The following is a 61,973-nucleotide window of genomic DNA, read 5'->3' on the forward strand; positions in this document are numbered from 1 at the left end:
TCTGTATACCCTGGATGTACAGAGCTATTGCCAGTCTCGCCACTTACCTGTCATGTGAACATCATTGATAAGTAGCAGACAATGGCTCGCCTAAAAATACGTAAAAAACATCTTCAGTGATTATGATCCAGTTGGTATATGCCATGTTCACTGACAAGAGAATATAAAGAGGAAGACTTTTTAGCTGCGTGTAAAACCTAGGTAATCAATATTACGCATGTAAATATATTATGGCTTGAAGGTTTAACGTGGTAGAACCTGGATCAATGAAAGTGAATGCTTTTTAAACCCACAAGAAGAAGTCTGAAGAATAACACAGTAGTTATCTTAAAAGATCAACATTCGGGATTCTATGTCAGCATGAGATTCCATCTGGGTTTCGATTCGATTCGATTCTTTATTCAGCAACAACTTGGGCTTTTTGCCCCTCTTCATCATTTTACACTCTCGGTAGGATGTGGTTATTCATTGAAACATACATAATGATCCGTTTACAAAAGTGGGGCTGGAAAACACATTTGGGTACTCACATACATGACTTTATGTATTTACACAAATTTTGCAATGCTATCTTTAGGTGGGTTTGTTAATAATTCCAAAACATTCAGCACAATTACTTTCTTCAAAAAATAAGGTTTAATCAGCTGTTTACGATGCACTGTATGTTTTGGGCCAGTTAGAACAAAATGGTATTCATCTTCAATTACGTTTATATTATTTTCTTTACAGTAGATAGGTATCCAATATTTTCGTAACGCCCAGTTTCAACTTTTGATTTATGACACGAAATTCGTAACATAGTTAAATACCTAACGGTGTTTGTATGTAAAACATCCAAGTATAATTCATATCCAAATTTACATTTAATGTATAGCCATAATTTATTACTTGAAGTGACGTCGTGATGCCATTTTGTAGTAAAACAATCAATCAAGCATTCCTTAAAAAGACAACAAAACGTACTAGCGTCAACACATCCTGGGTCATACCATACATATCCAAAACCACATATAAATAACAAAGTTTTAACATGGACCATCCAGTTTTTACGCCATTATTACACTGTGACAACGACAATTCATAAGTTAATTCAAGGAGATTATTTGATGTGCAGTTTGGACCAGTATTTTACAACCCTTATATATCTTCAAATGCACAAATGAAAGCCATCTAGTTACATATTCACCCATATTAGTAACATTGTGATGAACTTTAAGGATATTTTTACAAAAGTTTAAATGTACAAGTTCAAAATAATTCAATTGTATCTTGCAAACTCCAGACTTCACGACCATAGTGCACAGTAGATGTAACAAAAGAATCAAACAGACCACAACGAGTTTTAGGGTTGAAATGACCATTTCTAATGTGATTGAGCAGAACATTCATAGCTTTTAAACCGTTACCAGCTAATAATGATTGTGTAAACATGTTTGAACATTTCCGAAATTACCTGTGTATGTAATCATATTACCGAAGTAGTTAAATTCATCTACAACTTCAAGCGGCACAGTATTAAAACACCAGTGTTCATTCCATTTTTTATTTTCGTCTCTTGTGGAAAACCATCACATTTGTCTTCTTACTATTAACATCTAGGTCCATCCCCTACAGTATGCATACAAACTATCCCGACAATATTGAGGTCCACTTGGCGATTCAGCAAGCAATATCATGCCGTCAGCAAACAATATAAGGAACAGATTAACACACTGAATCCAAAATCAAATGTCGAGGTTTTCTTTGAGCTTCATTTCCTCCATGAACAAGGAAAATAATGCGGGAGACATGGCCTCTCCCTGTTTTACACCAACAGTGACATGGACCGGAAGTAGTCACTTACCTTTAACCTTTGACTTCGGCATGCTTAGCCTTCATTTAATAGTCCACATGTTACCACGAATTTCCAAGTTATGACATTTAAACCACAGACCATCTCTATAGACAGTACCAAACACTTTTGATAGGTCAACAAACAACAATAAAGGTGGGCATTGCTGCTGACAAGTCCGTGGAGAACAAATTCTGCATCCACGGTAGAACAGCCATGTTTGAATCCAAACCGGGCGTCTGAAATGACGTTGTGTTTTTCAGCCCATTACATAAGTCTGTTATTCAATACCTGATGACAGCACCTTTGCAAAACCACTATTAATTGTGATACCCCGATAATTGGATGTCAAATGAGCATCTCCGTTTTCATGTAAAGGGTTGAATACTACGTGTGGGACTGGGACCTGCTTCGAAGTTAGCGACCGAGTGGAACAGTGCACACTAGGAAGCTCATATCATGTGACACTGTGTGTCTTACCTCCTGCTTCTACTGCGCTGTGCACACAACAAGATGGCCACAACCGAACCGCTACTGACTTTCTGTCTGATTGGCATACTGACAGCTTCGTCAGGTATGTACAGGTGTACTGCATTCAGAGCTTCCAGATAATTTTTCAAGCAACTGGGGATTTACTCCCATGTCTATTTATGCATGAGTAATTGTTTTCTAGGAGTAACTAGCATCTTGTGTACTTCCACTAGTTAAAAGAACTTTTACACAGAGTTTCTTATCTTTACTGGATCCTTAACTCTTCTAAATAGATAAATATAAATGCATCACAACAGACTAAAAATGTTTAGTAATTGTCATATTAAATGTTTAGTATATGTATACAGACATCGCCTACCATTACGTAATGCTGCTGTAGAGTTTGGGCGCCATGACGGCGCAGTAACGTACGCAAGGTATTATAGACCTATTGGGTTTTAAGTGATTCTTGTGCTTTTTTGTACTCCCGGATTTGTAATTAATTGCGTAAATGTGATTTTTACTGAGTAAAATACGCAAATACGCGCCTTATCTGGAGTTCTGATTGCATTGCATATATTCTGTTCCCTGTTGAGATAGGCGGCGGTTGGGTTGGCTTTCAATCGACTTATAGAAATAACAATAAAGAACAAGAACTGGTAGCTGTCATGAGTGTTGATCAATAGGCCAGTGACCCATGACTATGTTTAGATGTAGTCATAATCAACTGCATGTGATCGTAGTATAGCGATCGGCAAAGCAGGCGGGTGTTGTACACCGAAGTGTCTGGCCTTTAATAGATATAATGTACTGTGGGGCGTTTCAATTTTTTATTTTATTTTATTTTTGTGTGTGTATGGGGTGGGAGGTGGGGTGGGGGCATCTCAAAGCTTTCATATTTCTTTTTAAAAAAATTTTAATCCTCGCAATGACATGAGAGCCTGTTGATGTCGCCACAACAATCAGAATGTAGTGGAATTGCCTGCAACGAAATGAAAAGATACATGTGAAGACTCTCATCGAGACAAAAGTCATCATGTTTCTGCCACCGCGATATTAATCCGGGCGTTTAACTTAACTCACTAACTCAACTATTCACTTGGTCTCTGTGACTTATGTTCAAACACAAAAAGCCACCACCGTCTTTTCTAATTTCAGAACCTTGTGATGAAGGATTCTGGTATCACCGTCAATGTAATTTAATTTTTTATTTAATAAAAAATCAATTTTTCTATATTTCAGCCATCACTCTAACGATGGATCGACGCATCGCTGTCGACGACTTGCCATTAATCCTTAACTGTTCGCTTGACTCGACTTCACCATCGGTCGTGGAGTTTAAGCTGAACGACACAGTTGTGGGGACATGCCAACTAATCGATGGAACCTGTAACTCCACGGATTATTATTACAGACTGTCCACGATCTCAGGGTCCAGACAGGTTACCCTCACCATTGAACCCTTCCAGGAACCGCGGGACTATGGGGTGTGGGCTTGTGGACACGGATCAGCAACAACACAAAGACAGATCCAAACGAGCTCAGGTAACGTTTATCTATGAAACTGCCTTCCCGCTGCCTACCTGGCAGCATGGGAAAACGTTCAACTATGTTTTAAGGCGTGGTCGATGCTGTATGATCTGCACATACTGTCATTACATATAGATAGATACTTTCTTGTCCGAAGGTTTGTATTAAGTGAAACAGTATTTTTCAAAAGGTTTCGATAAGAACATTTGAAACGTGTTACTCTATGTCCTAAACTACTCTACTCTTAGGACGTGTTACTCTATATCCTACACTCTAGTGAAGGTCCTGGTTAGAATTGGTCTCCAGTAAAACCTGCTGGTCGCCGGAGGCGACTGACGGGATAGGGTGGTCGGGCTCGTTGACTTGGTTGATACATGTCGTCTTATCTCAGTTGCGCAGATCTATACTCATGTTGTCGATCACTGGATTGTATGGTCCAGACTCGACTATTTACAGACCGCATCGTTATAGCTGGAATATTGCTGAGTGCGGCGTAAAACTAAACTCACTCGCTCACGATGTCCAAAACATAATGAAAAAGGTGTGTTGTAAAGTTCCGTCGGAAATATAGTATTTTCTTTCACAATTATCTCTACAATTTGCAGCTGATATGTGAAAGAGTGATTACTTGTTCCAGTGGTAGGGATGTAGGAAATGTAGCAATGGGACTTTACTGAGGAGATATTAGTGCAGAAATGAGCAATGCAGATTTTGTAAAGTCACAAACGACTTATCTGGAACAGTCTACGGCATTATGCGCATTGGTGTGCGATGATATTGCCATGATATTACAAATGAAAGTGTTTAAAAGTAAATCTATCGTTGCCGAATCGTCGACAGCACGTCGGAATCGTCAGCAACGTCACGATAACAGAACTAACAGGATTACGGGAGCAGGTCAGTGTTAGGTACTTGGACCAGGCGGATGAATACGAGATAAGGCAGCGTAATACGTGCCACTGATCCCATATGGTCCATGAAAACGTACAACATCAAAATCGAAGACATTGACCCGACCCTGTACTACCTGAAAGACGGACCACCAGTTAAGAGGATTCTGCTGCTTGAAAGACGGACCACCAGTTAAGAGGATTCTGCTGCTTGAAAGACGGACCACCAGTAAAGAGGACTCTGCTGCTTGAAAGACGGACCACCAGTAAAGAGGATTCTGCTACTTGAAAGACGGACCACCAGTAAAGAGGATTCTGCAACTTGAAAGACGGACCACCAGTAAAGAGGATTCTGCTACTTGAAAGACGGACCACCAGTAAAGAGGATTCTGCTACTTGAAAGACGGACCACCAGTTAAGAGGATTCTGCTACTTGATAGACGGACCACCAGTTAAGAGGATTCTGCTGCTTGAAAGACGGACCACCAGTTAAGAGGATTCTGCTACTTGAAAGACGGACCACCAGTAAAGAGGATTCTGCTACTTGAAAGACGGACCACCACTAAAGAGGATTCTGCTACTTGAAAGACGGACCACCAGTAAAGAGGATTCTGCTACTTGAAAGACGGACCACCAGTAAAGAGGATTCTGCTACTTGAAAGACGGACCACCAGTAAAGAGGATTCTGCTACTTGAAAGACGGACCACCAGTTAAGAGGATTCTGCTACTTGAAAGACGGACCACCAGTAAAGAGGATTCTGCTACTTGAAAGACGGACCACCAGTTAAGAGGATTCTGCTACTTGAAAGACGGACCACCAGTTAAGAGGATTCTGCTGCTTGAAAGACGGACCACCAGTTAAGAGGATTCTGCTACTTGAAAGACGGACCACCAAGAAGATTCGTCAGAGAGGAGCTGATGATCGTATCTCACGTGTATACACAAGTGTATACGTCTGACTGAAAATGTCTGAAGTTAATTCTTCTGTCTACACACAGTAACCGTATATATAACCGTATATGCCAGAAAAAAACCGCCGAAGGAATCTTTGTGTGCTATCTAACGCTTACTCTGTTTGGACATAGTAAAATTAACTTCAGACATTTTCAGTCAGACGTATATTGTCTTCTTGTGGCCGTTCAGTTATCGGGAAGTACAATACTGACACACTTACGTATAACACATTCTTATATTGCGATATTTCGACAAAGATTCATGTACCGTTTTCTCTTGCTTCACACTGGTACAAGAATCTGTATCTAAGCGGCGCAGTAATTAAATATCCATTGTTTTGAAACGGCACATCTCCTTAGTGCAATTATTTCTTATAAACCTCTTTCATGATCGTAACCCCATTCTACCGTGTATTCAAATACTTGGGGTTCTGAAATCAAAGCCGCAGATCCCCAACACCACCCACCCCATCCCCACCCTATCCCTACCCGTTTATCACCACCCACACTAGAGCTGTGCTGTCATTTGATATACATCTTCCGTTACGGAATCACTGAACGATTTTCACTGAAGCTTGAAAATGGATCTGCAATTGTTTGATGAGGAAAATGCAATTAACATCTTGGTAACCATTCTCTAATTTTAAGAGGTGCTTTGTATTCATATGATTTGCCAACAAGGAAAACGTGCTTAATTTGAACATGAAAAGTAATATGGGAACAAACATCCGCATCACCTCACATACCCGTGGATTGTGGGACGATGGCGTATCACTGACAGACTATATGCACGTATGTCAGTTACTGGATTGGGAAAAGCTTCCTACTATAGATTCCCCATGGTTCCCATACTTCACATACACAACAACAAGAAATGGAGCAATTGACGCCATCGATATTGACTGTTGCATAAATATAATATGAATAAAAACACATATATAACGATATACAGATTACATGAAATCGCGGATGGTTTCAACTATTTTCTAGTTTACGCAAGAAGTAAATTCTTTATACCTACCCCTTTATAATCGTATCCAGGTTATAACTGGGTGTGTAAAAATGCATATTTAATCTGTCGTATCTGTGTATAGTTACCCCAAGTGAAGAAATCGTGTAAGTGTATTTAAAGAAATGTTATACTTATCGAGATCAAGTTAAATCTTGTAATCTTTGTAATTAGGTTGTAGTAGTATAGGGAATAGTGATTCTGGCTCACTTTTCAAAAAACCCCTCTAAAAAGCCTCATTTACTAAATGAGGCTTTGGTGGGACCCTTAGCTCTTGATACTATTGCCCCTACTACAAAGCCACGCCATCACGTTTACCGTGACTTGGCAGGCGGTACGATCAATAATTTGTTGTAAGTTTTGACTGGCCTATGTCACGTTTACCTCGATGAAACAGTTTAACGTGAACCGCCTACGATCTCTTTGGTGTTCATAATAAAGGCTTGCTGGGCTTTTTGTATTCCTTGTTCTATGTACTTTTTTTTCTCGTCCTCGCTGATAGTAGACTTACGAGACTTGGATCGAATATCTTGTTTCATTTCGTTATATTTTTTGAGTTCAGATAGGATTGAACGAAACTCCTCTTCTGAGATCTTTCTGTCAGAGAGTGCCGTGGAAATACGCTCACTAACTGTGTTCAGCTTTGCTTCGGCCAGAACCCTGATCTCATCGTGTTTCAATACCTTACGATGTAGTCTGCGTGATACCAACTTAAGCGTCAACCCTAACACCCCCGCTATACCAGCTGTTATTTCAAAACCTAGAACTATAGGTGCAGCCACGATGGTGGTTAACAACACAACTCCTGCCGCCCCTAGTCCCATGCTGGTTGTCATAAGGGTAGTGTCAGCCCCGTCCACGATATTGAAAGCTCTATTGTACTTTTTACATAGTGCTTTCCGCGTGTCACGGTCTTGTTCTAATTGGCGTTTCACATCACATAACTGCCTCAAGCGGAACCCATCTACGGTTTCCAATGTCTTCGCTACTTCCTCTACAACTGGGTACAGGCCCATCCTATAATGTATATTTTGAAAGATATTTTAATTGGGGTTCAGTTAATATTCTATCAATGTATTTGAAGTCTACAAGTTCTAGACTATTAGTCAGGGTAATAGGTGAGAGGCTAATAGAATTTCCTGTTGCAATAAAAACCCTACTGAGGCTTGTTAAGTGGTTTATAGGACCCGTGGTATCCTGTTGTATAACAATACGGCAATATTTATCTTGGTGTTCTCTAATCCAGCTTATATACACCTCGGGTAAAATTTGGTGTATTATTGGGTCTCCATCGGATAAACTCGTAAAGAAGACTTCTATGATGAGGGTGAAAGGGGAGGATATTCTATCAAGATTACTGCTAAATGTTAATTTATTGTTTGGATAAGCAAATAACCCCTTTTTATCGTAACCAGCAGATTGTCTGTGTACTAATTCCCTCTCCGGAATGAAATCCCCTGCCCAGATACCATTGTTCTTAATCTTAGAGACAACCCCATTATTTAATGTTATATAAGGTGAGGTGAATGTTAAGTTGATCAGCCATTTGGGCTCTTTTAAATCTGGTAACGGCACCCGTCTGTACACGTTGTTTTTGAAGTGCAGGATGTATAATTCATCTTCCTCACCAGGCTGGTCGAATCCCTCTGTATCTCCCAGGTCGTTAAGCGTAGTGTTGGGATGATGACTGGTCATTATTATAATATTATTATATAATTTCCAACTGGTTTTCTGTTAATAATTCAGGGATTAAATTCATACCAATAAAGTGTATGTTGTTAGGTAGGAAGATCTTGGTTAGTGATATCTTGTTTTCCACGATCACGTTGACACCCTGCAGACTGGTCTTGGAGCCGACACCCACCCGAACGTAAACGTTGCAAACTTGATCCTTGTGTTGTTTCTCCCACCCTAGTTTGACTCCCTTCACGATCTCGACGTTATCCCCCGATGATTCCCCTAGGTAGACTTTGATGGCCAGTGTTGTGTTTGACGGTATACCATCTAGTACTTTGTCCACGCCTTCGAATTCAGACACCAACTGTAATGCCACGTTTTGTATACCCGTTTTACTCGATAGCACGTGGAGTGGTGAATTGTTGATTGGGCTGACGACTACGCTACGTCTCTGAGTTGGGACGTAAGCCACGAGCAGGAATCCATCGTTCACGACTTTGTTTAGGTAGTGGTCTTTGTTATCAGTGAACACGTAGGGGGAGAAGAGCTTAATATTGAGCAACCAGTTGTCGTAATCGGGTAACAACACCCACTTGTCATCTTCAGTGAAGGCGAGGTTATATGGCCGGTTCTTTTTGATGGTAGTTCTCTCAACATCGTCTAAGTCGAACAGTTTACCCCCGAACGATGGGTATATTCTCCAGTTGTCATCTCCGGTGTTGACGAGGGCGTACTTAGTGTTGACTGTTGCTCCTGTGGTATCTACTACATCGCTTAGGGCTCCACCGGAGGAGACTTCAACGCGTTTGTAAATGTTGTTTTTCAGTTGCAAGGCGTACGTTTTACCATCTACTCCGGGAGCGTCGAAACCGCGTGTGTCTCCGAGGTCGGAGATCCCGATATTGACGCATTTTTTCACTCCGGGTCCTTGTGCGCTGGTCATTTTACGTGAAGCGTTAAGCTGAGGTATCCTATATTTACAGGATTATGATTTATATCTAACACCGATATTGTCAGCTCAGGTATGTTGCCCTGGGTTAATCTCTTATACTGCCGTGGTGAAAATGACTCGGTTCTACCGTCGTTGAATTTCTCAGTTTTCACCGGCACTGCTCTCAATATAGTGGAAGGGTGACCTCCTTGAATGTTATACGTTGTGCTCACCTGATCGAGATGAATGTACAGCTCTCGGTACGGTACTAGGTCGGGTAACTTCGTGCCTGTGACGGTTGTTGTTGGTTTTATCTCGTCAGGAGACATACCGAGCATCCTTGCTAATGGTCGGCCGAGCCTCAAAGGGTTTATTCCATTGTTGATTAACACCACTGTACCGTTTGAGTCGTTCATCTTGAGTTCGGCTCCCAGGGGTTTGAAGACCTCGTCGTTTAGAGAGCACACGCTGTAGTAGCCGTCAGTTATCTGGCTGCGAGTTCCACTGACGAACAGCTTATTGTTGCTGATATTAATGTTAGTCCATTGCGGTAGGTAGGTGATATCGCAGAGTGCGACTTCGAGTTGACCTGACGTGTTATCGATCGCGTGCGTCAGCTGAACGGCCTCACCGCTCGTTATTCCTGGAAGTGTTATGTACATATTATAATATATGAATTATAAATTATAATATGGATTTAGCACACTTGAAAATCGTGGTGAATGCAGATGGTACGGGGTTTAAAACAACCTTTATTGATATCTTTGAAAAGTATGTCGTGTCCGTTAATAACGCGCAGGCGGTGGTAAACTGGAATCAAAACCCAATGCAGTTTTGGCAGAACCAACTCAACTTTGCTGTGTGGTGTGCGACGACAGGGTCGGGTGTGAAACCAGACTACGGTATAGACGAACTGAGTAAGGCGGTTATTTTGTTTCATATTTATTATCAAACGAGACGAATATTGAAGGAAATAAGTGCTCCTCTTCCCCAAGATAAAGCGTGGAGTATGACGAATAACCCCTATGATAGACGCGCTTATGAACGTGTTTGTGGGGAGTTTGAGATTCCAACGAATAAAGACTTTCGCCTTCCTGGTGTGAACCATGGTCTCGGTATAGTTCTCGTGTACTTCTACAGGTCCGGAAAATATTATGCCGGTTCTAAAGATGGTTCATACAACCCAAACCGGCATACATTTACAGGCCCCACAACGAATGAAAAGATCCATGTCAGCTGTATAAAGCAAACCAGTCCTGATGCAGCCACAGCCTGGACTAAAATGATCTCAAAAACATCGAAAGGATTCACTCGTGCTGGTACAATACGCTTGAACGACTCGATTCGAACGTACGTGTGGGCGCTGTTGGGTGCGCAGTCGATGACGCGTTCTAACATCCTCGGTAAGGGAACTGCTTACGACGCTCAGACACAATTCGTTTCCAACGTTGAGGATGCTATCAATTCTCCAGTTGATCTCCCGAGGGCTATCGACCGTTACCAAAACGTGTTAGAATACGCCAGATCGAAAGTCAATTACGTGTTCGGCGTGGGGTTGTACATGGCCCCGAGTGATATGCAACTGAGAATAAAAAAAGTGGTGGGTTATAACAACAAAATAGTCATAGCCACGGCGGACCAAAAGTTGGGTATCAACCCCGATATTAACACCCCCTATATCCCACACATCCCACCACGTGAAAAGGGTATAGTGGCGCCACCCCCGGAGCCTAAAGTTCATGTGGAGGTACCCCCCACACACTCTCATATTCAGGCTCAGCAGCATATTGATAGTAAAACGGCCCTAGTGGTTGGTGGGGTAACTTTGGGACTTATTTGGTTAAAGATTTCTTAGCCGCTACGTACACCAGACCCGCCACGGCGACGATGGCTGCCCACAGGTTTTGACTGAGCCACATGGCAGTTTTAGACAGAGCGCTCAACAACCACGAGACGATGCTACCCAGGATGCCGGGAAGGGCTTCGGCGGCTTTACCAGCCAGTTTAGCTAGGCCTTCCCCGAGTTTTTTAATCCAGTCTTTAACACCACCACCTGTGGGAGTTCCCCCTCCGCCGGCAGGCCCCACAGGGGTTCCCCCCGTCAGTGACACCACCAGGGTTGATATGATGAAACCCAATGCAGTCAGAATGCTGGCGATGGTGATCCCTTGCTCCCGGAACAATATCCGAATCCTGTCTGCTAACGTGGTGTCTCGGTGGAGGACTTGATTGATGGTTTCCCGTATACGGCTGACCTGGGATCTAAGCTTTTCTTTGTAGCCGGACGCTGTCTCCAGCCAGGTCTGCCTTTCATCTTCCAAATTACGTATTCGTTCCTCAATGGTGGCTTTCATAGACTCGTCCTCAGTTTCACCGAGTTTTTTCTTTTCATAGGCGATGTGGTCGTCTATCTCACTCATTTTGGCTGTGCTTTTCCAGAGCTGACCACGAATGGTTTGCATCAACAGATCCAACCCCCTCAGTTCCCGAACGGTAAATTCGAGCCCCGGGAAGGGTTCGTTCTCGTAGTCGGCCAACATCTTTTTAATATCATAAGTCATGTTTTGATCTGATGTGGCGTCCCTGATACCTTCCAGACCTTGAACTAACTTCGGAGGATAGTGCTTAGGTCGCGCGCCACCGTAATCTATGAAACCTAGTTCATCTTGGACCAACTGACTTCCATGTTTACCAGCTAATGTTGATAAAGCAAGCGGTTCTCTAGTGCGTTTATTCATGAGATCGATCTCCGGGCGAGACTTCAAACGCAGCGTGCCATTGCTGAGGGTAAAATCGGAATAGTTCCTTCCCAACGGCTTGAGTTTGGATTTATTTTCAACTGCGTTGTAATAATCGTCGACGGCGCCTTTAAGGAGCTCATCACCTTGCGAGAATGAGGTCTCCTGGTCATCATTGAATGCCTGGGCACTATCGTCCCACATATCATCCCTAGGTATGTCTTCATCCATTAGTATTAAAAATATATTTCTTTTATATAACAATGTACGGTAGAAAATTAGATCCTTTCAGAAGATTGAGAGAGCCATTAGGTGCCAGAGCCGTGCGCCAGTCGGTGACCATCACCAACAATCCCAGCAAGATAGACCAGAATCAAACTCTGCTGGTTAGATTTCCAAACCTTGGTGAGAATGACCTCATTGTACCAGGCACTGTTCGACTGGCGTTCAATATCACGTTGACCTCCGACAACGACAAACGCGAGCTAGTGCGGAACGTGGGTCGAGCTATCATCAAGAAAACGACCGTCAAGATAAGCGGTAACGAGGTACTGAGCATCGACGACAGCGACGTGTTTCACTGCTACAAGGATCTCTGGAAAAGCGAGAGAGAACGAGTCAATGATGTGTACCAGGGTATCAGCAAATCAACCCGGGCGCGCATAGGGTACGTCTTCACGACAGACCAGCAAGACAAGCTATCGGACGGTGAAAAGGCCATCGCTCTAGCATACGGGAATCGATTCTGCGTGCCGCTCGACTTCGAGCTGCTCACGGGACACGCGCCGTTTTACCAGGCCGCGCTGGGTGATAGGCTAGAATACGAGCTCACGTTTAACGACTATAGCAAAGTAGTGCGTACGCCGAACGGTGATGAGGCCAGTTATGCCATAGACAACATCTCTCTGGAGTTCGACATGGTCACTAGCCCGGAGCTGGCCAGGCAGGTTCGAAGCCAGTACTCTGGGAAGATGGCTATCCTGTACGATCGCGTACTGAGGCATAGATCAGTCGTGCGAGACAAGAGCGACACTGTGTGGAATATCAACCTGAACGTGCCGGCGCGATCGATGAAAGGTATCCTGGTCGTCCCCGTGGAGGATTATGATCCATTCCGGAGGGACAGCGAGAAGTTTTTCAACCCCGAGATTGAAAAGGTGGAAGTTACCATCGAGGGCGTGCCCAACCAGCTGTTCAGTCATGGTATGAGACCACACCAGCAGTGGGATGAGATAAAAAAGCTACCAGTGGGGGATTATATAACAAAGGACCTGGACCTCGGCTCCGTGCAGATCGGTGAATACCTGACCACCAAGTACGCCCTATGGTTGGACATGCGATCCACGGATGATGATAAACTGCACGGTAGCGGGCGCCGTATAGATAACGGCAGCGAAGGGATAACCATCCAGATTACTAAGAAGGCTCAAACCGCTGGTAAGTTGAAATTATATCTGTACGTTATTATGGACGCGCAACTTAATATAGACAATGGGAGATTCGTACAAGCCATCTACTGATGGGGGGTACCCCCCACTACCCACTGACCCACACTGCGCCATAGTGTGCGGGCAGACTGGCTGTGGTAAGACCGTTTTCGTGTTGGATATGTTGGAGGGTTACTACAAGGATGTGTTCGATAACATCGTTATCATGTGCCCTACTCTGGGCATGAATAAAACGTACGCGCGACCTTGGGTGATGACGGACCCTGACGTACACAAAATCGACCCTGGAACACGCCTGCAGGACTGGTTGAAAGCTCTTCACGAGAAATTTAAAGGGGAACCGACGCTGTTCATACTGGACGACTGCAGCGCTAATCGCGAGATAACAAAAAAGAGAGACATGCTATCGTACCTGGCCTTCTCCGGCCGGCATGCAAATCACAGCGTCTGGGTGCTAACGCAGAAGTTCAACTCGGTGTTGAAAGACCTCAGGGAGCAGACGCGATGGGTGGCCTTATTTCACTGCAAGGACAGGGATTCGTTCGAGGAGTGTTTGAGAGAGAACGATGTGATGAGTAAATTAGAACGGGAACGGGTGAAGAAACAGCTCGCTGAAACTAAACACGCTAAGCTCGTGCTAAAGACCGACCAACCAGTAGCATATATAGTTTGCTAAGCAAAGCTAAGCAAAAGCTAAGCAAAGCTAAGCAAAGCTAAGCAAATGCTAAGCATAGCTATGATATTTGAAGTATTTGTCGTGTGCAACTTAACCTTCATTTCTCTGTGTTTTGTCTGCATCGGGTATTATATAGTTAAAACTAAATCTTACTTGTTATATTATAAGATGGAGTGTGAGGAATTGCTCGAACAGTTGGGGGGTACCCCCAGTGGGGGTGTGGGGGATTCCCCCAAGCGAGAGAAACTGGTGGCGTTGGCTGTTGGAGGCAAAGCCAAACATTACTTTGGAGACTACACCCCGGATAAAATTCACAAAATGTCAGCCGAAGAAATCGATAAGCTGTACGCTAGATACGAGTCCCGGCTCGGAGCAGAAATGACAAAGACAATAGGATCGGCTATGACCCAGATATACACCGGTATTGTATCACACTTCCTTCCCATTCCACCAGAGCGCCGACTTTACCTGTGGGAGGACCTAGATAAAGACCCTTTTATCGAACACGCCGTGAGCTCTATCAGCTGCGGGCTGTACCACAAATATGGTATGTTGTTGGCTCCAGTGACGGCGGCGATTATCACGGCAAAACATTGTCAATTTGAGAGAAAGAATAATAATAATAGTATAGATGGATGCTGCACAGGAAACCCCAGTGGGGGTACCCCACACACCCCAAACAGTGAGTCCCGAGGTGACGGTGGAGACCACTTCAACAGTAACCAGGCAGAAGAATCCTAAGAGAGTAGCTGCCGGTAAAAAACGGTGGTGTAACCAACATAAAGTGACCAACCCAACCCGACTGTTGTTGGCTGTAGGTGTAACTGCTGCCGTGGTTATAACATGGTTATACGTGGGGGTACCCTCCCACAGTGAGCCACCACCCCCCACGCCGCCGGCAGGCCCCACTATTGACCCGCATATCATGTTATAATTTAAAATATTTTATATCATATACATAATGTCTGAGGGGAAAACGTTCGTCAACGACGCATACCACGCCACAGTGGTCGCCAGTCTAGCCGTAGGGTACGCTCGGTTGACTAAAATGGTGCTTAAACAACCAACTATCAAGCTAGATTTCAACCTGCAGGATATGGGTATGCTCATAATGAACCTTGGTATGGCGATGGCCACAAAAGACATCCTAGTAAAACAAGGGATCATACCTGATAATATAATGAAATAAATATAGGGATGGCCACGATAGCTATGATGGTCGGTGGGGCGTTAGTGAATGCCCTGGCATTTTCCGGGAGTAATTACCTCTTCTCGAAACTACGAGATGATCACGCGGCTGAAATACAGGAAGAAAGGAAGCGACACGATCTCGCTACTGAGAAATTACAAAGAGCACAGGCCGAGTACGCTAAAAAACGCCTCCAGAGGATCGATTTTATTAACGAACAGCTCAAGCGTGAAAACCATGCCATTAAAACATTCTACGATGCCGATGAAGCAATGAAAGAATACTATTTACTAACTGGTAAACAATTGGAACCGCTCAATAAACCCACACTCGCTCAGTACTACACACCATCCAAGGGACAAATGAATCGTGAACTGGGCTTCATAGTTTTAGATATAGCAGCTACTGCGTTGGTTGCTAAGCAATTAAACTAAAATACCTATATAAGTAAACATGAGACCCGCTCCATACCGATGCGAATATATACTTATGGGGAAGACCGAGGCCTGTGGTAGGAAATGCAGGAATCAGGGGTTCTGTTGTTTCCATATGGGAAGTCCTAACTACACGTGTTCTGTGTGTGGTATCGGGGTTAAAGGGCACTACTGTTTATGTAAAGCTCACGGAGCGAACGTAGTCAGACATCAACTCATATACGAGAATAAAAAAGGCTACATAAAAGAACGTAGGCGACTGCTCAAGATAGCCACTTAAGGGTTACCTCCCCTTACTGTGAACCAATTAGACATTAGTTCTCTTAGGTGTAAACACGATGTCTACTGTAAGCGAGCTCAAGAGGGCCGCAAAACAGAGAGGTGTTATCGGGTATTCTCGAATGCGGAAGCCAGCATTGTTGAGATTACTAGGTTTAGAAGCCCCTCCTACAGTAAAACAATTAAAAGCTCAAGCAAAACAGCTTGGACACACGGGTTATTCAAACCTGGGGAGAGCCGGGTTAACCGCATTGTTATCACATGCCCCTGTAGCAAAACCTCCCACTGTAAAACAACTGAAAGCCGAGGCACACGATTTGGGTTTAGGCGGGTATTCCCGTATGAGAAAACCACAGCTTGTAGAATTATTACGACAGAATAGAGCTATTGACCTACAGTTCGTGCGCACTGAGCACGCCGTAGGTAATTATTTGAGAGGTTGGCGCATGCACGTTGATAGAAACATAGACATTATAGATATCAAGCCTCTGATAGCTGATAAGGTCAACCAGGAACTAAATAATCTAGGAAGTATCAAGTTTCAGATTACAGTGAAAATGTCGCTCGATAAGGAGGGCACCACAGGGGTCACTGAGTATGTTCAACCTTACTTCCGAGGCAAACAAGAGGTCGCCACACATACAGAGACCATTGACGCATCAATCGATACCAGTTTTCAGCAGATACGAGAATACCTAGAACGCTACACGCACATGGGATCCGGGTGGGCTGTGGATAAAATCGATAACGTCTATCTAGACATAGCTAACTACGTGCCGTTCAGAGGCGGGTCATACCTAGCCTTGCCTCCCTACTATAAGAACAAAAAAGCCATAGTAAACGTTAAGAATACAGGAAACGATTGCCTGAGGTTAGCTATCAGGTCAGCCTTATTTCCAGCTGGCAAGAATTCAGATAGGCTTTCTAGCTATCCCCAAGATGATGGGCTTAATTGGGATGGTATAGATGAACCAACCCCAATATCCCAGATCACTAAAGTAGAAAAACAGAATAATCTGGCTATAAATGTCTTTGGGCACGAAGGTAACACAACAATAGTACACAGGGTCAGCCCGGTGAAGGATCGCCAAGTTATCAATATATTCATGATCCAGCGAGGTGAAAAGTATCACTACACATGGATAAAACACTTTAGCAGGCTGTTGTGTGACCAATCGGCATACAGAGGGAAAAAACACTTCTGTGAGCGATGCCTACACGGCTTCACACGAGCTGATTTATTAGAATCCCACCGGGAGGATTGCCAAGGTGTTGGGCAGACGGCCATACGAGTCGACATGCCTAAGGAAGGTGAAAATATCCTAAAATTCGACAACCACAAGAACCAAATGTCTGTGCCTTATATCATATACGCCGACTTCGAAGCCTTGGTTGTGGGTGGGGATTCCCCCAGTGGTGCCTTCACCCACAAAACCCAGGAACATAAGGCCTGCGGTTTTGGGTACATTGTAGTCCGTTGTGACGGGGAAACGAAAGCTCCGGTAGTGTATAGGGGTCCTGACGCGGCTGAAAGGTTTCTAAAGTGCTTGCAGGAGGAAGAAAAAATTATTAGGAATGCATTGTATAGAATCGCTCCCATGCGTATGACCCGAGCCGACAGGCTAGCTCACGCTAGTAGCACTAACTGTCACGTGTGTGACTCACCGCTTAACGGTGATTCGGTGAGAGATCACTGTCACATAACTGGTAAGTATAGAGGCGCCGCTCACAACGCGTGCAACCTCAAGCTTAAAATCAATCCTAAGACAATAAACATCCCCGTTGTCTTTCACAACTTGAGAGGATACGACTCACACTTGATCATGCAGGCCATCGCGAAAATCGATGGTAATATAACGTGCATCCCCAACAACATGGAGAGATACATCTCCTTCAGCTTAAACGGACTTAGGTTCATTGACTCGTTTCAATTCCTCCTGTCGTCACTCGACAGTCTGGTCAAGGCTAACAATACCTTCCCTATCACCGATCGATACACAGACGCCGAGACTAGACACCTGCTTATGAGGAAGGGTGTGTACCCATATGAGTACATGGATAGTTGGGTCAAGTTCACCGAGACCAGACTACCTCCTATCGACTGCTTTTATAGCAAGCTGAATGAGGCGTCCGTCTCACGAGACGATTACTCGCACGCGATTAACGTATGGAATAAACTGGGTTGTAAGAACCTGGGCGATTATCACGACCTGTACTTGAGGACAGACGTACTGCTGTTAGCCGACGTGTTCGAGACGTTTCGGCGGACATGTTTCAAGCAGTATAAACTCGACCCCGCATGGTATTACACCAGCCCAGGTCTGTCGTGGGACGCCTTGCTTAAAAAGACCGGAGTTAATTTGGAATTGCTCACAGATTACGACATGCACCTATTCATTGAGAAAGGCTTGCGAGGTGGGATTTCCATGGCATCCAAACGATACGCTAAAGCAAATAATCAATACGTGAAAGGTTACGATCCTAACAAACCAACCAATCACATTCTCTACCTCGACGCAAATAACCTGTACGGCTGGGCCATGAGCCAGTATCTACCTACAGGGGGATTCGAATGGGTACCCCACGTTGATGTTATGAGCATTGCACCAGATTCGAACAAAGGTTATATCCTCGAGGTTGACTTAGAGTATCCCAAGGCATTACACGCATCGCACAACAGCTATCCCCTTGCACCCGAACGTATGAGGGTTAACCCAGACTGGATGTCTGAGTACCAACATAACTTGTCAGGTGGTCGTGTGACAGACGTTGAAAAACTCGTGCCTAACTTAATGAATAAGACTAAGTACATCGTTCACTATCGCAACCTACAGCTGTACCTGTCGTTGGGTATGAGGCTGGCCAAAATACACAGGGTGCTCATGTTCGACCAGAGCCCATGGATGGAGCCCTACATCAGAATGAACACAGACCTACGAAAAAAAGCCACCAGTGATTTCGAGAAAAATCTCTACAAGCTCATGAACAACTCGGTGTTTGGTAAGACTATGGAGAACCTGAGGAAACGCGTGACCGTGAAGCTGGTTAGATCTAGTGAGGAAGACAAGCTCAGGAAATTGATAGCCAGTCCGGCATTCAACCGTAGCAAGATATTCACAGACGACCTGGCTGCCCTACACATGAAGAAAAGCCACATAAAATTCAACCGACCTGTTTACGTGGGGATGAGCATCCTCGATTTATCCAAACACCTGATGTACGACTTTTACTACAACGAGCTCAAGAAACAGTACGGCGACAGGTGCGAAGTGCTGTACACTGACACGGATTCCCTGCTGATGGAGATTCGAACCGAGGACGTGTACGAGGACATGAAAAAACACATCGATTTATACGACACCAGCGACTACCCTAAGACCCATGCCATGCACAGTACGGTAAATAAAAAGGTCCTAGGTAAGATGAAGGACGAGTGTGCTGGCACGCCCATAGCCGAGTACATAGGTTTGAGGCCTAAGATGTACTCCATACTGAAAGCCGACAATAGCGAGATCCGGAAGGCTAAGGGGGTTAAGAAGTATGTGGTGAAACAACACATCAAACACGCCAGATTCAAGGAAGCCCTGTTCAAGACCCGTACCTTTAGACATAAAATGAACACACTTAGAAGTGATGGGCACAAGATATACGGACTGACTATAAACAAGACGTCCCTATCGCCTATGGACACGAAACGTTGGATAGCTATTGATGGGATAAACACATACGCGTATGGACATGAAAAAATTTGAGTCTATTTACTACAGCCCGCGTGGGTACTGGAAAGGAGCTAGCGCAGTAGATAAGCTAGCTAAACTAGCGCGAGTACCCCCGGAGGAAGCCAAAGCGTGGCTTGAAAAACAAGCCCTGTGGCAGATCTATTTGCCTGCACCACGCTACGTACCTAGAAGGAGGTTCGGTATTAACATACCTAATAGCATTCACCAGGCAGACCTACTGTTCCTACCCCACGATAAGAGGTACAAGTATGCCTTAACCGTAGTGGACGTAGCCAGTCGTTACAAGGAAGCCGAACCCTTGACCACGAAAGATTCGGCCCAGGTAGCCAGAGGATTTGAACGTATATACAAACGCAGCCCGCTGACGTGGCCAACAGAGCTGCAAGTTGACCCCGGACGGGAGTTCATGGGTGCCGTGTCACAACTGCTAGCCAAACACGATACAAAGGTCAGGCGTGGCACGGCCGGAGCCCATCGCAGCCAAGCCATAGTTGAGAGATTTAATAGGACTTTGGCTGAGCGCTTGTTCGGCTATCAGTATGCTAGGGAGATGACCACCCCTGGAAAACGATCGACTGAATGGGTCACGAGGTTACCCAAGGTGGTGTCGGCAATCAACCATGAAGTCACCCGTCTCACCGGTAAGAAACCGGCAGACGCTATCAAACTAAAATCAATAGTTGCAGAGTCGGCCGCTCCATTGCGTGGGAAGGAGAAACAGATACCAGATAGGGCCCTAGTGAGGTATCTATACCAGCCGGGGGAACACGAGGGTGATAGCCGTAAGCGAGCCACCGATCCTATATGGTCGGTCAAAACTTACAACATAGATAAAGTGGATATGAAAGCCGACGAACCTAACTTATACTACTTGAGGGGTGGGCCGGGTAGGGGGTTTGTAAGAGAAGAATTATTGATCGTACCGTACGGCACAGTGTTACCGCCTGCCAAGTCACGGTAAACGTGATGGCGTGGCTTTGTAGTAGGGGCAATAGTAGCAAGAGCTAAGGGTCCCACCAAAGCCTCATTTACTAAATGAGGCTTTTTAGAGGGGTTTTTTGAAAAGTGAGCCAGAATCACTATTCCCTATACTACTGTTGTTAAATACTGTAATACAATAATTAATCATGTAATTAATAAGACAAAATACTGTGTATGTCAACTTCATCTATATTGTATACACAGCGCTTCAGAGCCTTTCCTTGCTCTTTCACCAGGTGCTAAACCTGCATCTTGTCCTGTACTTCTTCTTGGTATATGTGACAAAGTATGCGCCATTTTCATCAGAAGTTCTGCAGTTTTCGTTCCAAATTGTGATTAGATTTTGTTGAACCTTTCGTTGCCAGGACTATTGCCGTGGACAAACGTCACAACAAATCCGACAAGAAGTGACATACCTTCAAGTCTCACCTCAACAAATACCTTGACCATTGTCCTCAATACCCCCTGTGTGAAGGGACAAGTCAATGTAAGCTGGATGTACCTATTAGAGGGGGTGAGTAGAAACCAGACCACTATGTCAAATTCTCCAGCGTGATAGGGATAACGGGAATCGGATGATACGAACATGTGGTTGAATTTGTGTCACTGTGCCCGTGTGGTGGGCCGATCAATTCCTCACCCGCTGGTGTGTGAGGTTCATGACAACTGAATATTCATTGGCTGACGTGAGAACAGGGACTAGTGAAAACATATTTACCGTCTCAAAAAAAATGCTCTGGTAAAACACTATATAATGTCGGTATTCACGAGAAAAGAGTCCTGAATAATAGTTTGTGTAAAATACTATGCTTATGTGCGGTGCGTTGTGGAGAAAGCCATCAGCAACCCATGCTTGCCATGAAAGGCGACTATGCTTGTCAGGCGACTTACGGTGGTCAGGCCTCTTCAGACTCGCTGACCTGGCAGACACCTGTCATCGGTTCCCAATTGTGAAGATCGATGCTCATGTTGCTAAACACTGTATTTGTCTGTTCCCGACTCGATTATTTACAGACCGTCGCCTTATAGCTGGAATATTGCTGGGTGCGGCGTAAAGCTAAACTCACTCACGGGGGTGAAGAGCCACCCTGTGGATGTCTTGGCGTGTATGAGACTGTATGGTCCGAAAAGTAAAACTGCACGTTCTCTTTTCCCATCCCACTCGTAACCGTCGATGTGTGATTTTGTATATAAAAAGATTTATATAAAAAGTAAATTAGTATGACTAACCAACACATCCTTATTAGCATGATGCTGTCATCCATTCAGTTACTCCCTCGACATGACTCGACTTTGAGCTACATCCATGTTTCGACTGACAGTACGAAGATTACGTATTGGCAAATGAAACTGATCCTTGTAATAAAACTTTGACATCTGATAGTTCTCACAAAACGACGAGAACTCACAAATATATCATTTTACCACTTTCTAAAAGACACCTGTGTCTTGAGGTAATAGTATATGAATTTAACTTAGGAAGTGTAATCCCAAATATAACAAGCGTTCCAATTAAGTACGTCATAAATGACATTGTTTATCGACAGCTTTCGGCCATGACACGTGGCCGAAAATATGACACATAGGGGAACACAAAGTATGCGGTCAGGAATAGCAGTTGTCAAACTTCCGTTATGTTGTTCCCTCTGATGCTGAGTGGGTGAAACTCAGCACTCCACAGTGTAAGTTGTACTTAACTGAAAAAGTATCATTAATATCAAAAATAACATCTGGCCACTTTTAAAAGTGAATTGAGCATTCATTGTACTTGGTAAATACTCCACGTACTCAACTCTATTGCAGGGCAATGAAGAGTCTCTCAGTTCCACATACACCCCAAGGTCATGTGACCGCTCACGAATGGTTACAGTGAGCTCTGTCACCGTGGTGGGCAACGATCCCTCCATGCAAGGCAAGCTGGTCACTCTCCGGGTATCTGTTGAACATGACTCCTTCCCCCCAGCTAAAGCTTACACAGAGACGATAGACTTTGGTCCAGTTCAATTTCCAGGTGAGATAACTCATTCTTAGTTATGTGCAGTGTCGTATTCGTTTCCGTCTTAAGCAACCCATGCTTGTCGTAAGAGGCAACTATCTGGATTGGGTGGTCAAGCTCGAGGCGTTGATTGACTGATATTCACATAGTCCTGTTGCTCAGTTCGATGCTCGCACTACTGATCACTGTATTGTGTAGTCTAAATTCGATTATTTACAGACCAATGCCAAATAGCTGGAATATTGCTGAGTGCAGCATTTATCAACAACAACAAGAACAACACACAACAAATAATAGTAATAACAGTGACTATTTCGGTGCCGACGACCAGGGCAACCTTGTTTCGGTTAAGGTCATGTTGAAATCCAAGCCAGGTATATTTGCTACGTTCATATAGTACTGAAGGTGAATTAATTTCGTAAAAGAATGTAGCACCCGAGGTCTTTCTCTTAAATAGCTTTGGCTGTTGCAGCTTTGACGTACTTTTGACAGACCTAGTTGTCTCACCTTGACACATAAAATCAGTGTCGGGGATTGAATTTAATATAACTTAAACACTGGCGTATTTTTCTTTATGGACGTCTGTCCCTTATTCAGTTACAGTGTCCTGACAGACCAATATTCTTGCACAGAAACCTTTTTACGACGAGACGCGATATGGTTAACAGCTGTAAGCATTATCATGCAAGGGATAGTTTCCCAAGCTCCCACTAAAGAATATGTGATTACATGTTGTAGGTGCAGTAACATCGGTCACACTCGTCAACATCACCAGGGATAACGAAACCATACAAATATTGGAAGGCTCAAGTCTAGTTCTCATTTGCGAGACTTCCTTTAGCTTTCCAACTGCCAATGTTAGCTGGTACAAGGACGGCGAGGAAGTGACGCAACAGAGCTCTGAACGACAGGAAGGGACCGCTGTAAAGAAAAAAACTGTTAGTACACTGACGTACCAAGTGACTCCTGCTCATAATAATGATCTGTTGTCTTGTACAGCATCCAACGGCCCATCGCCCGTGTCCTCCAAGAACGTGAAACTCGATGTTGTCTGTAAGTATCTTGGTTCCAAGACATCTACACCCACGAGGCTTATGAGCTATGGTGAACTCACATTTGTTTTGAGAAAAGAAAACATGACCCTTGACTTCAAAAGTTTTATCTAGACAGCCTGTGACGTTGTTGATTCTAAATATTCGTGCAACATATGTTTCGTATTGGACTACTTACTGTCGTAAACGACTTAACGATGGTGTGATTTCTGTTGGTTACTCTATCGAGTTTCATCGAAACACTAGAAGGTTCTTAAACATCACAAGCTATTTGGACAATGTTCAAATTTATTTTTAGTTCAGTACCAAAGGTAGGCGGTACATGGAGGTATTTATCTTATTTGCAGATTCTCCATCAACACCAGCACTGAACGTTTCTTCACTCCTTGAAGGAGAGACCGTAACTCTTACCTGCGTATCCAGTAACCATGGCAACCCTAAATGCATCTACAAATGGAAGAAGAGAGGTGTCTTTGTCCAGCATCAAGGGTCGACCTGGTCATTTACTGTCACAAGATTGGACAATGGAGCAAGCATTCAGTGTCTGGCTGAGAACAAGTATACGAACACAACATCCTTGGAGAAGGAGTCAGCATCTAAAACACTAACTGTTTATTGTAAGTGTTCTACTATACATAATTCTACATATGCCATTGCGGACATGCGTTTTATACATTATACAATGTTCACTCATCACTGGGCACAATGTGTGAAACCCATATCTGGTGTCCCCTGCTGTGATATTGTAGGATTATTGCTGAAAGAATACGTAGAACTAAACACTTACACCAGGTGAGGTGCACAATTCATATAATATTATAGTGATAACATCACGAACAGTTTGTCACGTTGCCCAGCGGAACTCATTTTCAATGTCCAATAGTCTTTTAGTTCGGTTTTGGAATAAGCACTTGGAACCAATACAGCCTGAACTGAACACGGACCATTGCCATGAAAACTTAACCATTATTGACTTGTGGTGACTTTACAGACAGGCCCCGAGTAAGTATTAGTGCTGCAAGTACAAAGAACGAAGGTGATACACTTTCTCTCAACTGCTCTGCTGACAGCAACCCCGCAAGACCTTCCTACACCTGGACCTTCAACTCTAGCATCGTGGCGTATACAAGAATTTACACCCAGAATAACCTCAGACGGACTCGTCAGGGCGTATACACGTGCTCAGCCAGAGTGAATGCGCTTGGGTACAATGCACTGGAGGGAAACGCCACGATTACAGTCACAGTAAATTGTATGGCTAAAAATACCATGAAATTATTTGATGAAAAAAGCAGTCATTTCAACTCACAATTACATGAACAGCTTAAGGACCTAGGTTGCAATAACCTTTGTAGAGTAAACTTTTGTATTTTCATAACCTTCATAGTTTCATTTGGTCTTTTCGTCTAGCTGTGTTTCTTCGTCCTTTGTGGAGGGGTGGCGCAGTGCTACTACATGAATTAAGATAATACCGATTGAGAAGCATGATTGTTCAGACGAGGCGATATAGCATCCTGCTAACTGACGAATACAGGGAAAATACGCATCACTTAGCATTAAGATGGATATGTGCCCCAAGAAAGACCGCAAAGTTTCGTAATTTACATGTTTATCGATAGGGTCACATAATATGTCACTTGACATGATGAATGTTTTGAAGGGTGTATGTGTGGATCGCAACAATGTGTAGGCAGTTTCAGAGAAGACGCCATCATGTCTTGGAGGCGGTGAAGGAACATGTATATGTCCCGTCCCGAATCACATTGTTAGGAGACAATAAGTATATTATTCCTCAGCTGATGTAACAAACTGAAAGACTGTTTCTTTTGTCTCAGATCCCCCGGACATATCAATGACAGGAGTGACGCTAACAGAAGGTCAGACACTCAATTTAGAATGCAGTGCGTCAGGGCAACCAGCCATCTACACCTTCTCTCCCTTCGAGCAGTACTGGGGCTCCACATTCGTCAAGAGGTACGAAGGGTCCAAGGCTGGACCTAAATATACCCTACAGAGACCGAACGTCACGTACATGGAGTCCGGGGAATATGAATGTTCTGTAAGCAACGGCATAAGTTCTACTCAAAGGAGACAAGTTAGTGTCGTGGTCAAAGGTGAGTCTTTGCTTCGACAGACGAGAGGTGTTAGGTATTCTGCGGTTTATGTACTGGTTCATCACATAACGAGGACTCGCAAGTCACATAACGATGACTGTGCCTTAAGGTCCACCTTATATTTAGAATCATTGTAACTTATTATCTTAGATGCATTCTCTCCACCAGCTGCATCAACTCCTTTCTCGATTAACGTCAGCACACCAACGGGTACTCCAGACTCTGGTTCCTGCTGCTATGTTGACACTATACCCGTGTTTGTAATTCTGACAAACTGATACAACACCTACCTCTATCCGTGGACTGACATGCCTTGCTACTCCGGACGTAATGTTCAAATTATTATTGAATGAAGTTGACATGTTTCATTTAGCCTTACTGCTTTCAGCGGCGCCAGTGTTTCTGCAATATTTATCCCGCTCACTGGCAATTGGTGCCAATGTTACCTTGTATTGGAACCTGTTCAGCAAGCCCAACGTTACGGGTATCACGTGGTATTTTGGCAACCAGACTCGGACCTACCCAGCACCCACAGTGACCATCACCTCTGTCACGATGTATGTACATGGGCGCTTTGTTAACGATATGGGTTACCAGGTCCAGATTCCACTGACGAACGTCCAGCCGGATCAGCTGGGAACATATACGATCAAGGCATGCAACTCTGTTGATTGCAGAAACAGGTCGCTGCTGCTATCTGCATCAGGTACTATGGTCTATCAAATTTCTAAATTATCTTTATGATTAGCCTAAAGTACTCGTAATAGGTACACGATTGTGCGAATTGTATAGAATACGCCTCTTAGAATCTAACACATCATGCAGGGACAAGTGGAGCGAAAATGTCCACTACCTGACAAAGTGTATCGTACCAGAATCATCCCTGATTTTCAAGGGTCCATTCATATTTCCATGCCTTTTCCCATTTTCAACAAGACTCTATATTCTTTCCTAGTGGCATTATGTATTTCCACTCCCAGGACCCCCCTTGGTCCCCTTGGAATTTTCCGCCATCAACTCGTCCAGCGAATCCGTGTGGTTAAAATGGAAACCGAACTTCCCAGGGGGTAACTTCATCCAGAGCTTCCTCCTCTACCACCGCGTGAGTCCCGGGGGTAACTGGAGCAGCCAGCCTATACCTCAGGGGACAGGCACCACCGTCATCGGGAGGGTGGCGGGTCTGGAGCCGAACACGGAGTACGCCTTTAAAGTACAGTCACGGAACAACCGACGGAGCAACAACATGGGACCAGTAACACAGGAAGTGTATGTGAAAACCAAAGGTAGGTAAGAAGCACGTGTGATACATGTGATCTCATTTTAGTGAAGTGAGTTTCTTCAAAATTTTGCACTGTCGACCCAAAAGAAATAGAAAGGATAAGTCATTCACAGGGCCACACATACCACAGACATAGTATACGAGGATATCCATCACGTCAAGCGTTTGTGTACAGAAAATGTGTGTCGCCTAACGATATTCTAGTGATATATATAGATTTTCATACTCAGATTACTCCTATGCATGACAAGTTATTTGAATGTGCATGCATGTGTGCGTGTCCGTGTGCGTGTCCATATCTGTACCCGCGTCAGTATGTGTCTTGTCGGAAATTGCAGATGATGCTTTTCTCGCTTTGCATCGCTTTAGTAACGCATATTTTTGGTTACGCACGCACGCACGCACCATCACGACTGACGTATAGAGGATTAACTGGAGATAAACATGCATGCCACAATATATCCCAGATGCTTCTGGAGGCCTTGGTACAGGGATCGGGATTGGTATTGCTGTTTGTATTGGACTGGTGCTGCTCGTGGCGGTCCCACTGCTTGTGTTCAAGTTCCGTGCCTTCATACCAAGCATTTGTAAGTGTCGCAGCTCTGTCAGGAAACAATCAGGATCATCTATGTAATGGTCTCGGTAGTGGAACTGCGATTTGTGTTAGATATATTTTGTCCGATAGGAAGAGAAGGCTTTGTGGACGACGTGGACTCAATTTTAATTTTCCGAGAAAATTGAAGATTGAATTATATTTATCAATCTCCACAGAATGTAGTTCTACAAAATCCACAACTGATACTATTGAATGTTCTGTACACGGTGGCTGACAAAGTTGAGCCGGTTCCAGGTACTTGCGTCATTGTAATAAAGTTAATGTTTTAAGACTGGTTGTCCGTATGGCGATGGTTTCCAGATTGTTTAGATATCATTTTATAACTGTCTTATTACCGCGCCATTGTCCAGAAACCGGTTCCCATAAACATAAAGTATGTACACTTATCTTGCAGCATGTCTCAACTTCATAAAGGCGAGGTCTTCCAGGTATGTCCAGGTTTTGTAAAGATGCAACATGGAAATCCGATGTGTGTGTGTGTGTGTGTGTGTGTGTGTGTGTGTATGTGTGTGTGTGTGTGTGTGTGTGTGACTGATGACGACATTGTTGCAAGCGATCTACAAGCTTGTCGTGGGAAGGTGGGGGTATAGAATGTCAGACTCAGTGACTTGATTGAACCCTAGATCGACGATCACGTTGTCAGTCACTGATTCGTTTATAGCGGGAGAGTTACGTCGACAACAACAAACATGCAAACGTCTGATAATGACTAAGTGCATATGACTGCCCACAATGAACGAGGAACGGAGAGGGGGATTCAAAAGATCCGACACGAGGTGACTACCATTCTACATATGGAAGAAGCGTCCAAAACAGAGTTGGGTGTACCATATTACTGTAATCATAGCTTAGAATCTAGAACTACCCTTTATATCAGCTAACACTGTAGAATTCGGGTTACGATTATTGTACCTGGAGTAAAGATTGGGACAAGGTTAGACTCCAGTTGATAGCAAAACACTATACATGTACATGTATACCTATATAACTTCAATGGCTTATCCAATGATCTGTAACGTGTCTAGCCTTGTTGTCCATGATAAGACAATGAGCTTCGTCATGTCCTGAGCAGAAACATGCAATCATTCCTCTGCATCTTGCCTTCTGATAACGCAAAACCACAACTACACCAATGAGTTTCGGAAGCGTGGTAATTGTCAGGTCAGCGTGGGATGCTGTGGGTGAAATGTTGGCTACAACGAAACACTTACTGCAGTATTCCAGATATTGGTCAGAACCACATATTTCCATACTAACGTCTAGAGTCATGTTGCAGCTGCTATCTAGTTTCCTTCTTCTTCCAGTGATGAAGACACACGTCCGCACCAGGATAAAGGTAAATGTGTTTTGTGCAACTGCGGAAGTTATTTCATGTTAAATTTCATCATCATCTTTGCAACAGACGCAAGCCGAACGATTCTTTCAGTGAACAACTTGTAGATAAGGAGAAAGGGAACGCTGCCGACTTTTATTGTTATGAAACTGAAAGCTATCAGTATTGTTTTTAAATGTGATCATGTTATCACCTCTTTCTGCAACATTTTGTGAACTGCATTTCTTTAGTAATTTTGTGAAATAGTGAAAACGGAAGTTTTAAATCCACAACACTGAAGAAGTGTCTTTGAAATGAAGACAAACACATATTTTTCATCATTTGTAGTTATTATTATTATTTTCTCGGTTATTTGTTTCTCTTTTTATGTACTTATTGATTTTTTATATTATCTTTGTATTCTTTATATATAGTCTGGTTCATAATTATTGAGAATTTTTCTTCTTAATTTGAGATATCCTAACACCTCAACTGATTCACTGATACTTAAAACTAAGTAATGGTATAAGGGAGATAACTCATCTTGGCCTAATGAGTATAGTACAATTAGAGCTACCTCCCCTGAATTTGTATCAGACGTCTTTTTCCTCAGCACTGTCAACAATGTCTGCTGAAGATAAAAGAAGGTTGATTTTTGAGTTGTGTAATCAAGGAATTGATGATGTAAATACATTGGCAGAGAGAACAGGAACTCCTCTTTCTACTGTGTATAGGATTAGGAAGAATTTTAAAGAAGGAAAGGATTTTGGGCACCAGAAAGGAGCAGGGAGACCCAGAAAATTGGACTTCTCAGATCGCGTCCGACTGGGAATTTTAGCGTCTAAAAAGCAAAGGGCAAGCATCTCCAACATCAGGTATGAAATGATAGAAAGGGAATCAAAATCTACAGTTAGAAGAAATTTGATTGATCTTGGATGGGAGAAAAAGACTGGAATTCCTTCTCCTCTCATGAAACAAGAACATAAAGACAGGCGTGTTGAGTGGTGTTTGGCACATGAAAACTTTGACTGGGAAAATGTGATTTTTACTGATGAAAGCTCAATATGGGTATATCCCAATAATGTGAAAATATGGACAAAGTCTGCGTCAGCACCGTTGTATCGACGACCTAAATACAGCCCAAAGTTTCATGTATGGGGAGGGATATCCTTACTAGGAACGACCCCGCTGTGTGTGTTTGAGGGAAATCTGACAAGTCAACGCTACACTAACATATTAGATAATTTTCTCCTTCCAAGTGCACATGTGTTTTATGGAAATGACTGGATTTTGCAGCAAGATAATGTTCCTAAACACACCGCAAAACATGCCAAGCAGTGGTTTCAGGAGAAAAATGTGACTGCATTACCATTTCCTGCATATAGTCCTGACTTAAATCCCATTGAGAACATTTGGGGGATGATGAAGGAATGTGTGAATCAAAAGGGGTTGACAAAAATTGAAGACATGAAGAGAGAAGTGGTCCGATACTGGGACAGCATAACTCACGAAACACTAACCTCTCTGATAGGAAGTATGCCTACCCGTCTTAGACTGTGCCGTGAAGCTCAAGGAGACTTGATAAAATATTAAATTGTTACCTACACAACATGAAAAGCTCAGTTCACTTTCACAATACATTCAATTTTATCTGATTTGTTCTCGTTTAATAATATGAAATGCTTTAGCTATTCTCAATAATTTTGAACCATACTGTATATATTTAATCATCTTTTTCATTCATTCATTCATTCATTCATGTATTTATTAGAATGCGGGGTCATGGGTTGTCAGTGAGAAAGAGGGGTGCACATAAATCACCTCCAAATGTTAAAGACAAATGCACCTCAGGGACAATTCTGGTTTCGACCCTGGTTGGTGTTATTTACCGTTATCTTTCGTCTATTCCCGAAATATTTATGGTTTCTTGAATGCTGTGTTGAAATCATGGTGGTCAGTTGACAGCTTGTGTGTTTCCAGATGAAGCCACAGAAAATCATTACACCGGACTGACGCACCGTCCCGGAACTAGTACTGTGCAAGCAGCCTATGACACCATCCTGTTCCAGACCACCCCTGGTATGTCAGCTTGTGTGCTAGTTAGGCTGTAGCGATTTTGATATTCCACCACTTTTAGCACAATTACAGCAACATCACGGTAGAGGACACCAGAAATGGGCAACACATATTGCACATACACTCTTCAAAAAAAAAAAAAAAGAAAACTCAAAACCCATATATTAGTGTCAATTTGGTATTGTTCAAGGATGTGTAGATCAGTGGAAAACAAAGATACATAAATGATATTTCATTTGATAAATCAGAGGGTCGTTGGACTGCAGCAACATAAAACATCAATGTCTCGCATGAAACGTGAAGATCCTGAGTAGATTTTATCTATGTTTGTCGTAGAAGGCAACGGACGGGATCAGGGGGTCATGCGCGCTGACTTGGTCACGCATGTCGTGGTATGCCAGTTTCATGGATCAGTGCTCATGCTTTTGGACTGTGTGGTCGATTCTCGATTTCTGCAGACCGCGACCATATCACTGGAATATTGCTTGGCATTAAACATCAAATAAACAAATGTTTCGTGTGATAATGTGCATGCGTGCATGTTGTCGTTTAGGTAAGGCATAATACAAAAAACTGTAATTTTTTAGTGCCGCTTGTATATCACAGAACGTAAATCAGGTATCACTAACACCCATCAAGCTGGTCTTCCTGCTTGAGTTTCATCAATAAAACGTGACAACGGCTCTTGCGAATATTCTACGGCAAGGTTGGGGCTGATTACCAATGTGGGTAATTTGTGTGCAGCATATCTCTATTGTTCCCAGCGTTGATGTTCCTGGAATGTTGAAAAAAGGAGGCATAAAACAAAGATCTCTTGTTTGAGTGGCATTTTAGAAGTTGAGGCGTTGCACCGAAACGTCGCAATCACGCAATAAAGAAGTTGCTATCCATACAATTTGTCCTATTTGCACAGATCTCTTTGTTTGCAGTATAATAGCTCTTTCATTGTTCACTTTACAGCAACAGATACTGTTCGAGAAGGGATTTATCAAAACGTAAAGCCTGCAGTGAAACCTAAACCACTGATTGGGCGGAAAGGCAAGAGGCATGGCGGTATGTGAAATGGTGTACAATGGACAAGTACTACAAACTACTGACAGGGATTATCTGTAGGATGGTTAACCATATTTATTATAACTGATCGGGATCGGGTTGTCAGGCTCGCTGATTTGTTTGACGCTTTTCAACGTATCCCAAATGCTTAGATCGATTCTCATGCTGTTGATCACAGGATTGTCTGGTCCAGACTCGATTATTTACAGACTGCCGCTATATAGCTGGATAAATGTTGAGGACGGCGTAAAACTAAACTCACTTACTACATTATTTTTTCTTGTCATTCTGCCTCCGACTTTGTCTGGTCCAGCATGCATGCTCATGCTACTGTGCCATGCCTGCTGAATCGCAAACATTAGAGCAGTGTATTGATTCCTGTCTTTCAGATGGACACATCTACGAGAATTGCTGACTTGCCTAGATGGATACGACACAACTATCAGCAGCCACAGCCTCCTCGTTTTCAGATTGGCGTGAAGGGAGGCAATAGAGAACGTTTTATCTTAAATGTTACAGTGATTGAACATATCATCTGAAACTTTCACCATGTCTGTCATCGGGCAGATATATATATATATATATTTACGTGACAGAGCAGTGTTATCCGGTCTGTAACTACACCTCGACGTCTTCCTTGTCTAAAGCTATGCATGTTGTGTCATGAGCATCAACTAGGTGCATGGAGTGCATGGAGGCTGACGCATTCCAAACTTATTTTTGTTGTTGTTGTTGCTGTTGTTGTTGTTGTTGAGGATATTGTTGCTGTTGTTATTGAATTGATGCCAACATTGTAAACTAGAAAGTTGTACATTTGAACTTATTTGAGAGTAACAAGCAGTGACCATTTGTGACCATCTCGTGTTATTTCGAGGCAAGCCAAATATCAGCTGCATGTGTGGTAAAGTCGTGCCATACAGAGATACCCCGAACGCCGCCTTGCAGTGTAAGGAAAGGGATGAGTGGAGACGGATTGGGCAAAGACTTTTGTCACCGTTTGCTCCTTTCCGTCACCTTCAAACTATTCAGCTCGGAATAACGTCAGCAGGTCACCAATGTAATGTAACAAAGTAAGAGACACCAGAGGTACAAGGGGATGGATATTTTATTCCAAGCAGGACGTCTGTCGCATCATAGGCCCAGAGTGACGTTAGGACCAGGTCTGAGTTCAGACTGGCTGGGATGTGCACTGGACTGCTGCCGTGACTCTGTGTTTCCGTCTGTGTCTCCTCAGCCTCCTTTTCTCGGCCTCCCCTCCTCTAGACTCGGAGTCCTGGGATTATATGGGCTTCATGTCCTTTGACCGGTCAACCAGGGGTCAAGCAGAAGTCATCGTTTCTCCTCTGTTATCTTGTGACCTCTTGATGGGTACACATCAGCTACCCTTGGCCGATCAACCAAGGGTCACACATGTCATCGTTTCTCTCTGGGTATCTTGTAGCCTGGTGGGTAAACAATTGTTTGTCACACTTTCTTTCACCGCCGTTATCACTGAGGTTTATGAGGTCTTCTGCTTGTTCTGGAAGTTAGGAGGATACTTCAAGAATCCTTTCAAGAGTTCTTTCATGGTCATTCCGTGGTCACTCGGTGAGAAGTCAACTTGTTTGTCGTCCTGTCCCTGACCTGTCACTGGTCCAGGGTCCACATGGCTGACTTTGTTACAGGATCCAGGTGTGGTAACGCTCCTTCCGAACAGCTCGCTGTCGCAAGGAGTCCTTGGCATTTTACTGCAGCATCAAGCTGTTGCTACAGTAACGCTGTCTAACAATCTCTTCTGTAACATTACAATCGTGGCAAGAAAGGGACTTTACACATTATACCCATATGGTGTATCAACCCGGATCTTCACAGTGACGAGCGAACGCTTTGACACCTAAGCTTCCCCACCAGCAAGTTCTGGAAGAGGGTATAATAGTAAGTGACAGAGACTAAACATGTACTTAAAGTGGCACATATCCAGAGCAAATACTGTGCATTATTTGTTACTGTTGTAATTGCTTTTCTCTATTGAGTAACCAGATGATATCTCAGAATTCTTGGCTGGTTCATTTTCATTGATCCTATTTTGTGCTGAATGTAGCGCCATACGCGTCTCATGAATGGATGTAGTTATATGCCACGTTTAGCAATATTCCGCCAATATCACGGTCGAAGACTACAGAAATGAACTAAACTTTGTGAGGAACTGAACCAGATCTTCTCTTTTCTAGCCATCAGCGTACGCCCTAAAGTGGACGAACACGCCTTTATCAGTCTGAAGACAAGGAGAACTGCTGTGGGCGTGTTTTACCTAAATTGTTTCTGTTTTGGATGGTTTATCTTTTGTTCGTGTTTCTTGTGTCTCTCCCACCATGTTTATGTGCCACAGGTACCTCCACTTTAAGATAGTATGTGTTCCTTTTATTGTCAAGGCTACTCAGTGCTCGAGACCTGTCACAAGCCCAGTATGTAGTTTGTTTTTACCATTTTAGTAAGTTTTCAAATATGACGTGGTATTGTGTATTTTATATACAGTTTTAATGTACAAAGGTTGCCGTCACAAATCTGTTTAAATAAGTAATTATTTACATTTAGAATTATTCAACAATGTATATGACTTCACTTTGTTCATTTCACCTGCAATGATACATGCTTCATTTTTATGACATTTATATGAAGAAATTGTTGTTCGTTAAGTAAGTAATTTTTCGTTGTGATCATTTTCATTCCTTCTTCTTTTCCTCAATTTGGATGATTTTCTGTTGTCCATTCTAATCTGTGTTCACTTTTCACATTACTTACCCTTTAGTGTTTTGAAACTCTCCAGGATAGAGATAAAAAGTGATTGGCCAAGCCGCATGGTCTTATCGGGTTTCAGTTTGGGAGAAGTTCTCACAAATGCATGTACAAGAGGCAAAATTTATGGCTTGCATAGACTTTTTTCCCGCGGTAAGGAATAAAGTTTGAAGATTCCATGGATTAACCTGCTGTTATATCATCTCGCATGAGATTGACACAGTACAGCTGAAGTTTGCACATGATATTAGATTCATTCGAATGAACGTAAACAATAAAGCTGTGTCATCTTTCACCAATACGGACTGTCTGAGAATCCCAGTTATTAGACGAGGGAATCGAGGTTCTGATTTGGTGCTACTCCGTTGATTAGCTTATGACCTTGCGGATGTGCACACAAATTAAACAGTCTGATACACATCAAGCCACAGTGTGAACATCTCCACCTGGAATGTTCAATAGTCTCGTTATGTATATTTGCTTCAATTTTGTCATTGCTTTGAATGAAACCATTTAAATGTATATCCTTTCTGTTGTCTATTCAAATTGAAAACATTTATGTGTGAGTGATATCGCGTAAGAAGATGTGGAAACAACCTTCAGCAACAGCACGAGACACCAGACAAGGAAGTGACATTCTATGCTATGTGAGGAATAGAACCTGGGTGAACACCTTAACCACAATGCCACCACACGGTCTGTGCAGGCCAACGCTTGTTCTGGTTTTACTACTAACATTTATATTTTATGAACCCCTACTTTTTTAGAATAGCATGCAACAAAAAAGCATGGGTCACCCTAAAATGCGATAGTCATATGGAAACTTGAACGTAGTGAGATCGTTTGTACTCTACAATAAATGCAAACTTGTGTGTGCTTATTGGGCACTTAAAATGACATGTTGGAACATGAGGTCTTTGAGTTTGAGTGGAATGCAACATTGTCAGAAACAGTGAAAAGCAGGGCTGCTCAAACACACCTGCACTGTTTCACTCAAACGATCAAGAATAACAGTCTAGTGCAGGTGGGAGATGGACTTATAATAAGTCGTTTTTTTATAGTGCACAGTCTCCAAACACCAAGTGATTGCTCGCGGCGCTTTTGATAAGACAGCTTAACTAGGCATCAGGGTGATATTTTACACCCCGTGGAACCCAAGTACTGCAGACATCCAGTGATAGTGATTCTGTGCAGCGAGCGTATCAGTGACAGTCATTGCATACCAATATGTTCCCACCCAGTTTGACATTGTGCCACATAAACAAGAAGGATCTGAGGTGACATTAAGTGTTTGCAATCAGTCAAAGTCACTTTTGAAGGGTTTCTTTAGAGACGTCTAGCCTCATGAAAAAGTGGTGACAACAGGTGCTGGAGAGGAGTGACCACTGAAAATATCTGTTTTAAGCACCACAGGTGAAATTGGTGCAAAGACAGAACATGATGCCACTGTTCTTTTAGTGTCTTCACTCTCACCCTTGGTTGTCTTATTATTGTTATGGTTAAGAATTTACCGTGACAAATGATGTAAGCAATCCCCTTGTGAACCAGCAAAACAGAAGAAAGACAAGACATAAGCGTTCAAATTATGTATTATGTATTATGCAACGAGAGCAATATATACAAAGTCACAAGTCAATGCTGATTACAAATTCAATACAAATGAGACAAAATCTAAGGCAATGGGTCACAAAATATATTTAGTAGCAAACTCACCAAAGTCTTGGTACGAAATCAACTATGCAGAATGTAAACACAGCGATCGGTCTGACAGCAGATAATGTAGATTCAGGCATTGATTGTTTTTGATGATCAAGCGTTGGCAGTAATATATCCTCCAGTTAATATGAATGAGTGTCGCCCTCAACACGGCCACCAGCCTTTTCATATATACTAAATCATTACCTGAAAGGCACAAACGAACATCGTCAACACTGTAGAATTCCCTCGAAAAAGTCTCCCGGAAGTAAACACATAGAAAACTAGGAGCAGATAAATTCCGGAAAACCAGAATCCTAAACGTGTTGACCATCTATTAAAATGAAATGTGACCCATCATAATTATTATTCAAAACACTAAATATTGTGACCCAATAATAATTATTACTTAAATACTAACAAAATATACAGAAAATAAACACTCGTAATACTCTCCCCCTTGAGGAAAACAAAGTTTTGCAGAAACTTTCTGTTACAATCATAGCAATAATAACATAATAACATGACGTAATAATATGTGCACTATGGCCACTATGGAACACTTCCTGCAGAAGTACTATGGTAAAATGCAACTACATAGATACAGCATCATCAAGCCATCATACATTTATACCCTGGAAAGTGCATCAGCACAAACATTGTCTTTGCCTTTAATGTGTTTGATCACAAGACTGAACCCTTGCAAGGTCAAACTCCACCTCATAAGTCTCTGATTTTTCTTCTTCATTTTGTGAAGAAAAGTAAAGGGATTGTGATCAGTAAAAACTTCAATTGGAAAAGTGGGGGTACCAAGGTACACTTCAAAATGCTGAAAAGCTAACAAAAGACTTAATGTCTCTTCTCAATGGTAGAATAATTTCTTTGGTGCCTGTCAGATTTCTTTGAAAAATAACAAACTGGATGTTCAATTCCTGAATCATCCTCTTGAATCAGGACAGCACCGGCACCAAAATCACTGGCATCAATTTGCAACTTAAATGCTTTCTAAAAATCTGGTGCCTGCAATACTGGAGAATTCATGAGTATGGCTTTGACTTTTTCAAATGCAGTCTGACAACTGCTATCCCACTTGAATTTTACCTTTTTCCCCAAAAGGTTGGTTAGTGGAAATACAACATCTGAGAACATTCTGTAATAGCCAGAAATACCCAAAAATCTCATCAGTTCTCTCTTAGTTTGAGGTACTAGAAAATGTATAATTGCTTCAACATTAGCATGAACTGGTTGCACCTGGCCGTGCCCTACAACATGCCCTAAAAATTCCACTTGGGCCTTCCCGAATTCACACTTGACATGATTCACAGTTAACTTTGCCTCGGACAGTCTTTCGAAGAAAGCACGAGTCCTTTTGAGATGGTCATCCCACTCCATGTTGAAATCGATGACAACATCCATGTAAGCCTCAACACGATCAAAGCCTGATGTGACATTGTTGACGAGTCTCTGGAATGTCGCTGGAGCGTTCTTCAGACCAAACGGCATTACCTTGTACTGATACAGTCCATCTGGTGTAGTGAATACCGATATTTTCTTAGCACGATCTGTAAGTGGGATCTGCCAGAAGCCCTTCAGTAAGTCAAACTTACCTATATATTTGGCTTGACCAATGCGATCAATGCAATCGTCCACTCTCGGAATAGGATACAAGTCAGTTCGTGAGAGTGCATTGACAACATTCATGTCAGCACAGGAGCGCCAACCACCTCCACTCTTCGGCACAAGAACACATGGTGAACTCCACGGACTGTCACTGGGTTCAATAATGTCATTGTCCAGCATGTATTTCACCTCTTTCTGCAGAATTTCACGCTTCAATCGATTCATCCAATACGGGTGTTCTTTTACAGGCACAGCATCACCTACATCTATATCATGGCTAACAACATCAGTTCGACCAGGCACATCAGAAAATAAGTGAGAGAACTCATAAATCAAATCTGACATTTGAACTTTCTGCGCAGGGGATAAATGTGATAGTTTCTCCTGAAGGTGAGCTAACACATCAGAATTTCTCAACTTTGGTGAAACATTATCACTAAGATCATCAAACTTCACATTGCTAACACAATCATCAATGTTGACAACATTTTCACAATTGTCTTTAGTACAATCAGTAACTGGGGAGAGTGTGGCAATACAATTGACATGTTTGGTTTCTAACCTGTCATGATATTTCTTAAACATGTTGACATGACACAATCTCTTTTGTTTATGATGACCATAGTCTGTGTCGCTAACTTTTTTGTCAACAACATATGGACCTTGATATCTTGCTCTCAGTGGCTGACCAGGTATGGGAAGCAAAACTAACACTTTCTGTTGGTGGGTGGTGATGGTGGTTCAAGTCAAAATGAGTGGCAGCCTCTCTAGCAGCTACTTTTATCTAAAAATCTATTTTCATTTTCTTTCTTGACACTGCTTCCATTGTAGTTCCCCCTGGCTGGATGAACCTTTGCCTTTCTCTCTTCAACTTTGCTTTCGCCTGTTTGACCACTTGCTGAGTTGAGATCACGAAATTAATCTTAGGTTGTTCTCAGGTTTCTTTTGGTGTTTCTTTCTTCCACTCTGGATAGTACAGTTCCAAATATCGATCCACACACATCATGGCAGATTTTTCTCCTCCACGCATGACGAAATGATAAGGATCTCCTTTCCCTTTACCCCTGAGCATGTAAAACCGAGTCCATTTTTCAGCATCGGGTACTAAGAGTTTTTATCGTGGATTGTTCATGATGAATACAAAAATGGGAGCGGCTTCAGGTGATGTGTCACTGTCACTGGTCCACGACTAAATGAAGCAAGATTGTCCTCGTGGTCATTTATATCTTAACTGGCCATCCATGGCATGGTATAGTATCACTGTTAGTCATATCAAGTCATAGCTCTAAGCCAATGCTCTATTGAATAACCAAGCATTTTGAATGGCCTCATCTCTAAGTGCATTGACAAACTGTGGTTTCAAAACAAATGCTACGACAGGCATGTAACTGGAGAAAAGACCCTTTCAAAGGCTGTCTGTCGTCCACAGGTGGTGAACTAATCTTCGTAACACTGCTAGATAGCTATTTCTGGCATTTTTCCTCAGGAAACGATGTCTTTCATATTGAGTCACGGGTAATGATCCTTTTAATAACCAATTGATAATACCATTGACGGCAAGAATCTGTTCTCTCTTCATGTCTAAGATATCTTGTCGAATTTGTTCAACGTCTAGAAATATTAATATGGCCCTTAAAAATTCGTAATGTTTCAACACGTACCGAGCCATAATTCTAGAAAACAATTTCTGTCTGATCTCAGAGAGATGAGTAAACCTCTATTTATTCACAAACAACAAATATACTCTCATATTCATTTATTTTCCAACAATAGACAGTATTTTACATTACATCCACATGACTGCCCCAGCGGGCCATCTCTTTCTGAGTTACTCCTACCAGGGCCAAGTACGGACAGTCTGGAGACAATTTTTCATGTTCACTCCAAGGATTATCCTCTACATCCCAGTTCTTGAGAATGACACCACACTGAACACACTTGGAAGCGTCTCCTCTGAGCAAGTACACAAATCCAGCCGGTGCCATTTGACTAGGACTTTGTTTCATCTGCACAGGCCAAGACTGAAAGGAATTCAATCGTTCTTGGAACTGTCTTTGAGGTTTGAGAGGGATACTGTCCATACATAGGTACCCGTCATCATATTCGGTCTTGTCTATCTCTACTCCCAGCAATGCCATGGCCTGTATCTCTCCACATTCCTCTAGTGCTTTGCAGAACAGGGTGTAGGCTTGAGGCCCCCGTCTAGGAAGCATATCTAATAAAGCTCGGATCCTGTGAAAAGACGGTTTCTCAATAATCTCAGCGTTCATGAAGATGGTAAGCACTCCAAACTGTACCAGTCTGTCGACCACCTCTTCTACTCTTCTTCCTCAGGTTATCAAGGGCTTCCATTTTCAAGAGGGAGAGAGAGACCTGGACGTGATGAAAGGGGTTATATATAATCAAAAATGGAAACCGGATGAAACCGGTTGATCTGTCTGTATGGTTGCTATGCGTCTGATCTAAAAATACACTCATGACCGTGAGGACCGGACAAGGTCGTGGTGAAATGAGGTTAGTGTTTTCCAAGGTCATTGACTTCCGAGAAATGAGGTCACGCAGGTTGTTGATGACGTCATTTTTCTGCTATTCGAGCCGGTATACAACACTCGGTACAAAATATTAAATATTTCAGACTTATCTCGCCGATGACTCTCTCAAATTTACACCTACATACCTTGAAAATGATAAGGGGATGATGTCTACACGCGCACGCACTATGCTTACATAGACGTTATGAATTGTTTGTGACAATAAATAGAGAAATGTTCATCATCCGATGCGCGCGTCCGTAATCGCCAATCACTGTCACTGATTCGATCGTTCTACAAAATCGATATCACTGGACGCCTGCACTACAGGGTTCCAGGGGGTGTTTTCGGAAGAGGAAAGTTTGTAATGTAATTTTGACTGAAATATAGACAGTATTTAGTGTTTTCAGTGAAGAAGGACAGATCATGTCGAGAGAGATGGATGTCGATAAATAACTTCATGCAAACTTGATCAAACATCATCGATGAGAACAAATTGTGTTCTGGTTCTCAAATATGATGACACTGATCAGTGCTGTCTCCTTCGTATATACATTTAAGAAAAACACCAGACGCTGATTTTATTTTCCTCCTCTCCTCTAAAATTCCGAACTAGAATGTTAAATGACGTTTCAGGGGTAGTAGGTAAAATGAATGAATCTGAAATATGCCTGTCCTGTTTTTCACATCTGCCTTGCCAATGCAATAGTGGATTTGAAAAGAATGCTTTGTTTCTAGACTCTAGGGAAGGGGTCAGTTTAGTCATTGATTGATTACAGATAACAGATAGTTCAGTATTTAATTTACACACGCAGCCGTAGCTGTTTTGTTTGTATGGTCCTTATCGCAGGTCTGGCTAGTGTTATACGCTTAACAGGCAAAAACAATATGAATGTTCTGATACTGTCGGCTACTTGGTAACCAAGATAGTGGCGCTGTCCAGTGCGTGCTGTAGTCGATACTTTAGGACCAAATGTCAGTCACATACAGTTGTTTGCCGCACTCGGAAGTCCTCGTGAGAAATACTCGCTCTCTGTTGTAGACAGAAACAGGCAGTGAGGTCTGCCATCACAGAGGCCTGGGAACGTACTTCACATTATCTATGACAGCTTATGTAAACCGGATTGTGAGAGGCATGCTATAAATGTTGTTTCAGACTGGTCACAGTACGGCGTTTGTATGTGTCTGCATATTAAAACGATAGACGTGCAGGGGAGACAACTCTAGGTTGGTTGGTGTGCTGTTTTACGTCGCACTTTTCTCAGAAACTCAGAAAGTGTTTCGTTGAAAACGATATATTGAGACTTGTTTGTATGATTGAAAGTGGCCAAATGTACGTTTTCATACGAATGTAGTGAGAGAGTAATCTGTGTAATGTAAGTGTGAATCTCAAACCTAACCCATGGTTTGAGGCAATATGTTACTCAACAATGAGGTGTCAGACCAATCTTTTAAGAAACATGATGAACATTAGTTCCGTTTTCTGTTTATTTCACCGCTGAAATGGATGATGTCTGCAAAATAGGTAAACAATTATGAGATTTCTGCCTCTATTAAAAACAGAGACCATATAATTGATTATTTGGTCTCTGATTAAAACAAAATGATATGATCCCAAAGTAAAGAAAATCATCTCTTGTCTCAATGGAATTTCAGGAAATCGTACTTGATCAGTCATGAGTATAAAACACCAGTTCAAGCACTGACATTATCCACAGATTGCCGATTGTTTCACTAATTCTTCAGTCAACACGCGATTTTTAGAACGTAAACATTGTTTCCGGATCGGTGTGTGTTGCGCGCAAATACAATATTGAATGTCGTAACGCAGCTCTGCGAGCGAAGCTCACGAATCACCATAATCGTCTGTGGAAACTACTCTTTCATCTACGTATAGTTATGTCATATGTCTTCATCCTTCAAAGAAAATACAACATATGTGTTCATGCTTATGTGAATGTTGTAAACAAAACGTCAGAAACCGATCTACTTCCGGAAGCGGCGAAATTGAAACTTGTTATGTTTGGACTTGTTTGGTGCTTTAGCGGCTAGCGGAATTTCTTCTGTTGGTATGTATTTCACCTCTCCTTTTCGTGTTTTTTTCTGAATAATATATGCATATATACGTATACAACCAGACATATGACATTAGTTACACTCATTATTCTAACTGGTTTTCTAATTGATGGAAATTGACGCCAAACTTCACCCCCAGGCCTTAGTACAGGGACCCCAGTTCAAGGACCCTGCTGTCGAGTAACATAATGAGAGTGCATAATAAACTGTCAATCTGCTGTCGAATATCAGATCATCAACAGTTGATGATCAACAGTTGATTTTACGATTTTACCATCTACAATCTGTTCCTACTTAAATATTAGATTTAAAATTAAATTCCTAATTGTGTATTGATATCCATGCCAAATTTAGACATTATGTGGAACAGATCAAATGGCAGATATTGAAATTGTCTTTTATTGTAATGTCAGGGTATTTTAAGCTGTTATCTGCATATTTAAGCCATTTATTTATTTTATATTAACTATTGTCACCTCAAATTGGTTCAATCTGAACTCCTCAGATTCTAAAATGCCACTCAAAGAAGTTCCTCAGATTTATTTTTCACACTCCATGGCTGCGTTGTTTGTCTGAATGTTATATGTGTGTGGTTGCCATGGTTACAGACATTTTAATTTATTGAGAGTCAAGAGGACCATCGTCTGCTCAAGTGAAACGCAAAACATAGACATCACATGACTCAAATGGAATTTTGCCATCGTAATAAAAAAAAACTATTGAACATGGAATTGGTCATCTCTTACAGTTACATCTTTTTTCTTCGTGCTGCAAATTCATACCCTGCTTGTGACCACTACGTTCATTTAAAATATTACAGCGATATCCCTGTACTGCGCAGACATAACATGTTTTATTGTCCCTGCCATGGCGTGCCATGCTGACAAAAAGATTGAATGTGCATATGGTTGAATAACTTACCTGTAAATATGTATATTTTTAACAGATTTCACACTAAAAAAATTTTCAAATACAGTAGAACACGGATATAACGAATTCCAAGGGACCAAGGGATTTAGTTTGCTATATCCGTTGTTCGTTATTCACGTTTGAGCGCCATATTGGCTTATAGAGATGTAGAGACGTATATACATGGGCTACATATTTTTATTCTTGTACATTGACATTAAAATTCTGATTTAACAAACATGTTTAACAATCACAACAATTTCAACAATGTAACACTTAACTGCGTTTAACATAGTCCACAATTTTGCTCTGCACGCCACGTCCTGCCGATTTCATTTTGTTGACTGCTGCACATACATCTGCTAGAGAGCCAAAAGTAGAATTGTCTGATCCTTCACACACAAGCAGATGACGCAGTGTCTCTAATGCTGCATTGGCCTCAGCAAATGATGGCTTCGGACGAGGTTCATCACCTTCACTGTCCGAGTCGGGAGCAGGTGCGACAGTGGGCGTGACAAACTGGTGGCTGACTGACGTCACAATCTTGTCTTCTGTAGGTCTTTCGGCTACAACAATTTCATTGTCAGCGTTGGTGAAGTCATCCAGCGTGACATCAGCCGGGATTTCTTCTGCCTTATCTGACAGTTCACTCCACATAAGTCTGAGATCGGAAAGAACCATGTTTGCGATAATACCCTGATCCATGGGTTGAATTTTACTCGTAGTGTTTTGTTAATTAATTAATGACTATCAAACAATGTTGATTCACCGCCAACGAGGTTAAACAATGTTGATTCACCACCAACGAGGTTAAACAATGATGATTCACCGCCAACGAGGTTAAACAATGTTGATTCACCGCCCACAAGGTTGATGTATACCGCTAAGTCGCTGAGTTGACACTGAGCTGACACTGAGTGAGTTCGCTACTCAAGTCGTTAATTGGGCTTGGGGTCAGGAAATCAGTTGGCTATAACCGTTAATTCGCTACTCACGAGTTTGTTATTCACGTATAATTTTAATGATATTATAAAGGGACCATTGACGGGACTTTTAAATTTGTTCGCTATATTCGTTTGTTCGCTATATCCGTGTTCGCTATATCCATGTTCTACTGTAATCAAGAAAAAAATGACCAGTTTGCTTGACTTTTAATTAAAATGACACGTTGTATTTGTTGATTTCTTTGGAGAAGACTGCATTCCATTTGCTTCTATAAAAGGAGTAAATAGTAACCTGAAAACATGGTACGTCACTTCTCATGTTTATGCTGGTGGACAAGAAATGAAATATATGTTGCATTAGAAACCAGTGGGTGACAGAACATTCTAACAATAAGATTTTGAAAGGTGAAATGATATTTATTTATTGAATTACAGTTTTGATAATCTACTGATACGTAATAATATACATGATCATCTTTTGCGTTATTACGCCCAAAACACGGTAAAACTATGGTATTACTTTTAGTTTAGATAACTTCTGCAAATGTCAGAATTTGGTCTTATATTTCAGTGTTGAATATACAACTTTGGATCTTCAGTTATACTTTTTTCACGCCATATTTTCAACCTGTTTTGTCATTCTTTGAGGGAAATGGTTAATTTGGTTTTGAAACTCATAAATGTGCAGAAAACTATACCCAGAGCCAAATTTATGTCCCATTGATAGCACACTGTCCAATGTCTTGCTAACATTGTATATATCAAACACGAAAACACATTATCTTATACTAATAGTCAAACAAACTGACAATCAATTGTTAGTCCAGATCAAAACATATCCACCTCCCATGCTGGGATTCAAACCACTGACCTGATCTGAAGATCTGATTATTGCTTGACCAAAGCGGTGAACCCAGTCAACAGCAAGCTAACAAAGTGACCCCACGCACGCTAGACATATCACTTACTAAGTTATCATGCCACACGTGATATCTATTTGGAATAAACAGTTCATCATGTTTTCAGCATTGCCATGAAGGGCAAGGGAGGTATCAAGGTTCGGTACCGACTCAGTCCAAATGAAGTGGAACAGTTGTCGAAGGAGGAAACTGCACGGAGACGCAAGCTGCGACTTGTTCAGGTAAGGTGCTAGTGCTTATACTGAGGCATTTTGACTCACTTTGCTGGGGCCTTTTGTCTATTGGGCGATTTTACTGGCATCCCTTATACTGAATCTAACAAACCCCAGTCACGTCAGCTAACTTTTTCAATTGACCAATCAGCTTTCCAAATCACAAAATTTGACATTCATATGTCTTTTTAACTTTTACCTCTACAAACCTGAACAATTCCGAATAGTTCTGAATGCTTCCTAGTGATGCATGTGGAACACACCACAACAGTGAGTAAACAGTCTTTACTGGCCTTTGTCAATATTCATGTATGTCAGCTTGCAGAAATATTGGCTAATGGTAACTATGTCATCAGAAAGCCCTAAGCATATATATATACTGCAGGTCAAATATCTGTGTTTTATGCAGATTTTCATTTGTCAAGAGATCAATGTCAGTGACAGAACAATTTTGTAAGTTCTGCCAAACACTAAACAGTAACAGTTGTCTGATTCATTATTAAATCCATTCGTCCATCTTGCATTTTATTGGACGGTCGTAGGGCTTGTTAGCCTCAGTATATCCATGTGAAAAATATTACAGAGCTTAAGTTTACTACAACCAGGGTATTTCGAATTGAAAGCATGAAATAGTGGAACATGTGGATTGGGCGACTCAAATACTATTCAGGAAATTACTGGTAATTAAGTTACTGAGTCAGAAAAGGGACACACATAATGATTCGATTAAGCATCTTCTACCGACTGTCATTCTGAAGTCTTATTCCACTGAATGCTTCACAAATGACTTAAGCTCACCAATGAAGTAAGAATTGTAAGAATTTAATGGAACCGATTGAGTCTTTGAAGAGATGATTGTAGTTAGTAGTAGTACAGCTGGGATGCGAGTTATTTTTATATGGCATAGGACATTATTTCAGGGGGAGGAGCCAAAATTGTCATGAGTTCTATTTTGTTCGTTGTCGGGTGAGTGTTGGGCCCTACCATTGACTTGAGAGGCCCTCTCTGTATATTGAGAGAACGGATCAGAAGAATTTATAGTATTAGATGTATAACAAACCCAACAATTTCTTCCCGGAAGTTTGTGAATTAATATTTCTTGTAGTTCAGGAGAAAAAAGTAATATCGTTTGTGTGAAAATTCATTTCTAAAACAAACAGGACCTGAACGCTATACTTGACTTATGTTTGAGTTTTCATCTTACCTATGTCATCCGCAGAACAAGATTTGCTTAGGGAGATGAGTATAGCACCCAGGCACCCTCAGGTAACATTACTTAGACCAATGAAAGCACTGATGACAGTTTCGTCCATAATGTGATGAAGGAATACCACTCTCCAGACCTGGTATTTTTATTTGTTGTCAGTTTCCACATCAGCACAGCATCATTGAATTGTTGAAGTAATTCGCTGATGGTAGAAAAACAGTGATATTTCTGCTAAGCACTAATGTCTGTCTCACTATTTAGTCACTATTTAGTAATCTAAACTTATAGTAAGCTGTAAAATAACACCGGAATCTAATGACAGTGATACCAAGGGCCACATTCAGCCTGGCAGTGTCAAAACTATTCAGTTTTGAATTGTTATCATGGTAGCATTTGAGGTTAGGAAGATACTGTAACCATGATATCAACTGTTGGTAATACATTATAAAGGAAAATTCAAGACATTTCCAAGGCTGATTATTGTTGATTTATTGTTTCTTCATATTGTACAGTAAAAGTGTTGCAATCTAGAGGGCAGTAATCTGAGTGAAATTGTCCACATCAATGAAATACCTGATTAAACTGATGGTGTACTAAGTGAACATTCATTAGATATAGATATCTTGTACAGACTGAGCAATTTAGTCAGGCATCAGTTACCTCCCATTAATGACACGCTAACCCAGTCACTTCTACGCGAGACAGTTTGCGCAGTTTCAAAGAAAGTAAACATGTTTCAACTTTCAACATAATAACAAACAGGTGTGCGTTGGTGTGCATCAAAAGCTGCATATATATTATGAATCTACAATGAATGAGCTTTCAGAAAATACTAAATGTAAGTTTCTGAAAATTATGCACATAGGTGAAATTCGCTGTTGAATATCATCAGTTTTTGCTCAAATTTTCCTCATTTTTGTCATTTTTGGACAATTTAATTTCCTCTTTTTATGTTGTCATTCACGTCATCCAATAACCTGACCATCTGTCAATGACTGTAGCAAATTTTGTTTAATTATTTTCACAAATAACAATTTTAGACGTGTTTTTATGTGACATGCAGAATTTCTCTCTCTGCGTTCAGGCAGTCACACGTATGAGTGACCACTCTCAGGTAGTCACTTGTACGCGTAACGGGAGACCGTCTCACGTACACATTATGTCTTCTACTGTTGACTGATGGGATGATGGGGGATGCAGATGCTGGTGATCTTTCGGAATATAGTGTTATTCATGATGTAATAAACCCCACGAAGATCGGGATTAGAATACTGTTTCAGCAACTCTTTCTGAGTTGGTTCATGTCATCCCAGCAACTTGAGTATTTGATGCTCTTGATATCAACCACTAGATTGTCTTATCCAGACTTGATTATTTACAGACTGCCACCATATAACTGGAAGATTTCGTAGTGTGGCATTATACAGTCATTGAACACATATACAGAAGGGATGTTTTTGGTAACAGGTTCGAGAGCAGGCCAAGGTGAATGCTGCCAGGATCCGGGACGATGTGAGGAAGGAGAAGATGAAACTGGTAGACAAACTGACCTGTCAGGTGAAGGTGAGAACCTGTGTCGTTGCTATGGTAATATGTTAGTCATATGTCTCTTGGCTAGAATGGGAAGTCATCACCCAGATCACAGATATATGTATTAGAATACCAAACATGACCCGTGAATGAATTTTACATTTTCTTGCAGTATCACTTTCCAGGGATTTTAAGCCTAAACTTGTTCTGAGGCTGAAATCTGGTCCAAAGCCTGTAGCACATGTTATTAAACTTCCCATGTTAGAAATAACAAAACATTGCATTTTATTTGAGAAATGTTTTACTTATCCTTCCATAAACCCACAGTCTGAAAAGCGATGTATGTTTATCATTACACTGTTGAATGTCGCTTTTGTAAATTATTATCAAAAATGCATGGAGTGTGATGTTCTGTTTACAAGTATTGAGTGATGTGCTGGGCTACCTGACTGTTAAAAACATTCCTTCCTAATACTGAATACATAGGTTAAAAATGGCAAACATGCCACATCGTTTCTGGTGTCAGGCATGAAACATTTTTTGTTGTAGAAACCATTTTGTCCTAAGCAACATTATCGTGGTTACAGAATAACCTTGAGAAAGAGAAACTGGAAAAGCTGCATCGTCTGGAGCAGCAGTATGAAAACTCCCTCAAGAGCATCGGTACTGCACACAAGGCAGCCAGGAATATTGTAAGTCCCACTGATCATCAACAGTACAAATAAACCCAATACGGATCTGGCAAGTTAGAACTGGACTTCTGCAGCCCAGGCTTGTTATTAAGGGCATGCCCGTGGGATAGCCCCATGGTTAAAGTCTTTGCTCGTCATCAAATTTGATTCCACTTTTGGGTACAGTGTGTGAAGCCTGTTTCTGTAGTCGTATGCCGTGATACTAACCCAAAAGTCACTCACTCACTCATTAAAGGCACCTGACTTTGCTGATTGTATAGGGCAACTAAAGTATCCGTGTTGCCAGACACACAGACATGGTTGATGCAGATAATTGTATATCTGTGTTGTTCATGATGTCAGTCATGACGTATGGTTCAGACAGAGCTGTAGCAGATGTATTACAATATTGCTGAGTGTATCTTTAAGCTATATAGACCCAAAGAAACACTACTGGTGATTAGAAAGATGTTGAAACAATGAATAACAGTGCTGGAAGTTGAGCCAGCAGCATTAGAGGTGTTGAGTTTTGACTCTCCATGGTGGCAATAGAGCTCCTTCCTATTTGGTCAAGTGGATAGGGTGTCTCCTCAGCAGGGTATGAAACTCCCAAATATTTCAGCCAGACCTTAGGTGTAAGATGTAGAACTTGCCTGCTCACAAAATATCTTCATATTATACATGTCTTAATTTTAATCAGATTGTCAGGCAGGTCAGTTTAAGAATCTGTCAGTCTGTGTTCAATATACCCCATCCTTGGACCCGTTTCACAAAGCTCTTGTAAGTCTACGATCTTGTAACTTTTCTTGCAGCATTCATACCTCCTTTATTGTAACATAGGAGGTATGAATGCTACAAGAAAAGTTACGAAATCTTAGGTATGGGGCCCCTGAGCAGTAGAGCAGGCCGGTATTTCAAACAACGCTGACTGAGAGAAAAGTTTGTGGTGCTATTCCAAACTGTGTGATCCCAGAAGACATCAGCAGATGGTACTTGTAACCCAGTCTGGAGTCCGGAGATACACCGTATTTGTCAGCATGGGGCCTCACATAGTGGCATACCTTTGTAAACTGCTGCCTGGTACCTCACCATCCTCACAACAGTGTAGTGTAGTGGTTAGTGTGACCACCAAGAGAACAGAAGGTAGCGGGTTCGATCCCAGACTGTGTCATACCAAAAGATGTTAAAATATGGTACATGTTGTTACCTGCCTGGCAGTCAGCATTAGTCAGTTTAGTGGGTAAAACAAGGACTGGTTGGTCTGAAGATAGTATGATGTGAGTGGGATATTTATGCTTAAATGAGGCATGGTATCTCAGTTAGCCAGTACTATAAAACCAGATTTAGTCCAGGCAGGTGCCAACAGGGAAATATTCTCAAGTACAACATTAGACCCCAATTTACCTCGCATCTGCTCAACATCCTCAGGATACTAATAGTCAGTCATCTGAACTGGTACGGGCAGCCAAACAGTGTGACAGTCAGACAGTAGAGATGAATCGACTTGGATCACATAGATCAATAATCTTTAGCTAAATATCAATCGATTATGGAAAGAGTAATTTTGAGCAAAGTACCCCAAAGTATTAATGATGTCGACATTTTTCACTGCACTTTTCACCTTGACAGTCGTTAATGATTCTTCTGATATTGCTGATTATCAATCTTTTCAGTGACTTGTGACATTAAGCCACATTCCCCTCACTTTGCCACAGGGTAAAAGACTATGTTCCATTGAATTTTTCAACTTCTAAATTTTTCACCCATTTATGCCTTAACATCATTGCAGAAAGACAATGAGCTGGAGAAGGCCGTACAGGGTCAGCTGCGGAAGGAGGCAGCCAACCGCCGTTATCAGACTGCACTGAAGAATCTGCGTAAAGACAAGGCATTGAAGGACTACGATGATAACAAACACATCATTGCACGGTAACCATTGATATTAGCTTCAGTATATAGTAGAAGGTGCAGCATCATATCGAGATGTTTATTGTGCTATTGTTGCAGTACTGTAGTACTGTTGTTGAAACTGACCCACAATATTGTTCCTTCCCAGACATGCAGCCCTTGAGACAGAGGCACTGAGGGCAGCTGAGATTGCTGCACTTCCCCCCCCACCACCCGATCCCTGGGAGGAGGCACTGAAGTCTAAACGTAGGTGACACAGTTGTAAAACTGAATATTTGTTGAATCTGCATACATTCTCCCCTTCCCCTCTTATCATCATCATCATCATCATCATCATCATCATCATCATTGTCGTCGTCGTCATCATTGTCATCATCAATTTGTTGCCATTTTCGTCCATTTATGTTTTGGATCTTTTCTTGTGCTTTTCTCCCCAGACTACTGTAATTCAAAGAGTTACGTCCCTTCCTCCATCATGGCAAGGCAAGGGCCTCCTCTGTAACTATCTGGAACAAATGGGAAAATGGGTGGCCACATGAATTATGCCAGTCAGATGCAACAGATTTAAAATAAACTTGTTTGATCTTGTTGTGTGAGGAGTTAATTAAATATTTGTTTAATTTCAGCTTGGAGAAACTGAAATTGATGAATGTCCAAATAAAATTTTGAGGTTTAAGAGTATGTATGAGGACAGCTTTTCATTTTTTGTGCAGCTAAAGCTGTGCCGATGACAGACATGAACGCATTCTCCACAACACACTATCACATACCAGAGTATGCTGTTGTCAAAGCCGGCCCTCAAGAACAGGTAGGCTGTACATATTAGGCTTCAGATAGACTTCATATGGCCTTGTAGGGCCAGGACAATTGAATCCTATCTTAAAATGCCTTGACTCTATATTCTGCCTTGAAATTATCTTGAAAATGATTCTGTACCTTTAAATTTGCTTAGTAATGTTAATTTCGAGTATGTAACATGACTTGCATATGTGGGTTGTTTGAAAGGTGTTGAAACACTTGTTCTGTCAGAAACCTGTGAAGGTCACGGGGTAGAATAGGCCATCAGCAACCCATGCATGCAATAAAAGGTGATTACGCTTGTAGTAGGAGGCGACTAACGGAATCAAGTAGGCTCACTGACTTGGTTGACACATGTCATCGATTCCCAGTTGTGCAGATCTATGCTCATGTTGTTGATCACTGGATTGTCTTTTCCAGACACGATTGTTTACAGACCGCCGCCATATAGCTAGAATATTGCTGAGTGCAGTGTAAAACTAAACTCACTCACTCACTCATTGCTCTGTCAGATTTGGAAGAAAACGTCCCATACGCAGTGATGCTATAAATTTACCTCCTTTCAGATGATCACATGGCTCCATTTTGCTTCTTTATCTTAGAAAACATTGAACAGAATGTACCCACAGCCTGCTAATGACTGGATAACATGTAGTTTACAGGCCTTCAATTTTTGAGGGAGAAAATATCAGAAACATTGAATTTTTTTAGTTGGTGTGTTTGAACCTGACTCAGTTTTGTCAATGGCCAGTTCTCTCAGTTGTTTCAGTCTGTTTCACTCATTTTACTTTGTAAATACATCTGGACCCCGGTTAGATTCTCATTTACTTGTCATCAGGTTATTGAATGTGATTTGATTGTTGTTTGTAGTCAGGATTGTGGGATGGTTAACTGAATGACATGGGTACTTCATAGCGTTACAGTGTGGATGTTCACGGACAGACAGCTGTGTCTGTCTCCACTGCTGATCAACATCATCTCAGTCAGATATGATCAAGACAGTATACAGAACATGATGTGAACATTTAGTTCCAACTTACAGGATGACTGAGGATGGTTGCATGGAAGTATGCCAATGAAGTGTGTGTTATGCCTTCTGTTGATGCTGTTGCAGACAGATGCCCGTCTTGCTGCAGAAGAGGAGGACTTCAGACTCAAGCATGAGTTGAAAGAAAAACAACACACGGATCAGGACAGGATTGTGAGAGCTCGTATCCGGGGAAATGAAGCTCTCCGGAAAGAGCATCTGAGACATGTGAGTACTTTGAAATACCACAATGCTTGAAGTTTGATAGTGCTCACTCATTCCCCAGTGTTCATTCTTGCCTGTCCATACTTATATGGGCCATTTAGAAAGTAGCGTGAGTCATGTCAAATTGCCGTGACTTGTTAGACATAGTACTTAGTCGTTACTCATGTGAGTTCACTTACATATACAATATTTGACGTGGAATACAGGTGTGGTCAGCAATTCGAACAAGAGAAATGAAACCAGGATTTGTTCAGCATTTATTTAAAAGTTAGAATTAATTCAAAATGAATTTAAAAAACAACACTGCAACACTAAAACAACAGTTTTCTCAAACACCACAAGTAGAAGGAAAAGTGACAGGAAAATTGAGGACAATGTCATGTGGAAACTATAAAGTTTAACAAGTGTTCGGTTGATTTGAGAATTAAAATCTGACATTTCCTGATTGAAAGGAATTGATTGTGACTTTAATTCTCTGCTTTGACTGATGATATGTAATCTGTATATTTGGCAATGGCATATTTTTTAGGCGGTCTGGTCTGATTGTCTGTACCATTCCCTGTAAACTCAATATTTTTGTGATGGGCAATACATATCGCATAATGCAAATGACTTGCCTCATTATCAAACGATACACAAGGGTAAACAGTAAAGTTGCAACAACATATTTTGAAAAACATGTGGATACATCGTCCTGGCATTTCTTCTGAGATTCATCTTGTTTATGGATATGATTGTTGCGGTCGGTATGCTCACTGTATCATCATCATGACAAGCTTTTTGCTTTTTTGGAACAAAAGAGAGATTTTGACAGCTAGTGTGCTCCATGGCAAAAAAGTACAAAAGTGCTACAGGCAATGTGACTGGATCTCTCAAGGAAACCGACTAATCGGAAACTGTTTTACAAAGTGTGTCAGATTTTTTATAACACTAATTTGTAGGCTTCGCACTGTTTGAAACAGCTTGCATTTGAAATTGATGTCTAGAGTTCATAGGACTCAAAACAATAGCATCTTGCTTGAGTGAGAGACGCAAAGTTTGTTACAGTTAAACTAAACCTGCGTTTTGAGTTTTCCTTGAGTCGACACTTGAAATCAAACTTGTAGTGCTTTTCAGATTTATGTCTTGAGTGCGCCAACATAGCCTGCCTGTATTTTTAAAGTGCCCCACATAAACTTTCCGTAAGCGAATGGCACAAGGGCACTGCCTAGAATAAAGACTCCCCATCCCCACCCCCACTCTATCCCACTTATCCTCTCATTCACCCCTACACCCAGCAACATCCAGTCACTCATTCACCCTCTCACCCCTCCCACCCCACCCACCCAGCTACACCCAGCTGCTCATTCACCCTCTCAACCCACCCACCCCACACCCAGCCACACCCTCTCACTCTTCCACCCTCTCACCCCACATTCTCCCACACCCAGCCACACCCTCTCACTCTTCCACCCTCTCACTCACCCCAACTTCCCCCACACCCAGCCACACCCTCTCATTCTTCCACCCTCTCACTCACCCCACCTTCCCCCACACCCAGCCACACCCACCCACTCACCCCATCTTCTCACACACCCAGCCACACATTGGAAATCTCTTGGACACCAGGTCTTTCTCAGTGATATATTTTGTTAACAAGAATACAGACATTATGTGATATAAGACTCTATCTTGTTCCAGGAGTACAGTAACATGCTTCAAGACCTGAGCTTTCTGCAGAGAGCTGACCGCCGACGGAGACAGGAGGAGGTTGCTGATCTGCCTGTAGGTTTTAGTGAAAGACATGAAATATTAGTTTAAAAGGTCATGACATGATGTCGTATCGTCATTGTTGTCCCTGTTTCCAATAGTGTCACTTGTTCTACAGTTGTAACAAACTGTCAGACCCAAGATTGGCATTTGGTTCAGATAAACTGATGTTAATGTGTCAGCTCCAGCTCCACTAATTTGTCTGCCAGCAGTGTTATTCCATGCTATATGTCCATTACAGAAGCAGGTGTTTCTGCCGCCAGACCGACGCCAGGAAGATAAGGAAAACAAGCAGAGAGACATGGAGAAAGCCTTTGAGGATATGTACTTGGCCGACAAGCGTGAGTCATAGCCAGCCTTGAAATTACATGAACTAGCTAATTCAACCTTGGAAAGCCAAGGCATCAACTTTCATCTGTTAATAGATTTGTCTAAGTAAAGGGAATGGGGATGCTTTGACACAGAGGATCATTTTCATGTCGAGGGATGAATGGTTCCAGATTCCCTGAGATGTTTCTTTAGTGTCTTGTTTCTTTCAGATCCACCAGTGCTTATGTCACTGGACACTCAGACACCCCCAGACACACCAAACAGTACTGAGTCACACGATCCATTCCAGCTACCCACAACTCTGTCGCTACGCCAACCATCCCCTGATCTCACAGCTCTCAAAGATGTCACCAATGTTACAATCTCAGATCAGACAGCCAAGCTCAAGAAAAATGGTAATGAACTATGATGAGAAAGGTTACCATGGTTACTACCATCATGGGGCAACAGTGAAATATTTGATGATGTTTACTCTTTCTGCTCTTAAGAGATATAGCCCTCACCACTGGAGGTATAATCCAGAATATTGTAGAGGTATAAATAAATGAAAATTCCATAGAAGTAAGGATGTCCTTTCTACTATTCATTCATGTTACAGATGGTGCTCTCATGAAGTTGTTCAACCGTATTAAAGAACAGAAGGAAGAGCATGCCAGCCGCTCGGCCATTGAGACCAGTCAGATAGTTGGTGAGACTGTCAAGCCTGGTGCTCCTCAACCTCCACCTCAGCTGGCAAATGGTGGGTGATGCTTCGTCAAAGTCTCATGTCTGTGTATACCATGATAGCTTGCTAGCCTGAAGGCCCATGTTCTGTTCCTTTTTATGCAAATAGTGTTCCTCAAGAGCTATGTAGCTAACTCGGGTAAGTATCTATATTTTTTAAACTGGACCTCTGAAATTGTCAAAAATTATTAGCTTTATAAATTTCATCAGTTCAGACTGCTAAAATGTCTTCATATTTTGCATGCTGTCAGTGAAATACAGGTTATATTCAGATATCTGTGGTGTCTGATAATGGAGTTAGTCATGGTGTTTCTCAGTTCAGCGTTAATTATGTAGACAACATACTTGTGTTACAGAGTGCCATTGCAGACATGACAGGTTATCCCAAGTGCTAAAGGTCTTCAGATATCAGTATACTGAAGACGTGGGTTAATTTTGTCAGCATGGATACCTTAAGTGAAACCAGTGTTCTTGTGTCTTTCGACTGTGGCTGTTTAAGGCATCGCTCGCTCGCTCACTCACTTACTCTTTCAGGTCTGTCCCCATTGTCGGAGTACTCTGCCCTGGAGACCTGCTCTCTGCCGTCCACTACTCTTCAAAATCACAGTCCAACTTCAAGGACAGATGCTCCCCAACAGGTCCACATTGTGGTCAGGTCACCCCGAGATCAATCTCAAGACTTTCAGGTAGAAAGAAAGTAACAGGGATACTTCATATCTCTCTGATAATTTGAGGGATTGAGGGAGACAGTTTTGTTGTTCAATTGCCAGAGTTAAATCTAGGTGTAGACAGGCCATTTGTTTCTTTTGGATTCATTTATGCCCATTTAGAAGTTAGAAAAACCGAACGCCATGTAACTTTTGCAGAAGGCACAGGAAAGCTGGCATTGACTCCATATAAGTCATGTTAGTATTGAAAGTCTAATACAAGACATGCTGGCATTGAATACCTCATATAACTCCTGTTAGTATTGAAAGTCTAATACAAGACATGCTCGTATTGAATACCTCATAGAACTCATGTTAATTCTGAAAGCCTAATAAAACCTATGCTGGTGTTGACTCCCTTCTAGACAGACACTGGTCTTCCATCACAGTCAGACAAGGAGAGAAAGGCCTGGCAAGACAAGATCATTAAGTTGGAGTAAGTAGCCTTCTTTACCTTCAAGATTCTTCCCATAGACCAACCTGTGAGGACTGTGACCCACTTTGGGATTACAGGATACAAGAAATAGTTTTCCAGGACATAAGTAGGTTAGACACAGTGACTTGAACCATGTTCTTATTGCCTGTAGCATGACATCTTACCCCTACATATCAGTCACAGGTTTGTGTCACCCATATTCTTATTGTTTACAGTCCCCTGAGATATTGCTTGAACATTGCAAGACTGTGTCTTAAGATAGTGCGTTCTTTATGCATCAGACACATGCATCAAATTGGAGCTTTTTGCAGTCGATCTGTACACAATCCAGTCTGAACCACACAAAAATCAAATATTCAACTCACTTAACTGCACATACAGGTGTCCTTTTTCCATTGCAGAGAAAAACAGAAGGAGCTTGATGGATTGATCAACAAATTCAAACAGATCTCAGGGATTAATGAGAACACTGAAGTTCCCATCGTGCCACCACCATCAACTATTTCCCCTACACAAGTACAGTTTCATGTTGACCAACTAATGTCGGAACATGGGATCAGCTACTCAAACCAGGTCACTTCTGGTGCACCACATCTCATCCCAGATCATCAGCGAGATCACAGAACTGAGACATTAGCATCACATGGGTTTCCGTCTGCAGGTCAAACCATCCCCAATGGTCTATTTCATGCTGTTCCTGTTCAGATAGATGGAAACGGACTTGGTGTAGGGGAGAGTGGCTACTACTCTGGTATTCCAGGTGCTACTTTTCGTGGGTATCAAGGATTTAGGGCTGGTGGCGGTACTGCTGGCTGCACACAAGGGTCAAGTCTGAGTGCCCAGGATATGGCTACTCACTCCCGTGGCCTGGCTCAGCAGGCTGACCATGTCAGGAAGGTGAGGGAGTATCAGCAGAAGATTCTTGAGTCCAGTCAGAGAGATCTGTCTTTGTCTCAGACAGGACTGCGATCAGGGTTGTCCTCCACTTTTGGCACCAGCACTAATTCAGATTTGGATAGCAAAGTGAAGGAGTACCATAAGAAAATTCTCATGGGGAATGCCGAGAGAAGGAACTTTCTGGAGGAAACCAGAGCTAATATTGAAAGACAGCGAAAAGAGTTATACAGAAAGTATCCACTTACAATGGGAAGGCCTGACACGTTCAAAGGAACATCCACTCTGGTATCAAGTTCACTAGATACAAGGTCTCAAGATGGAGGTATGCATGACTCTCTTGCTGACAGAATTTTAGCTGATATATGTGATCCTTTGCAACCAAGAAGTCTTGACACGGCTGACATTCTGGGACATGATGTGTTAAAGCATGACCTCGAAGACAATAGCAGGAACCTGTCCCAGATGTCAGCAAATGCATCAAAATCTAAACTTGAAAGAGTGAAGAAGTCTTTATTATTTGAGGATCCAGATGAATCACTGACCAGAACACCTGGAAGGGATATGTCTCTCCTGGCACCATCTGACCTTGATGAAGGGGACATCACTCTCACATCTTCCTCTGAACGTGGAAGTCCAAACCTAAGCAAATCAGTTAGGTCAGATGGATCCGCAGGAGGCATGTCCTTGATAACAAGAGCCAGGGAAACAGGGAGCGAGTTTGACAGACGACAACAGGAGCTAAAGAAACAGCTGGAAGAAGTGCAGAGACAGAAACAGGAGATTCTGGAAAGATATCAGCTTGGGCAACAGAAAATACAGGATTCAAAGACAAACCTGAAGTCTAAGCTGGACACATCTGGCTTCTCCCATGATATGTCAAGAACATGGAAGTCATCTTTCAGTGGTCCTGACTCATCCTATGCGTCCTTGCCAACAGATGGAAACCTCCGTCCTGCCTCAAGAACAGCATTTGTTGATTCCCCAAAAGAACAAGCAGCATCAGTCCTGAATGGTCCAGCATCTGCTGACCAAGGCCTTCGCTCAGCTTCAACGGAATTTTCAATTGCCTCCGATTTCCCCAAAACATTTGAACGTTTTAATCTTATGGACTCTACACCTAGTGCAGGTGCATCTCTTGGAGTAAAGTTAGACAGCCTTCCTTCACTGACAGAGAAGCCATTGACAGAGCAGTCTAAGTTGTTCTCAATGGAACTGGAAGAGGAATCCTTAGTGTCTGGAAGTAGGTCGCCTCCTGTAAAATTACCAGACCGATTATTTGATGCAGGATCTCTATCCCTGGAAGAGGAGTCCTTATCCCCAGAGAGTAAGGTCAGTATGACAGGTTCTGAATCTGTCAATGACAAAATTACTTGGTCCAATTTGCTGACTGGGGTTCCTGGTGGTTCTCCTGATGAGAATGATGCAGCCACGTCTGGTGAAATAGCCACAGATTATATAGGACATGAACTGAGCACTATCTTTGAGGTGGACACACCCACCACACAAGGAACCAGGCAGTCTGGTCAGTTTGTGACATTGAGCTCAACAAGGTCTTAGAGCATTACAAGCCATGGACATTGATTATACATAAGCTGAGCACTATACTGTCTTGAGCATATATCCAACAACAGTGTAGTGTCATATAATATAATGAACCATTTGGTAAATTGAAGATATCCTGTATTGTTACCTGAAGGTATTAAAACTTTGTTTGGTGACTGATGAATGTCATCATTATGTACTTGCTCGTTTTCTGAATAGCTCACTTGATGGTAAAGAATGTATTGTACATTAGCAGTGAGAAGTATCCAGAACAAATGCCTTTGTTGATTACAGTGATGCTCTAGGTTACAATGCCAACAGGTCTTGCAGAGTTTGGGGTTTGGTTCCAGGAACAGTCAACATAAGAATGTAAATACATGAACTAAGCATGTGTTCTAGGCAGTGTCTCAAGCTTGTGCATATATCGATTCTGTGATATGATATATATTGTAGACATATTTTATGGGTGATGAGTTCTTACTATATCCATTTTATGGTAAAAAACTGTGTTTTCAAAGTCAGTATTATATTAGTTTTTTGTACAGTTGAGGTATGTAATGATATTTTAAATATGTGATGTAAATCATATAGTTTATGTAAATATGAATCCAAATAAATTCAAACAAGTGCTTTGTTTTGTTGTGGAATTATGGAAGTGTGTTATGAAAGAGTGTAATCACGAACGAATCTGAGATTGGAAGCAATGTATTCTGTAGGTATCAGGCACATTTGGTCATCTTTTATGCATGTTTTTATCAGCAGCTATCTGGTACGTATAGCGCTTGCACACTTGTAAATAATAAGCTGGACATGGTTCCCAAGTTGAACAATTATGAATCACACTAGTCACACTTTTCAGAGGCATGACTGTTATGATTGAGGCAAAATATGCTGGTCGAGAGAAGTAAATTATGTGTTTTGATGCTGCTGACATCAATCGCATGGCATTCGTGAACTGCCATCAGGCCTTCACAAACAGAGTGAGTGTATGAGTTTAGTTTTACGCCGCACTCAGCAATATTCCAGCTATATGGCGGCGGTCTGTAAATAATCGAGTCTGGACCAGACAATCCAGTGATCAACAACATGAATATCAATCTGTACAATTGGGAAAGTGTCAACCAAGTCAGCGGGTCTGACCACCCGATCCCGTTAGTTTCCTCTTACGACAAGCATAGGCAAGCATGGGTTGCTGAAGGCCTATTCTAGGCCAGTGAGAGTAAGCATGGACTTGACATGTCGGTAGCACCTACCATGCACAAAAAGTGCCACAAGTGATAGAATTTTTCTCTCTTGACGCCACAACATAACACACTGTATGTGGCAGTGGGCTGTAAACAAACTAGTCAATGGTGTGATCGATGAACCGGAAAACGAACACCACTTATAATGCCAGTATACTTCCTGGAAATCTGCTGAAACCTCACCCAAATACTATGATCTGTGACTAGACACTGACTCCTAGTTTCCACACGCCTACGACCTGGGTTCGAGTCCTCACATGGGTACAATATGCGAAGCCCATTTCTCGTGTCCCCCAGCTATGGTATTGCCCAATTTGCTCCAATATTGCTAAAAGCGGTTTAAAACCAAACTCACACTAGATGAATAATGGCTTTCAGACTGTGGAAAGTATTTTGTGGCATGATGTCACCCGGAAATTAAATCAGTTGAATGAGTAATGCTGAAAGTACTTTTATTTTGTCCACTTTCAACTTTTATTTTGTCAACATTCACAAACACTGCTGTCAGTACTGCAATCCGGTTTCCGTTGTATAAGGATCACTATGTGTCATGGCATTGAAAAGTGTCGTTCCTTGAGTGCAACAGTTTAGATGTATCCGTAATTAGCTGGGTAAATTCCTAATTGTTTCTATCATTCCTAATATGGCAGCAATCAGGGTTTTGGCATCTCTGAAAGAACTCTACTCTCTGCGGGCAGCTTAGACCAGCTTTCCCACAACTGGAATCAAAGACAACTGAAAGGAACAAAAGTATAAAATACGCACCAATTCAGATATGTAATGAAAATGGGGTGTAACTGAACGCGTGCTGTTTAGAATGCATGTTTGTAGTTTCATTATACACAACCCAAATTGTGCAACATCTGTCTGGTGTATGTTTCGTGCCCATGGATAATAAAGCCCACGGTGGACGAAAGATGGGCACCGTAAGAAGATACAAAAGATGTCAATTTTTATGTGGAATAATGGTCCAAAGGAAAATGTTGACTTTAATCTCATCACCGAATCAAGTTCCCAGTGA

At 42.1% G+C, this 61,973-nt stretch overlaps 2 protein-coding genes across 3 annotated transcripts; both read left to right on the plus strand.

The window, feature by feature from the left end:
* Nucleotides 1–2,336: 2,336 nt before the first annotated feature.
* Nucleotides 2,337–35,513, plus strand: LOC137286635 (nephrin-like). 2 transcript variants are annotated; one of them, XR_010956998.1, is made up of 17 exons: nucleotides 2,337–2,405; nucleotides 3,545–3,847; nucleotides 21,144–21,292; nucleotides 22,582–22,789; nucleotides 23,513–23,827; nucleotides 24,174–24,443; nucleotides 24,818–25,078; nucleotides 25,662–25,940; nucleotides 26,329–26,646; nucleotides 26,921–27,223; nucleotides 27,687–27,806; nucleotides 28,230–28,263; nucleotides 29,140–29,171; nucleotides 31,128–31,226; nucleotides 32,184–32,276; nucleotides 32,666–34,190; nucleotides 34,487–35,513. XR_010956998.1 is itself a non-coding variant. In XM_067818597.1 (16 exons), the coding sequence occupies exons 1-16, from the start codon at nucleotides 2,345–2,347 to the stop codon at nucleotides 32,689–32,691; spliced, it is 2,871 nt and encodes a 956-aa protein (XP_067674698.1). In that variant the 5' UTR covers nucleotides 2,337–2,344; the 3' UTR covers nucleotides 32,692–35,513. The 2 variants fall into 2 exon arrangements, 1 of the variants encoding a protein (XP_067674698.1); XM_067818597.1 differs by having other exon boundaries at nucleotides 32,666–35,513.
* A 7,352-nt stretch (nucleotides 35,514–42,865) lies between these two features.
* Nucleotides 42,866–60,338, plus strand: LOC137281425 (serine-rich adhesin for platelets-like). The gene is made up of 15 exons (XM_067812681.1): nucleotides 42,866–42,966; nucleotides 45,853–45,967; nucleotides 48,633–48,728; nucleotides 49,283–49,387; nucleotides 51,156–51,295; nucleotides 51,423–51,520; nucleotides 51,988–52,082; nucleotides 53,187–53,327; nucleotides 55,005–55,088; nucleotides 55,315–55,414; nucleotides 55,613–55,798; nucleotides 56,002–56,142; nucleotides 56,661–56,812; nucleotides 57,199–57,269; nucleotides 57,671–60,338. Exons 2-15 carry the CDS (start codon nucleotides 45,860–45,862, stop codon nucleotides 59,721–59,723), a joined length of 3,570 nt encoding a protein of 1,189 aa, XP_067668782.1. The 5' UTR covers nucleotides 42,866–42,966; nucleotides 45,853–45,859; the 3' UTR covers nucleotides 59,724–60,338.
* The last annotated feature ends 1,635 nt before the right edge of the window (nucleotides 60,339–61,973 follow it).

Source organism: Haliotis asinina, chromosome 1, assembly GCF_037392515.1.
Source record: "Haliotis asinina isolate JCU_RB_2024 chromosome 1, JCU_Hal_asi_v2, whole genome shotgun sequence".
Lineage (NCBI taxonomy): Eukaryota > Metazoa > Mollusca > Gastropoda > Lepetellida > Haliotidae > Haliotis > Haliotis asinina.

Bases quoted from the DNA above. Each gene is read 5' to 3' on its own strand.
- LOC137286635 (XM_067818597.1), top strand. From the start codon at position 2,345: ATGGCCACAACCGAACCGCTACTGACTTTCTGTCTGATTGGCATACTG. The intron at 2,406-3,544 runs GTATGTACAGGT...TCTATATTTCAG, and splicing joins CATACTGACAGCTTCGTCAG to CCATCACTCTAACGATGGAT. The intron at 25,941-26,328 runs GTGAGTCTTTGC...TACTGCTTTCAG, and splicing joins AGTTAGTGTCGTGGTCAAAG to CGGCGCCAGTGTTTCTGCAA.
- LOC137281425 (XM_067812681.1), top strand. From the start codon at position 45,860: ATGAAGGGCAAGGGAGGTATCAAGGTTCGGTACCGACTCAGTCCAAAT. The intron at 49,388-51,155 runs GTAAGTCCCACT...ACATCATTGCAG, and splicing joins ACAAGGCAGCCAGGAATATT to AAAGACAATGAGCTGGAGAA. The intron at 56,143-56,660 runs GTGGGTGATGCT...TTACTCTTTCAG, and splicing joins TCCACCTCAGCTGGCAAATG to GTCTGTCCCCATTGTCGGAG.